Raw genomic sequence first — 72089 nt, forward strand, 5'->3', positions numbered from 1 at the left:
AAGGGCTACATACGTCGACTAAGGGATGATGAGTTGACGGAGAGACGACCTCGCGACTGGTTCCTACCCGTATTCCCAGTCGTAAACGTGAACAAGCCCGGGAAGATGCGAATGGTGTTTGATGCCGCCGCCGAAGTAAACGGGATAAGCCTCAATAAGCAGCTCCTTACCGGGCCGGACCAAATAGCAAATCTACTCTCGGTGCTATACCGGTTTCGAGAATACCGGGTGGCGATTGTTGGGGACATTAGGGAAATGTTCTTTCAAGTACAGATGAGGCCGGAAGACCAGCGCAGTCAGATGATTCTGTGGAGGGATTTGGCGCAGCGTGTTCTCCTAGCAGTGCCCACTACGTGAAAAATATAAATGCTGAACGATTTGCGGAAAAATATCCTCGCGCCGCATTCTGCATAAAGGAAGAACACTATGTGGATGACATGCTAGCTAGCGTCGAAACGGAAGCAGAAGCCCAGACCTTGGCAGAAGAGGTGCGACACATTCACGCTCAGGGAGGATTCGAAATTCGCAATTTTCTGTCGAATTCAAAAAAGGTCGTCCATTATCTACAGGGGCTCACTGAAACAGAAGCAGACGTCTGTGTGACCGACGTGGTAACGGAGAAAGTTCTTGGAATGTGGTGGAATACCACGAGCGACTCCTTCTCCTTCAAACTGTCGCCAAAACACAATCAGGAGCTGCTCACAGGAACGCGGATGCCGTCGAAGCGAGAGGTGTTGAGCACCTTGATGAGTGAGTGGACCCAATGGGACTAATTGGGAATTTTTTGATGTTCCTGAAGATTTTACTGCAGGAGACCTTCCCAGGAGTGGGATCAGAAGATCGAGGGACGACTCACCGAGAACTGGGTAGTTTGGATCTCGGCCTTGCCAGAAGTGGAAGAGGTATGCGTGCCAAGGTGTTATCGGCAAATTACCTCGACGGAAGCCGTCATACAACTCCACATATTCTGCGATGCCAGCGAAAACGGGATGGCAGCAGTGGCATATTTTCGTTTTGAAGAGCGGGGAGTAATCGAATGCGCGCTTGTGGGCTCCAAGACGCGGGTAGCATCGATACCACGCCTCGAGCTGCAAGCCGCATTGATCGGAGCGCGGCTAGCCTGCTGTATCGCGGAATCGCATCGAACAATAATAGCCCGTAACTACTTTTGGACTGATTCACGAGACGTGACCTGCTGGTTACAATCAGATCACCGCCGATACTCTCAGTTCGTGGCCTTCAGGGTTGGGGAAATTACCGAGAAAACAAACATCCGCGATTGGCAGTGGTTGTCCACTAAACTCAACGTGGCCGACGAGGCTACAAAGTGGGCAAAAATACCTGACCTTTCGCCGACTAGTCGCTGGTTTCGAGGGCCGGAGTTTTTGTGGTCACCGGAGTTGAGTTGGCCAGTGCAAAGGGAAGAACCGGGTGAGACGGAAGAGGAAATCCGCAAACACGTGTTGCATCACTCTGTAGAACCACCCTTGATTGAGTTTACGCGATTCAGCCGGTGGACAAGATTATTGCGAGCTGCCGGATACGTCGTCCGCTTCATTAACAACACGAGAAGTTTTAAAGGAGTAAAGGCGACGGGGCCGTTAAGCTATGACGAACTCAGGAATGCCGAAGCAATACTACTGCAACAGATCCAGGCAGCAGAATTTTCGGATGAGATACGCAAGCTGAAAGGGGCGAAGAAAGCTCATCCCTGGCAGCAAGTCATAGCGAAGTCGAGCTCGTTATACAAGCTCTCGCCGGCTTTCAATGACCAAGGGGTACTAGTACTCAGGGGACGGCTGCCCCAGAGCCCCTGGTTTGACGAGACGATGAGTAGACCGGTGATTCTACGGAGAGGACATTACGGAACGGATTTACTCATTCGAGACTTCCATGAGAGACTAAAGCATGGTAACCATCAGGCGGCGATCAACGAAATACGTGCCAAGTACCATATACCTCGGCTGATGACGGAGTACAAGCGAGTACTGAAATCCTGCCAGCACTGCAAAAACCGAGATGCAAAGCCCGTTGCTCCAATAATGGGAAGTATCCCAAAGGAAAGGCTGGCTATTTCCCAACAACCCTTTACGTACACTGGGCTGGACTATTTTGGCCCGATGTACGTAACAGTCGGCCGACATGAGGAGAAGCGTTGGGGGGTGATATTTACCTGCCTAACCACGAGAGCAGTTCATCTTGAGGTCGCACGCTCGCTAACAGCCGATTCCTGTATTCTCGCAATACGCCGCTTCATGACGAGGCGTGGAGCACCCCGAGAATTCATCAGCGATCAGGGTACCAACTTCATCGGGGCATCCCGCGAACTAGCTGAGATAGTTAAAGAACTAAGTGGCGGAGTGATGATGGCCCATTTTAACGGTCCCGACTTGAAGTGGACTTTCAACCTGGGAGCGCCTTGTCCGCTCGGTAAAAAAGGTCATCAACGAGTTCGACCTACCACGACGCCCAACAGACGAAGTGTTGGAAACCACGTTAAAGGAAATCGAGCTAATTCTGAACTCCAGACCACTGACTTACGTACCCTTGGAAGATGAGTTTGAAGCGCCGATCACCCCAAATCATATTCTGCTCGGTAGTTCAAATGGGACGAAACCGCTGGTACCTTTCGATGACTCGCCAACCGCAGTACGATCGTCCTGGCACAATATCGTTTGTTTTGCTAATAACGTTACAGCCGATTGTTTACATTACAATAACGATGGCTATTTGCTCCAAAAGCGAATGCATGTGGACTTCATTTACCAATTGGGTTAGCCGAAATTTCTTATACGTAATTATATGAAAGGATTACTTTATGTAAAATAATCCTGTCCATCATAGATAAATTATTTTTAAAAAAGATGGCATATTTTCTGTCAAAACTCTACCGTTGAAGTGCTATGAAGAAATGTGCCTGATGTGTAAAACGTACCTGCGACTACGAATTCTTGATAGTAGAAGTGCTATGAAGAAATGTGCCAGATGTGTAAAACTTACCTGCGACTACGAATTCTTCCGGACGTCCATTCGCTTTTATGCTCTCTGTGTGACTGTTTGCTCAGGATATGGCCTACGTTCTGTATTCGTGCCGTTTGAAACAAACTTCAAAAATTTACAAGGATACCGCTGCTCGCTGGTGCCAGCGTAAACATTCGTTCTTCAACTAGTGAGCCAGTGGCTAGCACCTCAACCTACGAGCCATTACTGGAGCTTCCAGAGTTGTTGGAAATGTATGAAGAAAGTCATTTCGAAAGAAATGAAGAAAACCATGACCACCCCGATGAGTTGTATGACATAGAAACAACACCTATGGAAGAATGTCTGCGATTTTGGGCTCTTGAAACGAACCAAACCCATGTTGCTCTGAAAAAAATTCTTCGAATTTTGCGCATAAAAACAACATTTCGACTGCCGAAAGATGCACGGACTATTCTCAAGACACCATCCATCAAAGCAAACATTGTACAAATATACGGTGGGAGATTCTGGTACAACGGTGTAAACAAATGTATCCAGAATAGATGCCAGTAAGTCTACCCAACAATCGTTCAGCGATCCATAGAATGTTACTTAGAAATGCTAAACCGTTTTCATTCTTACTTTTAGGGCCATGAATCTCAACATCAACACGATGAGTTTGTACGTTTCGGTTGACGGTCTACCGCTGACCAATAGCAGTAAAATGCAGTTCTGGCCTATTCTGATCAGCACAGCAGAATTGCCCACCGTAGCACCGATGCCGGTGGCTATCTTTTGCGGGCTAAGAGAGCCGAAAAGGTAGAAGAATATCTACGTCCACTTGTGTCGGAACTTAATGAGTTAATGACGGACGGCATTCGCATCCAGGACAAGGCAATAAACATTAGAGTCCGGGCTTTTATTGCTGATACACCAGCAAGGGCGTTTATTAAAGGTAATGATTTATTCTCTGGCAATCATTCATCACATTTTGTACACTCTGTTACAGGTGTAGTCAACTTTAACGGACTTCAAGGATGCATCAAGTGTGTTTCTCAAGGACAAAGAGTGAACAACCGCACTATTTTCAGAGGAATTGGTGCCCAGAAAAGGACCGATGCGGTTTTCCGTCAAGGAGGTTATTGGCCTGATCATCAGAAGCACCTCACCCCACTTCTTGATTTACAGCACTTCAACATCATTGACGGAGTTATAGTTGCCGACAGACTTCATCTGATGGACCTGGGAGTCACCAAAAGGCTTTTAAAGAGGTGGAAAAATGGCGAATCTGGATTCCATGGAAAGCTGACAACAACGCAATACACGAACGTCTCGTTGGCGTTAGAAGAAATACGGCTACCGTCCGAATTTCGTCGTCCTCTCCGTTCTTTGGAGTATTTAGAAGATTGGAAAGAAAGCGAATTCGGTGCATTCCTGCAGTACGCCGGAGTCGTCGTCTTGCGTGGAAATATTAGCGATGCTCAATACCAACACTTCATGTTATGGTTTTGTACCGTTACAATGTTATCAACGGAAGCATACAAAGTGTATTGGGCCACGGCGAAGAAGTTTTTGGATAAATTTGTGCTAGAATACGAAGGAGTGTACGGTCCAAACGGTTTAACCAGCAACGTACATAACTTGCAGCATGTCTGCGATGACGTGTGTCGGTTCGGTGCACTACCTGACTTATCTTCGCACCAATTTGAAAATTACCTTGGCCATTTAAAAGTTTTGTTAAGGCGTGGGTACAGAAACCTTGAACAGGCCATAAATAGGCTATCTGAATTAGACTATTTGTACACCCGAAAAGCAAGCTCGAAGAAAAAATTCCCATGTTTGCAAAAAAAGGGGGGGGGGGGGGGGGGGGGGGGGGGGAAATATCACTGCTTCTATAAGAGCCGGATTTGATCTTAAAAACAATACCAGGGACGGGTGGTTTCTGACCACCGACAACTGGGTTGTCCAAATGACTACGGGAGTAATAAATTACGAAGATATAGTTATAGGAGGAAGGAAGGTTTTAGTGTGTAGGGAATTATTTTATAAGCCAATTAGTTCGTTCGCTATGAACATATACATAGGGAATAGTAATGATTTGAATGAAGACATTGAAGAATGGACTGTATCTAGCATTAAATGTAAGCTTTGCACAATCCGTTTAGATCGATTGGAAAATTTAGTATTTATTCCTTTACTCCATACTTTTAAAACGTAAGTGTTATTAAAGACTTGTAAAATAATTAAACATTGTTTATTTTTATTGCACCTTAATCACAAGATTTGGAATTTGATTATATTGCATATAATCTCTTGATTTAAAAAAGGAAATGAGAAAAGTAGATAGTAGAAAAGGAAATGAGATCATCAAAAACCATCTTTTGTAAACTTGTGAGCTGTAGATTTGATCCTCCCAGTTATTTTTGCCCTTTCGCCTGCATGATGTATTTTTTTTTTTTTAAATAATCACTTACTTCTCGAAGGGTTGGGATGAAAAATTCCGTTTTCCCTAATTCTACAAACAAATCTATTTCATTTTTATATTGCGCAAATCATTTTTTTTCTGCCACACTTGGCCCTTCCTGTCCAGCTGCACTTAGCTAAAAATTGCTTGTCGAAAACGACGTCCAAGGCCTGGTGAATTTGGTAGTACATTTCGCCACACTCAATTAATGATTTAATTCCGCCTGCTGTTTCTCTTCTGTATGCACCACTTTCATCTCCCAAATCTCTTTCTAATTTGTCAAGTTCCTCCACTTCTGTAATTTTTTGGAACACAAAAAGCCTTTCTGCTGTAGGGTTTGCCCTTTCAACTGGTCGTAAGATGTCCAATATATAGTTCAATGTGGTTTGCATGGTGTCGATCTTTTTGCTTAACGTTGAACAACAGCATGGTTGGTTCGTACATCCGTTTGAATTAGCTGCATCTGTATCTACAAAAACAATTGTTCACATATCACGTTGTTTATTCTAAAAGTAATCGTTTTACTTACGTTGCTTCTTTGCAGGTGCGGTGTGGATACTTTGGGACGTCGACAAATGAGTTGATATTTTGGTGGCAGCGGAAGAAATCATATTACTAGAAACCGAAGGAACGACTGCTAGAAGGTGAAACAAAAAGCCACGAATCCATCGTAACGGATACATCAATTGAATCATGACTCGTTATACTTACGTTGTTTCTTTGCAGGTACGGTATGGATGGATGCCGACGGATGAGTTGTTATCTTGGTGGCAATGGAAGGCTTCGTATGACTCGAAAATGAAGGAACGGCTGCTAGAAGGTGTCAAAAGAGTCGTGAATCCACCGACATATGCCAATGCATATTAACAATACTCACCAATAAATGAAGCTGGTGTGCTACCATCTGCTGTAACCAGAAACTCCAAGTGAGGCCCTTGCATGCCAACTAGATAAAATATTAAATTCATTAGGAAACATAAATCAATTGACCATATACGTCACAGTTTACCGCTGGTTGATGTAGCATTACAACGTTTTACATCTCACCTAGCAATCGGGGCAGTGTATATAGAACATCAAGAATGATAGCCTACTGCAGAGTATTTGATGTAGAATAGCAAAACCCACAAGTGGCAACACAAACCAGTAAGTAGAATATCCATCACTTTCTAGGATCTACCAGAATGAAAGTTGTCGCGTGGATGTTCGAAGTAGGCACGACCAGTCGAGGGGTGCAGGTGAAAGTAGGGGAAAATCGCTTTCCGGTCGAAAACAAACTTTTGCGAGGATTTTGTGATTCGCGCTCGTTTTCTGATGCGGAAAAGCGATTTCCCCTACTTTTACCTGCACCCCTCGAATGGTCGTGCCTACTACAAACATCCACGCGACAACTTTCATTCTGGTAGATCCTAGAAAGTGATGATTTTTCTACTAACCCGTTTGTGTTGCCACTTGTGGGTTTTGCTATTCTACATCAAATACTCTGCAGTAGGCTATCATTCTTGATGTTCTACATACACTGCCCCGATTGCTAGGTGAGCTGTAAAACGCTGTATGGGGTTTCTTTCTAAGTTCTACTATTCAAGGTCTATCGGATACATGACTATCGGTCAGGTGTATTTTTCCCATAAACTGACTATCAATCGTCCTTTATCAACGTCCCTAAACAAAACCACACACCTTTTATTCCTTCGTTTGCGGGTTCAAACATTTGTCCCGTGAATGGAATGAAATGGCATGGTTTGTGTAAAAAATACTTCCATCGGAACAGTACTAACGCTTATTTTGTAATGACCAGCGTAAAAAAAAACGCGATATTTAATCGGGCTATCTTCACAGTCAAATAAAAAAGAGCCGCTTCCGTTCGTAGGCTTATGTTTATACTTTTGTTAGGCGTTATTGTTTAGATAATTATAACAGCTTATTAAAATGTGGCTACAAGTCATGATTGTGTACGTTTTGCTACTAAGTTTGTTTACAATTAAACGCCGCGTTTTCTAGCGGACAATGTGCTTTGACATAATGATACTGCTGAGAAACAGTTGGATTGTTTATTTTATTGAACCTTTTTTAAAAAATTGATTGATTGGTTTTAAGTATGCATTTCTGTTAAAAGTTGTATCGCACCGTGCCTTTTAAGCTTATGGTTTGAGTTTTGGGAAAAACAGTTGTTCTTGTTGAGCTTGCTGTTTGCTGGTTTGAAAATTCCAAAACAAATTCTTCCTAAAATGTGGGCAGCCTATCGACAGCATACATCAGTCCGTGAGTAGAAAAGCTGCCAGGAACTTGCACTTGCTCATTATTCTCAGAGGATAACTTTCTCATAGACAGAAAAAAGACGCCTTTGAACAGAATATAACATGGAATCATAACATTCTCGCCGCAACTAGCGGATCTTTCTTCCCTTTAATAACACACTCTTCCAGCTCGGGAGATAACGAAGATGATTTTGATGGTCACGCCAATCGACCGCCAACACTTACAAATGCAGCACTACGTCCTTTTGTGAAATGAGACTTTTTCCCTCAAGTGTAAAAGGTTCTATCGAACATCTACCTGGTCGTTCTCATCCGTTGTCATAAAAAGCGGTCGTCTTCTGTGACTTGTAAGATCCGCCGAACAGTTGACTATTGCGTGAGAACGAGCCCCGCCCCCTTGCAGTGAGGCTTTGCTGATTGTCAGGCTTTACGGTTATGCTGAGATTGAAGCTGTTGGCCGCCATCATGTCCGTTAGCCCGGTAGCTTGAAGAAAAAACCAGGTAGAGCAGAAAAGTCACCGTAGGTCACCGATCGGTTGAGGCAGACGGACAAAAAACGCGATTTGAAGCATATTTTCACCATAAGTAAAATCTTAATGGCTTTTCGCTGCCTTGCACACAAACGGAGCGGTATTGCCTTAGATTGCTCTTCAACCAGCAGGAAACATAACAGGGATCGGTAAGGGAAAGCTAGCAGTGTGTGGACAGCAAACTATTACAAACAGAAAACAAATTCTTCTCAGTTTTAAAATACCAACACACTACTTTTATTGCTTCATTACAGACAATGTGAAAGATTTAATTTTACTCATATCGAACTTTTTTAAACGGATTGGATAGAGATAGACAAAGAAAATACAGCAGAACCTCGATGGTTGGATGTGTTAAACCTTACCCAACGCATTTGCCCCACGAAGTGACAATGATTGAACCTAGAACTTGATTTTGTACTGACTTTTATACCGGATTTGAAATAAAACTATCGTGCTTCATAGTCAATCTTGTTTAAGCAGTGTTCCATACAGTTGTGCCCGATCTTCAATGCCTGCAAAAAACATTTTTTCTTTACGTCAGAAGATTGTCGTGATCAACCGAACTTATAACAACGGGGATCCTCCCTTTGGAAGTGTATGGCACGTTTTTCTAACGGAAAAATAAGTTGTGATTTTATGGGGATTCAGAATAGGGCATACGATATTTAAACCGAAATTGAATGGTTAGTCTTGTCTTGATGTCGCGATTATTTTTTTTATTGTGATTCGGGTTGGGAAATTCTGTTAACCCACCATTAGAACGAAGCTGCAAGCCAATCTGAAGGAAATAGGCTTCAGAAACCTTGGTCAATACATGTGATAATGGCTCAATTAGCTATTTTGTCAATAGCGAATTAGTACTTCGGTCAATTACAGCAACAGACCCCTCAAATGAAAGGTCTTTGCAAGACAATTTTCACAATAACCATAACATCTTTTGAAAGGCTTTGGAGCGGTTTGGCTGTTCACCGGTGGTAGCTTTCGTTGCATATCCTGTTTGGATTTATTGATACAAATTTTGACATGTTCCACGTTTTCCTTGTTGGCAATTTGTAGGTACCGGCTGGCTTTGGTTTTCGTCGTTTGACAAATCGTTCGAAGCTGGTTTATAGTAGCGTGCTTTGTTCTTTACTCATATGGTTCACTGCATTTTGTATGACAGGAGATCCGAACATGGACTCATAAACAAGTTGTAAAGGTTTTCTGTGTCAGACTACTTTGTTGAACAAAAAATATCGTCCAATTGTAGCCCTGAATGTATCATTGTAAACCTACAAGGCATGGAAACCAAAGAAGTAGAATGGAATATAAAACGATTGATGGCCATAAATTTGATGATTAAGTACACAAACTTTGTTTGAGTTTGAGGAAAACCTTCTTGTCAACCACTAAAAATTCAGACGAGAATAATGATCACATCAAACGTTTGTTTTGTGTCAGTCAAGTTTGGAGTAGGTTTTATAAACGTGAGAACTGTAGTCCGCTAGCCTCGGTTTTCGTCGCTGTCCAAGTCCCTTTTGGTGACGTAACCCAGGGCCAGCCTTTGTTCAGTATTGTAATTTGCTGTCACTTGTCGAGTTGATTAATCGCACAAAATTTTGATACAATCCCGGATAAACGAACTCAAACGGAAGCCAAGGAAGATGTTTTATGGTATGTTTTTTTTTAAGGATGTTGCTTCCAGCTTTTGTGCGTTCTTCATTTTAGTGGTATACCCCATACAGATCAATAGAACCGCTCTTCGAACACCATGAACCTTTGGCTGCCCTTTGTGAGGCAATTCAAAATGGTGCAAATAACATGAAGATACGACTGTTTTTCCGTTAACACAAGAATCTTCGTCATTAATAAATCCGGTTCGACCATTCATTGCAAAGAATCGCTGAAAATGGATGATTCGACGAACGTTGAAAAAACTGCCGACATTTTCGAAATGGTAAGCATTGATCGTTTTTAATTCGAAAAATACAAACTTTTTAACAATCGTTCCATCTGAAGATCACCGAATTTGTGGAGGGATCGCCGACAACAACTGCGAAAACAGATCCAAACAAAGTTAATAACAAGTACGTTTTCCGCATGAAATAACACCACCGAGCAAAAACCTATGCAAAAAACAAAGAGATAAAAAGATTGCTGCGGGTGTAAAGAAATGCGATGAACGTCAAGTGGAAGCTCATCAAAACGACAAAGATCCAAATGAACTATCCTTTGGCACGGGAACGAAAAATTAAGCCACGAAGAAGAGCCAAACAAAGGACACGTAAAAGAGGTGTCACAATTAGCAAATGGGCAAGCACTATAGCTTCGGCGATGGAGTGTTCGATTCCGACGGAGAAGACAATCTGGAAAAGAGAAAAAACATACAAATCGACGAAAACAGCCGGTTGTCCGCGAAAGCTGATGGTAGCCGACTGTCGGATTCCAATTTTTACCAGGAAACGGAACAGAGTGAACGGAATACAGCGTCCGAATTACACAAGATCATGTCAAGCAGTGATGTCTCTAGCAGTCTATATCCGACGTATGGACGTCCTGACCTGGGTGCCGAAGGATCGAAATCCATGTCCAACTCCCAGGGGGAGCGCTACCGTATTGATTCCGAAAACGATTCGTTCGACATGCCATAGGGTAGCGGTTTTTAAGGCGGAAGTCAAAACAGCAACGCGAACAGCGCAACTGATAGCGACCAAAAGGCGATACATAAGCGACCTTTCCGCGCAACGAAGCCAGAAGGAGCAGGAAATTTGCACCATTGAAAAACAAACACTACCGCAAAGGAGGAAAGAAGATAATAAGTATCAGATTAGAAATATGGCGTTCATCGAAGGTTCATCATTGAGCAAAATAATATCAAAAGAAGCTAATTTTATTTATACAAATACAAGACCTCAGGCTGGAGATAAACATTCTTTGGTTAAAACATTTGCAAAGACAAATACGGGTAATGCAGCAGATAAGCAATCGTTTCAAAATAGGTATGAATTAGCTTTTGTTTCTAACTAGGTAAATCGGCATAGTTTCAAACTTTTTCGAAAACATCTATTTCTCTAGCTTTAACGTTGAGATTTTACAACAACGTTATTGTTAAAGCAGAACTCTTTTGAAAATAAAAATATAGCCCAACGAAGATAGGGATGGGCGCAATTTTGAGCACTTTTGTAATGGAAATCTGCATAATGAGTGCTTCATACTTTTGTTGTTTATTGTTTATTCATGTAACTCATTGCTAGGCTGTACTATGTTAACGTTGCTTTCGCACAGCACGATTAACTGATTTCAAGTTTCAATGCTCTTTAAAACTTCAATAGCAGCAGAGAGAAAAAAATCTAAAGACGTAATGTCGTGTTTAGACTTCAGGTCAAAATGTGAAGATAAACTGGCAAACATAAATGCGCGGATACATTAATTTCGAATATTTTGGCTCTCAACAGATCTATTGAAACGATTGCTCCAAGTTTTCAATTAACATTTAGAATACTTCATTCAACACAACGTTTTCAGTTTTTCTTTCCATTTTGCATGTTTCTATCCTCATAATGGCAAGACGAACGAAGAAAAGCTCATATGACTTACCCATTCGAATTGTTACCAGCACCAATTACACGATCATTTTTTTGCATGAGATCAACAAATTAAGGATGTCCCGTATTTTCACATGTATCATATCAGCGATCATCTTGCATTATGCGCATTTTGGTAGCACATTCTATAAATCTTTTAATGATTCCATGAAGATGCGCTTAATTCTTAAGTTTAGCGTTCAGACTGGACCCCGTAGTAATTCTATGTGTTATGCTGATTCCTGAGGGTTTATTAGAGCTGGTGATTTCATAGAAGGGAGGGACAACTATTAATAATGTCCTCAGCGTGACCAGTCGTCCATGTGGAAAAGATGCGATGTCTCAAAACAAAACGTTATACACCTAAATCACAAAATAGATTCAATTAGTTATGGATATCGTTCGCAACATTTCTTTTCTGCACACCATAACTAGCCAGAGCACGTTAAATAGCAAATGTTTTGACCACTCAATCATTATTATTTAAAAGAACCTTTATCAGTTTGTCTTTGCCTGCTTGTTTTGGCACAGAAAAGGGTATTCTAAAGCATTTGCTTTCAGTCGACTCAATTCGGTCGTGTTTGAAAATGGTACTAGCGTCATAAGTTTACAGGTCGTATTTTTTCATGTTGTAGCGATTATCCATGTCCTACTATTTTTTCACCAAAATTGTGTCACTACAACAAATGTTTCATATTTTTTTGTTGATTTGTTAAGTCCCGTTTCGTGTAAAAGTACTTTTTGAAGCTATGAATAGAAATGCCATCCAAAAATGATACTAAACAAATGCAAAACTCAATCAACTACATTCATTGGTTTTATTTTTTGTTGATAATTTCAACAATCGAAACCTGGCAACAAAAAACGGGTTGCAACCGAGAGTAAATGACAAAGAGTGCTTATTTTTAACGTCCTATTAGAGTTGTTATTGAGGTTGCAAGAAAACCGTCAGACAGAAGTTTGACTCGAACAAGTTTTCAAAAGAAAAGGACATATTTCCTTTTTCCTCGACCGCTCAGTAACAATTCTTCTTGAGAAACCATTTCTATTTTATTTACGTATTTTGCATTCCTTTTGCACCAACTTTGCGGGCAGTTTATGATGGCAAATCGGCCCGTTCTATCTTTTCCATAGATATCTTTTTTTTGAAGAACGTGTATTTTTTATTTTAGAATTTCAATTCGAACGTTCAGGTATGAAGAATTTTGGCGTTGAAGACAGTTGAATTGGTGGTTAGTCTCTCACATGGTAGCAGCCGAATAGGATGCAAGTACAGATTGGGTAAAATTGTGATCGAACGGGAAAATTAATGTGTAGTGTTTCAAAACCTGTTCTGCATTTTTTAATTCAAAACTAAAGTGTGTCCCATAAAGTATAAGCACGATTTCTAAATTACGTTTCTGGAAAACGGATGACCCCAAACAGTTGATTCTTCGGCTGTTTGATTGTTTACATTCAAACCTACTAGGTAGTGATGCTTTTCCGCATCAGAAAACGAGCGCGAATCACAAAATCCTCGCAAAAGTTTGTTTTCGACCGGAAAGCGATTTCCCCTACTTTTACCTGCACCCCTCGACTGGTCGTGCCTACTACAAACATCCACGCGACAACTTTCATTCTGGTAGATCCTAGAAAGTGATGATTTTTCTACTAACCCGTTTGTGTTGCCACTTGTGGGTTTTGCTATTCTACATCAAATACTCTGCAGTAGGCTATCATTCTTGATGTTCTACATACACTGCCCCGATTGCTAGGTGAGCTGTAAAACGCTGTATGGGGTTTCTTTCTAAGTTCTACTATTCAAGGTCTATCGGATACATGACTATCGGTCAGGTGTATTTTTCCCATAAACTGACTATCAATCGTCCTTTATCAACGTCCCTAAACAAAACCACACACCTTTTATTCCTTCGTTTGCGGGTTCAAACATTTGTCCCGTGAATGGAATGAAATGGCATGGTTTGTGTAAAAAATACTTCCATCGGAACAGTACTAACGCTTATTTTGTAATGACCAGCGTAAAAAAAAACGCGATATTTAATCGGGCTATCTTCACAGTCAAATAAAAAAGAGCCGCTTCCGTTCGTAGGCTTATGTTTATGCTTTTGTTAGGCGTTATTGTTTAGATAATTATAACAGCTTATTAAAATGTGGCTACAAGTCATGATTGTGTACGTTTTGCTACTAAGTTTGTTTACAATTAAACGCCGCGTTTTCTAGCGGACAATGTGCTTTGACATAATGATACTGCTGAGAAACAGTTGGATTGTTTATTTTATTGAACCTTTTTTAAAAAATTGATTGATTGGTTTTAAGTATGCATTTCTGTTAAAAGTTGTATCGCACCGTGCCTTTTAAGCTTATGGTTTGAGTTTTGGGAAAAACAGTTGTTCTTGTTGAGCTTGCTGTTTGCTGGTTTGAAAATTCCAAAACAAATTCTTCCTAAAATGTGGGCAGCCTATCGACAGCATACATCAGTCCGTGAGTAGAAAAGCTGCCAGGAACTTGCACTTGCTCATTATTCTCAGAGGATAACTTTCTCATAGACAGAAAAAAGACGCCTTTGAACAGAATATAACATGTAATCATAACATTCTCGCCGCAACTAGCGGATCTTTCTTCCCTTTAATAACACACTCTTCCAGCTCGGGAGATAACGAAGAGATGATTTTGATGGTCACGCCAATCGACCGCCAACACTTACAAATGCAGCACTACGTCCTTTTGTGAAATGAGACTTTTTTCCTCAAGTGTAAAAGGTTCTATCGAACATCTACCTGGTCGTTCTCATCCGTTGTCATAAAAAGCGGTCGTCTTCTGTGACTTGTAAGATCCGCCGAACAGTTGACTATTGCGTGAGAACGAGCCCCGCCCCCTTGCAGTGAGGCTTTGCTGATTGTCAGGCTTTACGGTTATGCTGAGATTGAAGCTGTTGGCCGCCATCATGTCCGTTAGCCCGGTAGCTTGAAGAAAAAACCAGGTAGAGCAGAAAAGTCACCGTAGGTCACCGATCGGTTGAGGCAGACGGACAAAAAACGCGATTTGAAGCATATTTTCACCATAAGTAAAATCTTAATGGCTTTTCGCTGCCTTGCACACAAACGGAGCGGTATTGCCTTAGATTGTTCTTCAACCAGCAGGAAACATAACAGGGATCGGTAAGGGAAAGCTAGCAGTGTGTGGACAGCAAACTATTACAAACAGAAAACAAATTCTTCTCAGTTTTAAAATACCAACACACTACTTTTATTGCTTCATTACAGACAATGTGAAAGATTTAATTTTACTCATATCGAACTTTTTTAAACGGATTGGATAGAGATAGACAAAGAAAATACAGCAGAACCTCGATGGTTGGATGTGTTAAACCTTACCCAACGCATTTGCCCCACGAAGTGACAATGATTGAACCTAGAACTTGATTTTGTACTGACTTTTATACCGGATTTGAAATAAAACTATCGTGCTACATAGTCAATCTTGTTTAAGCAGTGTTCCATACAGTTGTGCCCGATCTTCAATGCCTGCAAAAAACATTTTTTCTTTACGTCAGAAGATTGTCGTGATCAACCGAATTTATAACAACGGGGATCCTCCCTTTGGAAGTGTATGGCACGTTTTTCTAACGGAAAAATAAGTTGTGATTTTATGGGGATTCAGAATAGGGCATACGATATTTAAACCGAAATTGAATGGTTAGTCTTGTCTTGATGTCGCGATTATTTTTTTATTGTGATTCGGGTTGGGAAATTCTGTTAACCCTCCATTAGAACGAAGCTGCAAGCCAATCTGAAGGAAATAGGCTTCAGAAACCTTGGTCAATACATGTGATAATGGCTCAATTAGCTATTTTGTCAATAGCGAATTAGTACTTCGGTCAATTACAGCAACAGACCCCTCAAATGAAAGGTCTTTGCAAGACAATTTTCACAATAACCATAACATCTTTTGAAAGGCTTTGGAGCGGTAGCTGTTCACCGGTGGTAGCTTTCGTTGCATATCCTGTTTGGATTTATTGATACAAATTTTGACATGTTCCACGTTTTCCTTGTTGGCAATTTGTAGGTACCGGCTGGCTTTGGTTTTCGTCGTTTGACAAATCGTTCGAAGCTGGTTTATAGTAGCGTGCTTTGTTCTTTACTCATATGGTACAATGCATTTTGTATGACAGGAGATCCGAACATGGACTCATAAACAAGTTGTAAAGGTTTTCTGCGTCAGACTACTTTGTTGAACAAAAAATATCGTCCAATTGAAGCCCTGAATGTATCATTGTAAACCTACAAGGCATGGAAACCAAAGAAGTAGAATGGAATATAAAACGATTGATGGCCATAAATTTGATGATTAAGTACACAAACTTTGTTTGAGTTTGAGGAAAACCTTCTTGTCAACCACTAAAAATTCAGACGAGAATAATGATCACATCAAACGTTTGTTTTGTGTCAGTCAAGTTTGGAGTAGGTTTTATAAACGTGAGAACTGTAGTCCGCTAGCCTCGGTTTTCGTCGCTGTCCAAGTCCCTTTTGGTGACGTATACCCCATACAGATCAATAGAACCGCTCTTCGAACACCATGAACCTTTGGCTGCCCTTTGTGAGGCAATTCAAAATGGTGCAAATAACATGAAGATACGACTGTTTTTCCGTTAACACAAGAATCTTCGTCATTAATAAATCCGGTTCGACCATTCATTGCAAAGAATCGCTGAAAATGGATGATTCGACGAACGTTGAAAAAACTGCCGACATTTTCGAAATGGTAAGCATTGATCGTTTTTAATTCGAAAAATACAAACTTTTTAACAATCGTTCCATCTGAAGATCACCGAATTTGTGGAGGGATCGCCGACAACAACTGCGAAAACAGATCCAAACAAAGTTAATAACAAGTACGTTTTCCGCATGAAATAACACCACCGAGCAAAAACCTATGCAAAAAACAAAGAGATAAAAAGATTGCTGCGGGTGTAAAGAAATGCGATGAACGTCAAGTGGAAGCTCATCAAAACGACAAAGATCCAAATGAACTATCCTTTGGCACGGGAACGAAAAATTAAGCCACGAAGAAGAGCCAAACAAAGGACACGTAAAAGAGGTGTCACAATTAGCAAATGGGCAAGCACTATAGCTTCGGCGATGGAGTGTTCGATTCCGACGGAGAAGACAATCTGGAAAAGAGAAAAAACATACAAATCGACGAAAACAGCCGGTTGTCCGCGAAAGCTGATGGTAGCCGACTGTCGGATTCCAATTTTTACCAGGAAACGGAACAGAGTGAACGGAATACAGCGTCCGAATTACACAAGATCATGTCAAGCAGTGATGTCTCTAGCAGTCTATATCCGACGTATGGACGTCCTGACCTGGGTGCCGAAGGATCGAAATCCATGTCCAACTCCCAGGGGGAGCGCTACCGTATTGATTCCGAAAACGATTCGTTCGACATGCCATAGGGTAGCGGTTTTTAAGGCGGAAGTCAAAACAGCAACGCGAACAGCGCAACTGATAGCGACCAAAAGGCGATACATAAGCGACCTTTCCGCGCAACGAAGCCAGAAGGAGCAGGAAATTTGCACCATTGAAAAACAAACACTACCGCAAAGGAGGAAAGAAGATAATAAGTATCAGATTAGAAATATGGCGTTCATCGAAGGTTCATCATTGAGCAAAATAATATCAAAAGAAGCTAATTTTATTTATACAAATACAAGACCTCAGGCTGGAGATAAACATTCTTTGGTTAAAACATTTGCAAAGACAAATACGGGTAATGCAGCAGATAAGCAATCGTTTCAAAATAGGTATGAATTAGCTTTTGTTTCTAACTAGGTAAATCGGCATAGTTTCAAACTTTTTCGAAAACATCTATTTCTCTAGCTTTAACGTTGAGATTTTACAACAACGTTATTGTTAAAGCAGAACTCTTTTGAAAATAAAAATATAGCCCAACGAAGATAGGGATGGGCGCAATTTTGAGCACTTTTGTAATGGAAATCTGCATAATGAGTGCTTCATACTTTTGTTGTTTATTGTTTATTCATGTAACTCATTGCTAGGCTGTACTATGTTAACGTTGCTTTCGCACAGCACGATTAACTGATTTCAAGTTTCAATGCTCTTTAAAACTTCAATAGCAGCAGAGAGAAAAAAATCTAAAGACGTAATGTCGTGTTTAGACTTCAGGTCAAAATGTGAAGATAAACTGGCAAACATAAATGCGCGGATACATTAATTTCGAATATTTTGGCTCTCAACAGATCTATTGAAACGATTGCTCCAAGTTTTCAATTAACATTTAGAATACTTCATTCAACACAACGTTTTCAGTTTTTCTTTCCATTTTGCATGTTTCTATCCTCATAATGGCAAGACGAACGAAGAAAAGCTCATATGACTTACCCATTCGAATTGTTACCAGCACCAATTACACGATCATTTTTTTGCATGAGATCAACAAATTAAGGATGTCCCGTATTTTCACATGTATCATATCAGCGATCATCTTGCATTATGCGCATTTTGATAGCACATTCTATAAATCTTTTAATGATTCCATGAAGATGCGCTTAATTCTTAAGTTTAGCGTTCAGACTGGACCCCGTAGTAATTCTATGTGTTATGCTGATTCCTGAGGGTTTATTAGAGCTGGTGATTTCATAGAAGGGAGGGACAACTATTAATAATGTCCTCAGCGTGACCAGTCGTCCATGTGGAAAAGATGCGATGTCTCAAAACAAAACGTTATACACCTAAATCACAAAATAGATTCAATTAGTTATGGATATCGTTCGCAACATTTCTTTTCTGCACACCATAACTAGCCAGAGCACGTTAAATAGCAAATGTTTTGACCACTCAATCATTATTATTTAAAAGAACCTTTATCAGTTTGTCTTTGCTTGCTTGTTTTGGCACAGAAAAGGGTATTCTAAAGCATTTGCTTTCAGTCGACTCAATTCGGTCGTGTTTGAAAATGGTACTAGCGTCATAAGTTTACAGGTCGTATTTTTTCATGTTGTAGCGATTATCCATGTCCTACTATTTTTTCACCAAAATTGTGTCACTACAACAAATGTTTCATATTTTTTTGTTGATTTGTTAAGTCCCGTTTCGTGTAAAAGTTCTTTTTGAAGCTATGAATAGAAATGCCATCCAAAAATGATACTAAACAAATGCAAAACTCAATCAACTACATTCATTGGTTTTATTTTTTGTTGATAATTTCAACAATCGAAACCTGGCAACAAAAAACGGGTTGCAACCGAGAGTAAATGACAAAGAGTGCTTATTTTTAACGTCCTATTAGAGTTGTTATTGAGGTTGCAAGAAAACCGTCAGACAGGAGTTTGACTCGAACAAGTTTTCAAAAGAAAAGGACATATTTCCTTTTTCCTCGACCGCTCAGTAACAATTCTTCTTGAGAAACCATTTCTATTTTATTTACGTATTTTGCATTCCTTTTGCACCAACTTTGCGGGCAGTTTATGATGGCAAATCGGCCCGTTCTATCTTTTCCATAGATATCTTTTTTTTGAAGAACGTGTATTTTTTATTTTAGAATTTCAATTCGAACGTTCAGGTATGAAGAATTTTGGCGTTGAAGACAGTTGAATTGGTGGTTAGTCTCTCACATGGTAGCAGCCGAATAGGATGCAAGTACAGATTGGGTAAAATTGTGATCGAACGGGAAAATTAATGTGTAGTGTTTCAAAACCTGTTCTGCATTTTTTAATTCAAAACTAAAGTGTGTCCCATAAAGTATAAGCACGATTTCTAAATTACGTTTCTGGAAAACGGATGACCCCAAACAGTTGATTCTTCGGCTGTTTGATTGTTTACATTCAAACCTACTAGGTAGTGATGCTTTTCCGCATCAGAAAACGAGCGCGAATCACAAAATCCTCGCAAAAGTTTGTTTTCGACCGGAAAGCGATTTCCCCTACTTTTACCTGCACCCCTCGACTGGTCGTGCCTACTACAAACATCCACGCGACAACTTTCATTCTGGTAGATCCTAGAAAGTGATGATTTTTCTACTAACCCGTTTGTGTTGCCACTTGTGGGTTTTGCTATTCTACATCAAATACTCTGCAGTAGGCTATCATTCTTGATGTTCTACATACACTGCCCCGATTGCTAGGTGAGCTGTAAAACGCTGTATGGGGTTTCTTTCTAAGTTCTACTATTCAAGGTCTATCGGATACATGACTATCGGTCAGGTGTATTTTTCCCATAAACTGACTATCAATCGTCCTTTATCAACGTCCCTAAACAAAACCACACACCTTTTATTCCTTCGTTTGCGGGTTCAAACATTTGTCCCGTGAATGGAATGAAATGGCATGGTTTGTGTAAAAAATACTTCCATCGGAACAGTACTAACGCTTATTTTGTAATGACCAGCGTAAAAAAAACGCGATATTTAATCGGGCTATCTTCACAGTCAAATAAAAAAGAGCCGCTTCCGTTCGTAGGCTTATGTTTATGCTTTTGTTAGGCGTTATTGTTTAGATAATTATAACAGCTTATTAAAATGTGGCTACAAGTCATGATTGTGTACGTTTTGCTACTAAGTTTGTTTACAATTAAACGCCGCGTTTTCTAGCGGACAATGTGCTTTGACATAATGATACTGCTGAGAAACAGTTGGATTGTTTATTTTATTGAACCTTTTTTAAAAAATTGATTGATTGGTTTTAAGTATGCATTTCTGTTAAAAGTTGTATCGCACCGTGCCTTTTAAGCTTATGGTTTGAGTTTTGGGAAAAACAGTTGTTCTTGTTGAGCTTGCTGTTTGCTGGTTTGAAAATTCCAAAACAAATTCTTCCTAAAATGTGGGCAGCCTATCGACAGCATACATCAGTCCGTGAGTAGAAAAGCTGCCAGGAACTTGCACTTGCTCATTATTCTCAGAGGATAACTTTCTCATAGACAGAAAAAAGACGCCTTTGAACAGAATATAACATGGAATCATAACATTCTCGCCGCAACTAGCGGATCTTTCTTCCCTTTAATAACACACTCTTCCAGCTCGGGAGATAACGAAGAGATGATTTTGATGGTCACGCCAATCGACCGCCAACACTTACAAATGCAGCACTACGTCCTTTTGTGAAATGAGACTTTTTTCCTCAAGTGTAAAAGGTTCTATCGAACATCTACCTGGTCGTTCTCATCCGTTGTCATAAAAAGCGGTCGTCTTCTGTGACTTGTAAGATCCGCCGAACAGTTGACTATTGCGTGAGAACGAGCCCCGCCCCCTTGCAGTGAGGCTTTGCTGATTGTCAGGCTTTACGGTTATGCTGAGATTGAAGCTGTTGGCCGCCATCATGTCCGTTAGCCCGGTAGCTTGAAGAAAAAACCAGGTAGAGCAGAAAAGTCACCGTAGGTCACCGATCGGTTGAGGCAGACGGACAAAAAACGCGATTTGAAGCATATTTTCACCATAAGTAAAATCTTAATGGCTTTTCGCTGCCTTGCACACAAACGGAGCGGTATTGCCTTAGATTGTTCTTCAACCAGCAGGAAACATAACAGGGATCGGTAAGGGAAAGCTAGCAGTGTGTGGACAGCAAACTATTACAAACAGAAAACAAATTCTTCTCAGTTTTAAAATACCAACACACTACTTTTATTGCTTCATTACAGACAATGCGAAAGATTTAATTTTACTCATATCGAACTTTTTTAAACGGATTGGATAGAGATAGACAAAGAAAATACAGCAGAACCTCGATGGTTGGGTGTGTTAAACCTTACCCAACGCATTTGCCCCACGAAGTGACAATGATTGAACCTAGAACTTGATTTTGTACTGACTTTTATACCGGATTTGAAATAAAACTATCGTGCTACATAGTCAATCTTGTTTAAGCAGTGTTCCATACAGTTGTGCCCGATCTTCAATGCCTGCAAAAAACATTTTTTCTTTACGTCAGAAGATTGTCGTGATCAACCGAACTTATAACAACGGGGATCCTCCCTTTGGAAGTGTATGGCACGTTTTTCTAACGGAAAAATAAGTTGTGATTTTATGGGGATTCAGAATAGGGCATACGATATTTAAACCGAAATTGAATGGTTAGTCTTGTCTTGATGTCGCGATTATTTTTTTTATTGTGATTCGGGTTGGGAAATTCTGTTAACCCACCATTAGAACGAAGCTGCAAGCCAATCTGAAGGAAATAGGCTTCAGAAACCTTGGTCAATACATGTGATAATGGCTCAATTAGCTATTTTGTCAATAGCGAATTAGTACTTCGGTCAATTACAGCAACAGACCCCTCAAATGAAAGGTCTTTGCAAGACAATTTTCACAATAACCATAACATCTTTTGAAAGGCTTTGGAGCGGTTTGGCTGTTCACCGGTGGTAGCTTTCGTTGCATATCCTGTTTGGATTTATTGATACAAATTTTGACATGTTCCACGTTTTCCTTGTTGGCAATTTGTAGGTACCGGCTGGCTTTGGTTTTCGTCGTTTGACAAATCGTTCGAAGCTGGTTTATAGTAGCGTGCTTTGTTCTTTACTCATATGGTTCAATGCATTTTGTATGACAGGAGATCCGAACATGGACTCATAAACAAGTTGTAAAGGTTTTCTGCGTCAGACTACTTTGTTGAACAAAAAATATCGTCCAATTGAAGCCCTGAATGTATCATTGTAAACCTACAAGGCATGGAAACCAAAGAAGTAGAATGGAATATAAAACGATTGATGGCCATAAATTTGATGATTAAGTACACAAACTTTGTTTGAGTTTGAGGAAAACCTTCTTGTCAACCACTAAAAATTCAGACGAGAATAATGATCACATCAAACGTTTGTTTTGTGTCAGTCAAGTTTGGAGTAGGTTTTATAAACGTGAGAACTGTAGTCCGCTAGCCTCGGTTTTCGTCGCTGTCCAAGTCCCTTTTGGTAACGTAACCCAGGGCCAGCCTTTGTTCAGTATTGTAATTTGCTGTCACTTGTCGAGTTGATTAATCGCACAAAATTTTGATACAATCCCGGATAAACGAACTCAAACGGAAGCCAAGGAAGATGTTTTATGGTATGTTTTTTTTTAAGGATGATGCTTCCAGCTTTTGTGCGTTCTTCATTTTAGTGGTATACCCCATACAGATCAATAGAACCGCTCTTCGAACACCATGAACCTTTGGCTGCCCTTTGTGAGGCAATTCAAAATGGTGCAAATAACATGAAGATACGACTGTTTTTCCGTTAACACAAGAATCTTCGTCATTAATAAATCCGGTTCGACCATTCATTGCAAAGAATCGCTGAAAATGGATGATTCGACGAACGTTGAAAAAACTGCCGACATTTTCGAAATGGTAAGCATTGATCGTTTTTAATTCGAAAAATACAAACTTTTTAACAATCGTTCCATCTGAAGATCACCGAATTTGTGGAGGGATCGCCGACAACAACTGCGAAAACAGATCCAAACAAAGTTAATAACAAGTACGTTTTCCGCATGAAATAACACCACCGAGCAAAAACCTATGCAAAAAACAAAGAGATAAAAAGATTGCTGCGGGTGTAAAGAAATGCGATGAACGTCAAGTGGAAGCTCATCAAAACGACAAAGATCCAAATGAACTATCCTTTGGCACGGGAACGAAAAATTAAGCCACGAAGAAGAGCCAAACAAAGGACACGTAAAAGAGGTGTCACAATTAGCAAATGGGCAAGCACTATAGCTTCGGCGATGGAGTGTTCGATTCCGACGGAGAAGACAATCTGGAAAAGAGAAAAAACATACAAATCGACGAAAACAGCCGGTTGTCCGCGAAAGCTGATGGTAGCCGACTGTCGGATTCCAATTTTTACCAGGAAACGGAACAGAGTGAACGGAATACAGCGTCCGAATTACACAAGATCATGTCAAGCAGTGATGTCTCTAGCAGTCTATAACCGACGTATGGACGTCCTGACCTGGGTGCCGAAGGATCGAAATCCATGTCCAACTCCCAGGGGGAGCGCTACCGTATTGATTCCGAAAACGATTCGTTCGACATGCCATAGGGTAGCGGTTTTTAAGGCGGAAGTCAAAACAGCAACGCGAACAGCGCAACTGATAGCGACCAAAAGGCGATACATAAGCGACCTTTCCGCGCAACGAAGCCAGAAGGAGCAGGAAATTTGCACCATTGAAAAACAAACACTACCGCAAAGGAGGAAAGAAGATAATAAGTATCAGATTAGAAATATGGCGTTCATCGAAGGTTCATCATTGAGCAAAATAATATCAAAAGAAGCTAATTTTATTTATACAAATACAAGACCTCAGGCTGGAGATAAACATTCTTTGGTTAAAACATTTGCAAAGACAAATACGGGTAATGCAGCAGATAAGCAATCGTTTCAAAATAGGTATGAATTAGCTTTTGTTTCTAACTAGGTAAATCGGCATAGTTTCAAACTTTTTCGAAAACATCTATTTCTCTAGCTTTAACGTTGAGATTTTACAACAACGTTATTGTTAAAGCAGAACTCTTTTGAAAATAAAAATATAGCCCAACGAAGATAGGGATGGGCGCAATTTTGAGCACTTTTGTAATGGAAATCTGCATAATGAGTGCTTCATACTTTTGTTGTTTATTGTTTATTCATGTAACTCATTGCTAGGCTGTACTATGTTAACGTTGCTTTCGCACAGCACGATTAACTGATTTCAAGTTTCAATGCTCTTTAAAACTTCAATAGCAGCAGAGAGAAAAAAATCTAAAGACGTAACGTCGTGTTTAGACTTCAGGTCAAAATGTGAAGATAAACTGGCAAACATAAATGCGCGGATACATTAATTTCGAATATTTTGGCTCTCAACAGATCTATTGAAACGATTGCTCCAAGTTTTCAATTAACATTTAGAATACTTCATTCAACACAACGTTTTCAGTTTTTCTTTCCATTTTGCATGTTTCTATCCTCATAATGGCAAGACGAACGAAGAAAAGCTCATATGACTTACCCATTCGAATTGTTACCAGCACCAATTACACGATCATTTTTTTGCATGAGATCAACAAATTAAGGATGTCCCGTATTTTCACATGTATCATATCAGCGATCATCTTGCATTATGCGCATTTTGATAGCACATTCTATAAATCTTTTAATGATTCCATGAAGATGCGCTTAATTCTTAAGTTTAGCGTTCAGACTGGACCCCGTAGTAATTCTATGTGTTATGCTGATTCCTGAGGGTTTATTAGAGCTGGTGATTTCATAGAAGGGAGGGACAACTATTAATAATGTCCTCAGCGTGACCAGTCGTCCATGTGGAAAAGATGCGATGTCTCAAAACAAAACGTTATACACCTAAATCACAAAATAGATTCAATTAGTTATGGATATCGTTCGCAACATTTCTTTTCTGCACACCATAACTAGCCAGAGCACGTTAAATAGCAAATGTTTTGACCACTCAATCATTATTATTTAAAAGAACCTTTATCAGTTTGTCTTTGCTTGCTTGTTTTGGCACAGAAAAGGGTATTCTAAAGCATTTGCTTTCAGTCGACTCAATTCGGTCGTGTTTGAAAATGGTACTAGCGTCATAAGTTTACAGGTCGTATTTTTTCATGTTGTAGCGATTATCCATGTCCTACTATTTTTTCACCAAAATTGTGTCACTACAACAAATGTTTCATATTTTTTTGTTGATTTGTTAAGTCCCGTTTCGTGTAAAAGTACTTTTTGAAGCTATGAATAGAAATGCCATCCAAAAATGATACTAAACAAATGCAAAACTCAATCAACTACATTCATTGGTTTTATTTTTTGTTGATAATTTCAACAATCGAAACCTGGCAACAAAAAACGGGTTGCAACCGAGAGTAAATGACAAAGAGTGCTTATTTTTAACGTCCTATTAGAGTTGTTATTGAGGTTGCAAGAAAACCGTCAGACAGAAGTTTGACTCGAACAAGTTTTCAAAAGAAAAGGACATATTTCCTTTTTCCTCGACCGCTCAGTAACAATTCTTCTTGAGAAACCATTTCTATTTTATTTACGTATTTTGCATTCCTTTTGCACCAACTTTGCGGGCAGTTTATGATGGCAAATCGGCCCGTTCTATCTTTTCCATAGATATCTTTTTTTTGAAGAACGTGTATTTTTTATTTTAGAATTTCAATTCGAACGTTCAGGTATGAAGAATTTTGGCGTTGAAGACAGTTGAATTGGTGGTTAGTCTCTCACATGGTAGCAGCCGAATAGGATGCAAGTACAGATTGGGTAAAATTGTGATCGAACGGGAAAATTAATGTGTAGTGTTTCAAAACCTGTTCTGCATTTTTTAATTCAAAACTAAAGTGTGTCCCATAAAGTATAAGCACGATTTCTAAATTACGTTTCTGGAAAACGGATGACCCCAAACAGTTGATTCTTCGGCTGTTTGATTGTTTACATTCAAACCTACTAGGTAGTGATGCTTTTCCGCATCAGAAAACGAGCGCGAATCACAAAATCCTCGCAAAAGTTTGTTTTCGACCGGAAAGCGATTTCCCCTACTTTTACCTGCACCCCTCGACTGGTCGTGCCTACTACAAACATCCACGCGACAACTTTCATTCTGGTAGATCCTAGAAAGTGATGATTTTTCTACTAACCCGTTTGTGTTGCCACTTGTGGGTTTTGCTATTCTACATCAAATACTCTGCAGTAGGCTATCATTCTTGATGTTCTACATACACTGCCCCGATTGCTAGGTGAGCTGTAAAACGCTGTATGGGGTTTCTTTCTAAGTTCTACTATTCAAGGTCTATCGGATACATGACTATCGGTCAGGTGTATTTTTCCCATAAACTGACTATCAATCGTCCTTTATCAACGTCCCTAAACAAAACCACACACCTTTTATTCCTTCGTTTGCGGGTTCAAACATTTGTCCCGTGAATGGAATGAAATGGCATGGTTTGTGTAAAAAATACTTCCATCGGAACAGTACTAACGCTTATTTTGTAATGACCAGCGTAAAAAAAAACGCGATATTTAATCGGGCTATCTTCACAGTCAAATAAAAAAGAGCCGCTTCCGTTCGTAGGCTTATGTTTATGCTTTTGTTAGGCGTTATTGTTTAGATAATTATAACAGCTTATTAAAATGTGGCTACAAGTCATGATTGTGTACGTTTTGCTACTAAGTTTGTTTACAATTAAACGCCGCGTTTTCTAGCGGACAATGTGCTTTGACATAATGATACTGCTGAGAAACAGTTGGATTGTTTATTTTATTGAACCTTTTTTAAAAAATTGATTGATTGGTTTTAAGTATGCATTTCTGTTAAAAGTTGTATCGCACCGTGCCTTTTAAGCTTATGGTTTGAGTTTTGGGAAAAACAGTTGTTCTTGTTGAGCTTGCTGTTTGCTGGTTTGAAAATTCCAAAACAAATTCTTCCTAAAATGTGGGCAGCCTATCGACAGCATACATCAGTCCGTGAGTAGAAAAGCTGCCAGGAACTTGCACTTGCTCATTATTCTCAGAGGATAACTTTCTCATAGACAGAAAAAAGACGCCTTTGAACAGAATATAACATGTAATCATAACATTCTCGCCGCAACTAGCGGATCTTTCTTCCCTTTAATAACACACTCTTCCAGCTCGGGAGATAACGAAGAGATGATTTTGATGGTCACGCCAATCGACCGCCAACACTTACAAATGCAGCACTACGTCCTTTTGTGAAATGAGACTTTTTTCCTCAAGTGTAAAAGGTTCTATCGAACATCTACCTGGTCGTTCTCATCCGTTGTCATAAAAAGCGGTCGTCTTCTGTGACTTGTAAGATCCGCCGAACAGTTGACTATTGCGTGAGAACGAGCCCCGCCCCCTTGCAGTGAGGCTTTGCTGATTGTCAGGCTTTACGGTTATGCTGAGATTGAAGCTGTTGGCCGCCATCATGTCCGTTAGCCCGGTAGCTTGAAGAAAAAACCAGGTAGAGCAGAAAAGTCACCGTAGGTCACCGATCGGTTGAGGCAGACGGACAAAAAACGCGATTTGAAGCATATTTTCACCATAAGTAAAATCTTAATGGCTTTTCGCTGCCTTGCACACAAACGGAGCGGTATTGCCTTAGATTGTTCTTCAACCAGCAGGAAACATAACAGGGATCGGTAAGGGAAAGCTAGCAGTGTGTGGACAGCAAACTATTACAAACAGAAAACAAATTCTTCTCAGTTTTAAAATACCAACACACTACTTTTATTGCTTCATTACAGACAATGTGAAAGATTTAATTTTACTCATATCGAACTTTTTTAAACGGATTGGATAGAGATAGACAAAGAAAATACAGCAGAACCTCGATGGTTGGATGTGTTAAACCTTACCCAACGCATTTGCCCCACGAAGTGACAATGATTGAACCTAGAACTTGATTTTGTACTGACTTTTATACCGGATTTGAAATAAAACTATCGTGCTACATAGTCAATCTTGTTTAAGCAGTGTTCCATACAGTTGTGCCCGATCTTCAATGCCTGCAAAAAACATTTTTTCTTTACGTCAGAAGATTGTCGTGATCAACCGAACTTATAACAACGGGGATCCTCCCTTTGGAAGTGTATGGCACGTTTTTCTAACGGAAAAATAAGTTGTGATTTTATGGGGATTCAGAATAGGGCATACGATATTTAAACCGAAATTGAATGGTTAGTCTTGTCTTGATGTCGCGATTATTTTTTTTATTGTGATTCGGGTTGGGAAATTCTGTTAACCCACCATTAGAACGAAGCTGCAAGCCAATCTGAAGGAAATAGGCTTCAGAAACCTTGGTCAATACATGTGATAATGGCTCAATTAGCTATTTTGTCAATAGCGAATTAGTACTTCGGTCAATTACAGCAACAGACCCCTCAAATGAAAGGTCTTTGCAAGACAATTTTCACAATAACCATAACATCTTTTGAAAGGCTTTGGAGCGGTAGCTGTTCACCGGTGGTAGCTTTCGTTGCATATCCTGTTTGGATTTATTGATACAAATTTTGACATGTTCCACGTTTTCCTTGTTGGCAATTTGTAGGTACCGGCTGGCTTTGGTTTTCGTCGTTTGACAAATCGTTCGAAGCTGGTTTATAGTAGCGTGCTTTGTTCTTTATTCATATGGTTCAATGCATTTTGTATGACAGGAGATCCGAACATGGACTCATAAACAAGTTGTAAAGGTTTTCTGCGTCAGACTACTTTGTTGAACAAAAAATATCGTCCAATTGAAGCCCTGAATGTATCATTGTAAACCTACAAGGCATGGAAACCAAAGAAGTAGAATGGAATATAAAACGATTGATGGCCATAAATTTGATGATTAAGTACACAAACTTTGTTTGAGTTTGAGGAAAACCTTCTTGTCAACCACTAAAAATTCAGACGAGAATAATGATCACATCAAACGTTTGTTTTGTGTCAGTCAAGTTTGGAGTAGGTTTTATAAACGTGAGAACTGTAGTCCGCTAGCCTCGGTTTTCGTCGCTGTCCAAGTCCCTTTTGGTGACGTATACCCCATACAGATCAATAGAACCGCTCTTCGAACACCATGAACCTTTGGCTGCCCTTTGTGAGGCAATTCAAAATGGTGCAAATAACATGAAGATACGACTGTTTTTCCGTTAACACAAGAATCTTCGTCATTAATAAATCCGGTTCGACCATTCATTGCAAAGAATCGCTGAAAATGGATGATTCGACGAACGTTGAAAAAACTGCCGACATTTTCGAAATGGTAAGCATTGATCGTTTTTAATTCGAAAAATACAAACTTTTTAACAATCGTTCCATCTGAAGATCACCGAATTTGTGGAGGGATCGCCGACAACAACTGCGAAAACAGATCCAAACAAAGTTAATAACAAGTACGTTTTCCGCATGAAATAACACCACCGAGCAAAAACCTATGCAAAAAACAAAGAGATAAAAAGATTGCTGCGGGTGTAAAGAAATGCGATGAACGTCAAGTGGAAGCTCATCAAAACGACAAAGATCCAAATGAACTATCCTTTGGCACGGGAACGAAAAATTAAGCCACGAAGAAGAGCCAAACAAAGGACACGTAAAAGAGGTGTCACAATTAGCAAATGGGCAAGCACTATAGCTTCGGCGATGGAGTGTTCGATTCCGACGGAGAAGACAATCTGGAAAAGAGAAAAAACATACAAATCGACGAAAACAGCCGGTTGTCCGCGAAAGCTGATGGTAGCCGACTGTCGGATTCCAATTTTTACCAGGAAACGGAACAGAGTGAACGGAATACAGCGTCCGAATTACACAAGATCATGTCAAGCAGTGATGTCTCTAGCAGTCTATATCCGACGTATGGACGTCCTGACCTGGGTGCCGAAGGATCGAAATCCATGTCCAACTCCCAGGGGGAGCGCTACCGTATTGATTCCGAAAACGATTCGTTCGACATGCCATAGGGTAGCGGTTTTTAAGGCGGAAGTCAAAACAGCAACGCGAACAGCGCAACTGATAGCGACCAAAAGGCGATACATAAGCGACCTTTCCGCGCAACGAAGCCAGAAGGAGCAGGAAATTTGCACCATTGAAAAACAAACACTACCGCAAAGGAGGAAAGAAGATAATAAGTATCAGATTAGAAATATGGCGTTCATCGAAGGTTCATCATTGAGCAAAATAATATCAAAAGAAGCTAATTTTATTTATACAAATACAAGACCTCAGGCTGGAGATAAACATTCTTTGGTTAAAACATTTGCAAAGACAAATACGGGTAATGCAGCAGATAAGCAATCGTTTCAAAATAGGTATGAATTAGCTTTTGTTTCTAACTAGGTAAATCGGCATAGTTTCAAACTTTTTCGAAAACATCTATTTCTCTAGCTTTAACGTTGAGATTTTACAACAACGTTATTGTTAAAGCAGAACTCTTTTGAAAATAAAAATATAGCCCAACGAAGATAGGGATGGGCGCAATTTTGAGCACTTTTGTAATGGAAATCTGCATAATGAGTGCTTCATACTTTTGTTGTTTATTGTTTATTCATGTAACTCATTGCTAGGCTGTACTATGTTAACGTTGCTTTCGCACAGCACGATTAACTGATTTCAAGTTTCAATGCTCTTTAAAACTTCAATAGCAGCAGAGAGAAAAAAATCTAAAGACGTAACGTCGTGTTTAGACTTCAGGTCAAAATGTGAAGATAAACTGGCAAACATAAATGCGCGGATACATTAATTTCGAATATTTTGGCTCTCAACAGATCTATTGAAACGATTGCTCCAAGTTTTCAATTAACATTTAGAATACTTCATTCAACACAACGTTTTCAGTTTTTCTTTCCATTTTGCATGTTTCTATCCTCATAATGGCAAGACGAACGAAGAAAAGCTCATATGACTTACCCATTCGAATTGTTACCAGCACCAATTACACGATCATTTTTTTGCATGAGATCAACAAATTAAGGATGTCCCGTATTTTCACATGTATCATATCAGCGATCATCTTGCATTATGCGCATTTTGATAGCACATTCTATAAATCTTTTAATGATTCCATGAAGATGCGCTTAATTCTTAAGTTTAGCGTTCAGACTGGACCCCGTAGTAATTCTATGTGTTATGCTGATTCCTGAGGGTTTATTAGAGCTGGTGATTTCATAGAAGGGAGGGACAACTATTAATAATGTCCTCAGCGTGACCAGTCGTCCATGTGGAAAAGATGCGATGTCTCAAAACAAAACGTTATACACCTAAATCACAAAATAGATTCAATTAGTTATGGATATCGTTCGCAACATTTCTTTTCTGCACACCATAACTAGCCAGAGCACGTTAAATAGCAAATGTTTTGACCACTCAATCATTATTATTTAAAAGAACCTTTATCAGTTTGTCTTTGCTTGCTTGTTTTGGCACAGAAAAGGGTATTCTAAAGCATTTGCTTTCAGTCGACTCAATTCGGTCGTGTTTGAAAATGGTACTAGCGTCATAAGTTTACAGGTCGTATTTTTTCATGTTGTAGCGATTATCCATGTCCTACTATTTTTTCACCAAAATTGTGTCACTACAACAAATGTTTCATATTTTTTTGTTGATTTGTTAAGTCCCGTTTCGTGTAAAAGTTCTTTTTGAAGCTATGAATAGAAATGCCATCCAAAAATGATACTAAACAAATGCAAAACTCAATCAACTACATTCATTGGTTTTATTTTTTGTTGATAATTTCAACAATCGAAACCTGGCAACAAAAAACGGGTTGCAACCGAGAGTAAATGACAAAGAGTGCTTATTTTTAACGTCCTATTAGAGTTGTTATTGAGGTTGCAAGAAAACCGTCAGACAGGAGTTTGACTCGAACAAGTTTTCAAAAGAAAAGGACATATTTCCTTTTTCCTCGACCGCTCAGTAACAATTCTTCTTGAGAAACCATTTCTATTTTATTTACGTATTTTGCATTCCTTTTGCACCAACTTTGCGGGCAGTTTATGATGGCAAATCGGCCCGTTCTATCTTTTCCATAGATATCTTTTTTTTGAAGAACGTGTATTTTTTATTTTAGAATTTCAATTCGAACGTTCAGGTATGAAGAATTTTGGCGTTGAAGACAGTTGAATTGGTGGTTAGTCTCTCACATGGTAGCAGCCGAATAGGATGCAAGTACAGATTGGGTAAAATTGTGATCGAACGGGAAAATTAATGTGTAGTGTGTCAAAACCTGTTCTGCATTTTTTAATTCAAAACTAAAGTGTGTCCCATAAAGTATAAGCACGATTTCTAAATTACGTTTCTGGAAAACGGATGACCCCAAACAGTTGATTCTTCGGCTGTTTGATTGTTTACATTCAAACCTACTAGGTAGTGATGCTTTTCCGCATCAGAAAACGAGCGCGAATCACAAAATCCTCGCAAAAGTTTGTTTTCGACCGGAAAGCGATTTCCCCTACTTTTACCTGCACCCCTCGACTGGTCGTGCCTACTACAAACATCCACGCGACAACTTTCATTCTGGTAGATCCTAGAAAGTGATGATTTTTCTACTAACCCGTTTGTGTTGCCACTTGTGGGTTTTGCTATTCTACATCAAATACTCTGCAGTAGGCTATCATTCTTGATGTTCTACATACACTGCCCCGATTGCTAGGTGAGCTGTAAAACGCTGTATGGGGTTTCTTTCTAAGTTCTACTATTCAAGGTCTATCGGATACATGACTATCGGTCAGGTGTATTTTTCCCATAAACTGACTATCAATCGTCCTTTATCAACGTCCCTAAACAAAACCACACACCTTTTATTCCTTCGTTTGCGGGTTCAAACATTTGTCCCGTGAATGGAATGAAATGGCATGGTTTGTGTAAAAAATACTTCCATCGGAACAGTACTAACGCTTATTTTGTAATGACCAGCGTAAAAAAAAACGCGATATTTAATCGGGCTATCTTCACAGTCAAATAAAAAAGAGCCGCTTCCGTTCGTAGGCTTATGTTTATGCTTTTGTTAGGCGTTATTGTTTAGATAATTATAACAGCTTATTAAAATGTGGCTACAAGTCATGATTGTGTACGTTTTGCTACTAAGTTTGTTTACAATTAAACGCCGCGTTTTCTAGCGGACAATGTGCTTTGACATAATGATACTGCTGAGAAACAGTTGGATTGTTTATTTTATTGAACCTTTTTTAAAAAATTGATTGATTGGTTTTAAGTATGCATTTCTGTTAAAAGTTGTATCGCACCGTGCCTTTTAAGCTTATGGTTTGAGTTTTGGGAAAAACAGTTGTTCTTGTTGAGCTTGCTGTTTGCTGGTTTGAAAATTCCAAAACAAATTCTTCCTAAAATGTGGGCAGCCTATCGACAGCATACATCAGTCCGTGAGTAGAAAAGCTGCCAGGAACTTGCACTTGCTCATTATTCTCAGAGGATAACTTTCTCATAGACAGAAAAAAGACGCCTTTGAACAGAATATAACATGGAATCATAACATTCTCGCCGCAACTAGCGGATCTTTCTTCCCTTTAATAACACACTCTTCCAGCTCGGGAGATAACGAAGAGATGATTTTGATGGTCACGCCAATCGACCGCCAACACTTACAAATGCAGCACTACGTCCTTTTGTGAAATGAGACTTTTTCCCTCAAGTGTAAAAGGTTCTATCGAACATCTACCTGGTCGTTCTCATCCGTTGTCATAAAAAGCGGTCGTCTTCTGTGACTTGTAAGATCCGCCGAACAGTTGACTATTGCGTGAGAACGAGCCCCGCCCCCTTGCAGTGAGGCTTTGCTGATTGTCAGGCTTTACGGTTATGCTGAGATTGAAGCTGTTGGCCGCCATCATGTCCGTTAGCCCGGTAGCTTGAAGAAAAAACCAGGTAGAGCAGAAAAGTCACCGTAGGTCACCGATCGGTTGAGGCAGACGGACAAAAAACGCGATTTGAAGCATATTTTCACCATAAGTAAAATCTTAATGGCTTTTCGCTGCCTTGCACACAAACGGAGCGGTATTGCCTTAGATTGTTCTTCAACCAGCAGGAAACATAACAGGGATCGGTAAGGGAAAGCTAGCAGTGTGTGGACAGCAAACTATTACAAACAGAAAACAAATTCTTCTCAGTTTTAAAATACCAACACACTACTTTTATTGCTTCATTACAGACAATGTGAAAGATTTAATTTTACTCATATCGAACTTTTTTAAACGGATTGGATAGAGATAGACAAAGAAAATACAGCAGAACCTCGATGGTTGGATGTGTTAAACCTTACCCAACGCATTTGCCCCACGAAGTGACAATGATTGAACCTAGAACTTGATTTTGTACTGACTTTTATACCGGATTTGAAATAAAACTATCGTGCTACATAGTCAATCTTGTTTAAGCAGTGTTCCATACAGTTGTGCCCGATCTTCAATGCCTGCAAAAAACATTTTTTCTTTACGTCAGAAGATTGTCGTGATCAACCGAACTTATAACAACGGGGATCCTCCCTTTGGAAGTGTATGGCACGTTTTTCTAACGGAAAAATAAGTTGTGATTTTATGGGGATTCAGAATAGGGCATACGATATTTAAACCGAAATTGAATGGTTAGTCTTGTCTTGATGTCGCGATTATTTTTTTTATTGTGATTCGGGTTGGGAAATTCTGTTAACCCACCATTAGAACGAAGCTGCAAGCCAATCTGAAGGAAATAGGCTTCAGAAACCTTGGTCAATACATGTGATAATGGCTCAATTAGCTATTTTGTCAATAGCGAATTAGTACTTCGGTCAATTACAGCAACAGACCCCTCAAATGAAAGGTCTTTGCAAGACAATTTTCACAATAACCATAACATCTTTTGAAAGGCTTTGGAGCGGTAGCTGTTCACCGGTGGTAGCTTTCGTTGCATATCCTGTTTGGATTTATTGATACAAATTTTGACATGTTCCACGTTTTCCTTGTTGGCAATTTGTAGGTACCGGCTGGCTTTGGTTTTCGTCGTTTGACAAATCGTTCGAAGCTGGTTTATAGTAGCGTGCTTTGTTCTTTATTCATATGGTTCAATGCATTTTGTATGACAGGAGATCCGAACATGGACTCATAAACAAGTTGTAAAGGTTTTCTGCGTCAGACTACTTTGTTGAACAAAAAATATCGTCCAATTGAAGCCCTGAATGTATCATTGTAAACCTACAAGGCATGGAAACCAAAGAAGTAGAATGGAATATAAAACGATTGATGGCCATAAATTTGATGATTAAGTACACAAACTTTGTTTGAGTTTGAGGAAAACCTTCTTGTCAACCACTAAAAATTCAGACGAGAATAATGATCACATCAAACGTTTGTTTTGTGTCAGTCAAGTTTGGAGTAGGTTTTATAAACGTGAGAACTGTAGTCCGCTAGCCTCGGTTTTCGTCGCTGTCCAAGTCCCTTTTGGTAACGTAACCCAGGGCCAGCCTTTGTTCAGTATTGTAATTTGCTGTCACTTGTCGAGTTGATTAATCGCACAAAATTTTGATACAATCCCGGATAAACGAACTCAAACGGAAGCCAAGGAAGATGTTTTATGGTATGTTTTTTTTAAGGATGTTGCTTCCAGCTTTTGTGCGTTCTTCATTTTAGTGGTATACCCCATACAGATCAATAGAACCGCTCTTCGAACACCATGAACCTTTGGCTGCCCTTTGTGAGGCAATTCAAAATGGTGCAAATAACATGAAGATACGACTGTTTTTCCGTTAACACAAGAATCTTCGTCATTAATAAATCCGGTTCGACCATTCATTGCAAAGAATCGCTGAAAATGGATGATTCGAGGAACGTTGAAAAAACTGCCGACATTTTCGAAATGGTAAGCATTGATCGTTTTTAATTCGAAAAATACAAACTTTTTAACAATCGTTCCATCTGAAGATCACCGAATTTGTGGAGGGATCGCCGACAACAACTGCGAAAACAGATCCAAACAAAGTTAATAACAAGTACGTTTTCCGCATGAAATAACACCACCGAGCAAAAACCTATGCAAAAAACAAAGAGATAAAAAGATTGCTGCGGGTGTAAAGAAATGCGATGAACGTCAAGTGGAAGCTCATCAAAACGACAAAGATCCAAATGAACTATCCTTTGGCACGGGAACGAAAAATTAAGCCACGAAGAAGAGCCAAACAAAGGACACGTAAAAGAGGTGTCACAATTAGCAAATGGGCAAGCACTATAGCTTCGGCGATGGAGTGTTCGATTCCGACGGAGAAGACAATCTGGAAAAGAGAAAAAACATACAAATCGACGAAAACAGCCGGTTGTCCGCGAAAGCTGATGGTAGCCGACTGTCGGATTCCAATTTTTACCAGGAAACGGAACAGAGTGAACGGAATACAGCGTCCGAATTACACAAGATCATGTCAAGCAGTGATGTCTCTAGCAGTCTATATCCGACGTATGGACGTCCTGACCTGGGTGCCGAAGGATCGAAATCCATGTCCAACTCCCAGGGGGAGCGCTACCGTATTGATTCCGAAAACGATTCGTTCGACATGCCATAGGGTAGCGGTTTTTAAGGCGGAAGTCAAAACAGCAACGCGAACAGCGCAACTGATAGCGACCAAAAGGCGATACATAAGCGACCTTTCCGCGCAACGAAGCCAGAAGGAGCAGGAAATTTGCACCATTGAAAAACAAACACTACCGCAAAGGAGGAAAGAAGATAATAAGTATCAGATTAGAAATATGGCGTTCATCGAAGGTTCATCATTGAGCAAAATAATATCAAAAGAAGCTAATTTTATTTATACAAATACAAGACCTCAGGCTGGAGATAAACATTCTTTGGTTAAAACATTTGCAAAGACAAATACGGGTAATGCAGCAGATAAGCAATCGTTTCAAAATAGGTATGAATTAGCTTTTGTTTCTAACTAGGTAAATCGGCATAGTTTCAAACTTTTTCGAAAACATCTATTTCTCTAGCTTTAACGTTGAGATTTTACAACAACGTTATTGTTAAAGCAGAACTCTTTTGAAAATAAAAATATAGCCCAACGAAGATAGGGATGGGCGCAATTTTGAGCACTTTTGTAATGGAAATCTGCATAATGAGTGCTTCATACTTTTGTTGTTTATTGTTTATTCATGTAACTCATTGCTAGGCTGTACTATGTTAACGTTGCTTTCGCACAGCACGATTAACTGATTTCAAGTTTCAATTCTCTTTAAAACTTCAATAGCAGCAGAGAGAAAAAAATCTAAAGACGTAATGTCGTGTTTAGACTTCAGGTCAAAATGTGAAGATAAACTGGCAAACATAAATGCGCGGATACATTAATTTCGAATATTTTGGCTCTCAACAGATCTATTGAAACGATTGCTCCAAGTTTTCAATTAACATTTAGAATACTTCATTCAACACAACGTTTTCAGTTTTTCTTTCCATTTTGCATGTTTCTATCCTCATAATGGCAAGACGAACGAAGAAAAGCTCATATGACTTACCCATTCGAATTGTTACCAGCACCAATTACACGATCATTTTTTTGCATGAGATCAACAAATTAAGGATGTCCCGTATTTTCACATGTATCATATCAGCGATCATCTTGCATTATGCGCATTTTGGTAGCACATTCTATAAATCTTTTAATGATTCCATGAAGATGCGCTTAATTCTTAAGTTTAGCGTTCAGACTGGACCCCGTAGTAATTCTATGTGTTATGCTGATTCCTGAGGGTTTATTAGAGCTGGTGATTTCATAGAAGGGAGGGACAACTATTAATAATGTCCTCAGCGTGACCAGTCGTCCATGTGGAAAAGATGCGATGTCTCAAAACAAAACGTTATACACCTAAATCACAAAATAGATTCAATTAGTTATGGATATCGTTCGCAACATTTCTTTTCTGCACACCATAACTAGCCAGAGCACGTTAAATAGCAAATGTTTTGACCACTCAATCATTATTATTTAAAAGAACCTTTATCAGTTTGTCTTTGCTTGCTTGTTTTGGCACAGAAAAGGGTATTCTAAAGCATTTGCTTTCAGTCGACTCAATTCGGTCGTGTTTGAAAATGGTACTAGCGTCATAAGTTTACAGGTCGTATTTTTTCATGTTGTAGCGATTATCCATGTCCTACTATTTTTTCACCAAAATTGTGTCACTACAACAAATGTTTCATATTTTTTTGTTGATTTGTTAAGTCCCGTTTCGTGTAAAAGTACTTTTTGAAGCTATGAATAGAAATGCCATCCAAAAATGATACTAAACAAATGCAAAACTCAATCAACTACATTCATTGGTTTTATTTTTTGTTGATAATTTCAACAATCGAAACCTGGCAACAAAAAACGGGTTGCAACCGAGAGTAAATGACAAAGAGTGCTTATTTTTAACGTCCTATTAGAGTTGTTATTGAGGTTGCAAGAAAACCGTCAGACAGGAGTTTGACTCGAACATGTTTTCAAAAGAAAAGGACATATTTCCTTTTTCCTCGACCGCTCAGTAACAATTCTTCTTGAGAAACCATTTCTATTTTATTTACGTATTTTGCATTCCTTTTGCACCAACTTTGCGGGCAGTTTATGATGGCAAATCGGCCCGTTCTATCTTTTCCATAGATATCTTTTTTTTGAAGAACGTGTATTTTTTATTTTAGAATTTCAATTCGAACGTTCAGGTATGAAGAATTTTGGCGTTGAAGACAGTTGAATTGGTGGTTAGTCTCTCACATGGTAGCAGCCGAATAGGATGCAAGTACAGATTGGGTAAAATTGTGATCGAACGGGAAAATTAATGTGTAGTGTTTCAAAACCTGTTCTGCATTTTTTAATTCAAAACTAAAGTGTGTCCCATAAAGTATAAGCACGATTTCTAAATTACGTTTCTGGAAAACGGATGACCCCAAACAGTTGATTCTTCGGCTGTTTGATTGTTTACATTCAAACCTACTAGGTAGTGATGCTTTTCCGCATCAGAAAACGAGCGCGAATCACAAAATCCTCGCAAAAGTTTGTTTTCGACCGGAAAGCGATTTCCCCTACTTTTACCTGCACCCCTCGACTGGTCGTGCCTACTACAAACATCCACGCGACAACTTTCATTCTGGTAGATCCTAGAAAGTGATGATTTTTCTACTAACCCGTTTGTGTTGCCACTTGTGGGTTTTGCTATTCTACATCAAATACTCTGCAGTAGGCTATCATTCTTGATGTTCTACATACACTGCCCCGATTGCTAGGTGAGCTGTAAAACGCTGTATGGGGTTTCTTTCTAAGTTCTACTATTCAAGGTCTATCGGATACATGACTATCGGTCAGGTGTATTTTTCCCATAAACTGACTATCAATCGTCCTTTATCAACGTCCCTAAACAAAACCACACACCTTTTATTCCTTCGTTTGCGGGTTCAAACATTTGTCCCGTGAATGGAATGAAATGGCATGGTTTGTGTAAAAAATACTTCCATCGGAACAGTACTAACGCTTATTTTGTAATGACCAGCGTAAAAAAAAACGCGATATTTAATCGGGCTATCTTCACAGTCAAATAAAAAAGAGCCGCTTCCGTTCGTAGGCTTATGTTTATGCTTTTGTTAGGCGTTATTGTTTAGATAATTATAACAGCTTATTAAAATGTGGCTACAAGTCATGATTGTGTACGTTTTGCTACTAAGTTTGTTTACAATTAAACGCCGCGTTTTCTAGCGGACAATGTGCTTTGACATAATGATACTGCTGAGAAACAGTTGGATTGTTTATTTTATTGAACCTTTTTTAAAAAATTGATTGATTGGTTTTAAGTATGCATTTCTGTTAAAAGTTGTATCGCACCGTGCCTTTTAAGCTTATGGTTTGAGTTTTGGGAAAAACAGTTGTTCTTGTTGAGCTTGCTGTTTGCTGGTTTGAAAATTCCAAAACAAATTCTTCCTAAAATGTGGGCAGCCTATCGACAGCATACATCAGTCCGTGAGTAGAAAAGCTGCCAGGAACTTGCACTTGCTCATTATTCTCAGAGGATAACTTTCTCATAGACAGAAAAAAGACGCCTTTGAACAGAATATAACATGGAATCATAACATTCTCGCCGCAACTAGCGGATCTTTCTTCCCTTTAATAACACACTCTTCCAGCTCGGGAGATAACGAAGAGATGATTTTGATGGTCACGCCAATCGACCGCCAACACTTACAAATGCAGCACTACGTCCTTTTGTGAAATGAGACTTTTTCCCTCAAGTGTAAAAGGTTCTATCGAACATCTACCTGGTCGTTCTCATCCGTTGTCATAAAAAGCGGTCGTCTTCTGTGACTTGTAAGATCCGCCGAACAGTTGACTATTGCGTGAGAACGAGCCCCGCCCCCTTGCAGTGAGGCTTTGCTGATTGTCAGGCTTTACGGTTATGCTGAGATTGAAGCTGTTGGCCGCCATCATGTCCGTTAGCCCGGTAGCTTGAAGAAAAAACCAGGTAGAGCAGAAAAGTCACCGTAGGTCACCGATCGGTTGAGGCAGACGGACAAAAAACGCGATTTGAAGCATATTTTCACCATAAGTAAAATCTTAATGGCTTTTCGCTGCCTTGCACACAAACGGAGCGGTATTGCCTTAGATTGTTCTTCAACCAGCAGGAAACATAACAGGGATCGGTAAGGGAAAGCTAGCAGTGTGTGGACAGCAAACTATTACAAACAGAAAACAAATTCTTCTCAGTTTTAAAATACCAACACACTACTTTTATTGCTTCATTACAGACAATGCGAAAGATTTAATTTTACTCATATCGAACTTTTTTAAACGGATTGGATAGAGATAGACAAAGAAAATACAGCAGAACCTCGATGGTTGGGTGTGTTAAACCTTACCCAACGCATTTGCCCCACGAAGTGACAATGATTGAACCTAGAACTTGATTTTGTACTGACTTTTATACCGGATTTGAAATAAAACTATCGTGCTACATAGTCAATCTTGTTTAAGCAGTGTTCCATACAGTTGTGCCCGATCTTCAATGCCTGCAAAAAACATTTTTTCTTTACGTCAGAAGATTGTCGTGATCAACCGAACTTATAACAACGGGGATCCTCCCTTTGGAAGTGTATGGCACGTTTTTCTAACGGAAAAATAAGTTGTGATTTTATGGGGATTCAGAATAGGGCATACGATATTTAAACCGAAATTGAATGGTTAGTCTTGTCTTGATGTCGCGATTATTTTTTTTATTGTGATTCGGGTTGGGAAATTCTGTTAACCCACCATTAGAACGAAGCTGCAAGCCAATCTGAAGGAAATAGGCTTCAGAAACCTTGGTCAATACATGTGATAATGGCTCAATTAGCTATTTTGTCAATAGCGAATTAGTACTTCGGTCAATTACAGCAACAGACCCCTCAAATGAAAGGTCTTTGCAAGACAATTTTCACAATAACCATAACATCTTTTGAAAGGCTTTGGAGCGGTAGCTGTTCACCGGTGGTAGCTTTCGTTGCATATCCTGTTTGGATTTATTGATACAAATTTTGACATGTTCCACGTTTTCCTTGTTGGCAATTTGTAGGTACCGGCTGGCTTTGGTTTTCGTCGTTTGACAAATCGTTCGAAGCTGGTTTATAGTAGCGTGCTTTGTTCTTTATTCATATGGTTCAATGCATTTTGTATGACAGGAGATCCGAACATGGACTCATAAACAAGTTGTAAAGGTTTTCTGCGTCAGACTACTTTGTTGAACAAAAAATATCGTCCAATTGAAGCCCTGAATGTATCATTGTAAACCTACAAGGCATGGAAACCAAAGAAGTAGAATGGAATATAAAACGATTGATGGCCATAAATTTGATGATTAAGTACACAAACTTTGTTTGAGTTTGAGGAAAACCTTCTTGTCAACCACTAAAAATTCAGACGAGAATAATGATCACATCAAACGTTTGTTTTGTGTCAGTCAAGTTTGGAGTAGGTTTTATAAACGTGAGAACTGTAGTCCGCTAGCCTCGGTTTTCGTCGCTGTCCAAGTCCCTTTTGGTGACGTAACCCAGGGCCAGCCTTTGTTCAGTATTGTAATTTGCTGTCACTTGTCGAGTTGATTAATCGCACAAAATTTTGATACAATCCCGGATAAACGAACTCAAACGGAAGCCAAGGAAGATGTTTTATGGTATGTTTTTTTTAAGGATGTTGCTTCCAGCTTTTGTGCGTTCTTCATTTTAGTGGTATACCCCATACAGATCAATAGAACCGCTCTTCGAACACCATGAACCTTTGGCTGCCCTTTGTGAGGCAATTCAAAATGGTGCAAATAACATGAAGATACAACTGTTTTTCCGTTAACACAAGAATCTTCGTCATTAATAAATCCGGTTCGACCATTCATTGCAAAGAATCGCTGAAAATGGATGATTCGACGAACGTTGAAAAAACTGCCGACATTTTCGAAATGGTAAGCATTGATCGTTTTTAATTCGAAAAATACAAACTTTTTAACAATCGTTCCATCTGAAGATCACCGAATTTGTGGAGGGATCGCCGACAACAACTGCGAAAACAGATCCAAACAAAGTTAATAACAAGTACGTTTTCCGCATGAAATAACACCACCGAGCAAAAACCTATGCAAAAAACAAAGAGATAAAAAGATTGCTGCGGGTGTAAAGAAATGCGATGAACGTCAAGTGGAAGCTCATCAAAACGACAAAGATCCAAATGAACTATCCTTTGGCACGGGAACGAAAAATTAAGCCACGAAGAAGAGCCAAACAAAGGACACGTAAAAGAGGTGTCACAATTAGCAAATGGGCAAGCACTATAGCTTCGGCGATGGAGTGTTCGATTCCGACGGAGAAGACAATCTGGAAAAGAGAAAAAACATACAAATCGACGAAAACAGCAGGTTGTCCGCGAAAGCTGATGGTAGCCGACTGTCGGATTCCAATTTTTACCAGGAAACGGAACAGAGTGAACGGAATACAGCGTCCGAATTACACAAGATCATGTCAAGCAGTGATGTCTCTAGCAGTCTATATCCGACGTATGGACGTCCTGACCTGGGTGCCGAAGGATCGAAATCCATGTCCAACTCCCAGGGGGAGCGCTACCGTATTGATTCCGAAAACGATTCGTTCGACATGCCATAGGGTAGCGGTTTTTAAGGCGGAAGTCAAAACAGCAACGCGAACAGCGCAACTGATAGCGACCAAAAGGCGATACATAAGCGACCTTTCCGCGCAACGAAGCCAGAAGGAGCAGGAAATTTGCACCATTGAAAAACAAACACTACCGCAAAGGAGGAAAGAAGATAATAAGTATCAGATTAGAAATATGGCGTTCATCGAAGGTTCATCATTGAGCAAAATAATATCAAAAGAAGCTAATTTTATTTATACAAATACAAGACCTCAGGCTGGAGATAAACATTCTTTGGTTAAAACATTTGCAAAGACAAATACGGGTAATGCAGCAGATAAGCAATCGTTTCAAAATAGGTATGAATTAGCTTTTGTTTCTAACTAGGTAAATCGGCATAGTTTCAAACTTTTTCGAAAACATCTATTTCTCTAGCTTTAACGTTGAGATTTTACAACAACGTTATTGTTAAAGCAGAACTCTTTTGAAAATAAAAATATAGCCCAACGAAGATAGGGATGGGCGCAATTTTGAGCACTTTTGTAATGGAAATCTGCATAATGAGTGCTTCATACTTTTGTTGTTTATTGTTTATTCATGTAACTCATTGCTAGGCTGTACTATGTTAACGTTGCTTTCGCACAGCACGATTAACTGATTTCAAGTTTCAATGCTCTTTAAAACTTCAATAGCAGCAGAGAGAAAAAAATCTAAAGACGTAATGTCGTGTTTAGACTTCAGGTCAAAATGTGAAGATAAACTGGCAAACATAAATGCGCGGATACATTAATTTCGAATATTTTGGCTCTCAACAGATCTATTGAAACGATTGCTCCAAGTTTTCAATTAACATTTAGAATACTTCATTCAACACAACGTTTTCAGTTTTTCTTTCCATTTTGCATGTTTCTATCCTCATAATGGCAAGACGAACGAAGAAAAGCTCATATGACTTACCCATTCGAATTGTTACCAGCACCAATTACACGATCATTTTTTTGCATGAGATCAACAAATTAAGGATGTCCCGTATTTTCACATGTATCATATCAGCGATCATCTTGCATTATGCGCATTTTGATAGCACATTCTATAAATCTTTTAATGATTCCATGAAGATGCGCTTAATTCTTAAGTTTAGCGTTCAGACTGGACCCCGTAGTAATTCTATGTGTTATGCTGATTCCTGAGGGTTTATTAGAGCTGGTGATTTCATAGAAGGGAGGGACAACTATTAATAATGTCCTCAGCGTGACCAGTCGTCCATGTGGAAAAGATGCGATGTCTCAAAACAAAACGTTATACACCTAAATCACAAAATAGATTCATTTAGTTATGGATATCGTTCGCAACATTTCTTTTCTGCACACCATAACTAGCCAGAGCACGTTAAATAGCAAATGTTTTGACCACTCAATCATTATTATTTAAAAGAACCTTTATCAGTTTGTCTTTGCTTGCTTGTTTTGGCACAGAAAAGGGTATTCTAAAGCATTTGCTTTCAGTCGACTCAATTCGGTCGTGTTTGAAAATGGTACTAGCGTCATAAGTTTACAGGTCGTATTTTTTCATGTTGTAGCGATTATCCATGTCCTACTATTTTTTCACCAAAATTGTGTCACTACAACAAATGTTTCATATTTTTTTGTTGATTTGTTAAGTCCCGTTTCGTGTAAAAGTACTTTTTGAAGCTATGAATAGAAATGCCATCCAAAAATGATACTAAACAAATGCAAAACTCAATCAACTACATTCATTGGTTTTATTTTTTGTTGATAATTTCAACAATCGAAACCTGGCAACAAAAAACGGGTTGCAACCGAGAGTAAATGACAAAGAGTGCTTATTTTTAACGTCCTATTAGAGTTGTTATTGAGGTTGCAAGAAAACCGTCAGACAGAAGTTTGACTCGAACAAGTTTCAAACGAAAAGGACATATTTCCTTTTTCCTCGACCGCTCAGTAACAATTCTTCTTGAGAAACCATTTCTATTTTATTTACGTATTTTGCATTCCTTTTGCACCAACTTTGCGGGCAGTTTATGATGGCAAATCGGCCCGTTCTATCTTTTCCATAGATATCTTTTTTTTGAAGAACGTGTATTTTTTATTTTAGAATTTCAATTCGAACGTTCAGGTATGAAGAATTTTGGCGTTGAAGACAGTTGAATTGGTGGTTAGTCTCTCACATGGTAGCAGCCGAATAGGATGCAAGTACAGATTGGGTAAAATTGTGATCGAACGGGAAAATTAATGTGTAGTGTTTCAAAACCTGTTCTGCATTTTTTAATTCAAAACTAAAGTGTGTCCCATAAAGTATAAGCACGATTTCTAAATTACGTTTCTGGAAAACGGATGACCCCAAACAGTTGATTCTTCGGCTGTTTGATTGTTTACATTCAAACCTACTAGGTAGTGATGCTTTTCCGCATCAGAAAACGAGCGCGAATCACAAAATCCTCGCAAAAGTTTGTTTTCGACCGGAAAGCGATTTCCCCTACTTTTACCTGCACCCCTCGACTGGTCGTGCCTACTACAAACATCCACGCGACAACTTTCATTCTGGTAGATCCTAGAAAGTGATGATTTTTCTACTAACCCGTTTGTGTTGCCACTTGTGGGTTTTGCTATTCTACATCAAATACTCTGCAGTAGGCTATCATTCTTGATGTTCTACATACACTGCCCCGATTGCTAGGTGAGCTGTAAAACGCTGTATGGGGTTTCTTTCTAAGTTCTACTATTCAAGGTCTATCGGATACATGACTATCGGTCAGGTGTATTTTTCCCATAAACTGACTATCAATCGTCCTTTATCAACGTCCCTAAACAAAACCACACACCTTTTATTCCTTCGTTTGCGGGTTCAAACATTTGTCCCGTGAATGGAATGAAATGGCATGGTTTGTGTAAAAAATACTTCCATCGGAACAGTACTAACGCTTATTTTGTAATGACCAGCGTAAAAAAAAACGCGATATTTAATCGGGCTATCTTCACAGTCAAATAAAAAAGAGCCGCTTCCGTTCGTAGGCTTATGTTTATGCTTTTGTTAGGCGTTATTGTTTAGATAATTATAACAGCTTATTAAAATGTGGCTACAAGTCATGATTGTGTACGTTTTGCTACTAAGTTTGTTTACAATTAAACGCCGCGTTTTCTAGCGGACAATGTGCTTTGACATAATGATACTGCTGAGAAACAGTTGGATTGTTTATTTTATTGAACCTTTTTTAAAAAATTGATTGATTGGTTTTAAGTATGCATTTCTGTTAAAAGTTGTATCGCACCGTGCCTTTTAAGCTTATGGTTTGAGTTTTGGGAAAAACAGTTGTTCTTGTTGAGCTTGCTGTTTGCTGGTTTGAAAATTCCAAAACAAATTCTTCCTAAAATGTGGGCAGCCTATCGACAGCATACATCAGTCCGTGAGTAGAAAAGCTGCCAGGAACTTGCACTTGCTCATTATTCTCAGAGGATAACTTTCTCATAGACAGAAAAAAGACGCCTTTGAACAGAATATAACATGTAATCATAACATTCTCGCCGCAACTAGCGGATCTTTCTTCCCTTTAATAACACACTCTTCCAGCTCGGGAGATAACGAAGATGATTTTGATGGTCACGCCAATCGACCGCCAACACTTACAAATGCAGCACTACGTCCTTTTGTGAAATGAGACTTTTTTCCTCAAGTGTAAAAGGTTCTATCGAACATCTACCTGGTCGTTCTCATCCGTTGTCATAAAAAGCGGTCGTCTTCTGTGACTTGTAAGATCCGCCGAACAGTTGACTATTGCGTGAGAACGAGCCCCGCCCCCTTGCAGTGAGGCTTTGCTGATTGTCAGGCTTTACGGTTATGCTGAGATTGAAGCTGTTGGCCGCCATCATGTCCGTTAGCCCGGTAGCTTGAAGAAAAAACCAGGTAGAGCAGAAAAGTCACCGTAGGTCACCGATCGGTTGAGGCAGACGGACAAAAAACGCGATTTGAAGCATATTTTCACCATAAGTAAAATCTTAATGGCTTTTCGCTGCCTTGCACACAAACGGAGCGGTATTGCCTTAGATTGTTCTTCAACCAGCAGGAAACATAACAGGGATCGGTAAGGGAAAGCTAGCAGTGTGTGGACAGCAAACTATTACAAACAGAAAACAAATTCTTCTCAGTTTTAAAATACCAACACACTACTTTTATTGCTTCATTACAGACAATGCGAAAGATTTAATTTTACTCATATCGAACTTTTTTAAACGGATTGGATAGAGATAGACAAAGAAAATACAGCAGAACCTCGATGGTTGGGTGTGTTAAACCTTACCCAACGCATTTGCCCCACGAAGTGACAATGATTGAACCTAGAACTTGATTTTGTACTGACTTTTATACCGGATTTGAAATAAAACTATCGTGCTACATAGTCAATCTTGTTTAAGCAGTGTTCCATACAGTTGTGCCCGATCTTCAATGCCTGCAAAAAACATTTTTTCTTTACGTCAGAAGATTGTCGTGATCAACCGAACTTATAACAACGGGGATCCTCCCTTTGGAAGTGTATGGCACGTTTTTCTAACGGAAAAATAAGTTGTGATTTTATGGGGATTCAGAATAGGGCATACGATATTTAAACCGAAATTGAATGGTTAGTCTTGTCTTGATGTCGCGATTATTTTTTTTATTGTGATTCGGGTTGGGAAATTCTGTTAACCCACCATTAGAACGAAGCTGCAAGCCAATCTGAAGGAAATAGGCTTCAGAAACCTTGGTCAATACATGTGATAATGGCTCAATTAGCTATTTTGTCAATAGCGAATTAGTACTTCGGTCAATTACAGCAACAGACCCCTCAAATGAAAGGTCTTTGCAAGACAATTTTCACAATAACCATAACATCTTTTGAAAGGCTTTGGAGCGGTTTGGCTGTTCACCGGTGGTAGCTTTCGTTGCATATCCTGTTTGGATTTATTGATACAAATTTTGACATGTTCCACGTTTTCCTTGTTGGCAATTTGTAGGTACCGGCTGGCTTTGGTTTTCGTCGTTTGACAAATCGTTCGAAGCTGGTTTATAGTAGCGTGCTTTGTTCTTTACTCATATGGTTCAATGCATTTTGTATGACAGGAGATCCGAACATGGACTCATAAACAAGTTGTAAAGGTTTTCTGCGTCAGACTACTTTGTTGAACAAAAAATATCGTCCAATTGAAGCCCTGAATGTATCATTGTAAACCTACAAGGCATGGAAACCAAAGAAGTAGAATGGAATATAAAACGATTGATGGCCATAAATTTGATGATTAAGTACACAAACTTTGTTTGAGTTTGAGGAAAACCTTCTTGTCAACCACTAAAAATTCAGACGAGAATAATGATCACATCAAACGTTTGTTTTGTGTCAGTCAAGTTTGGAGTAGGTTTTATAAACGTGAGAACTGTAGTCCGCTAGCCTCGGTTTTCGTCGCTGTCCAAGTCCCTTTTGGTGACGTAACCCAGGGCCAGCCTTTGTTCAGTATTGTAATTTGCTGTCACTTGTCGAGTTGATTAATCGCACAAAATTTTGATACAATCCCGGATAAACGAACTCAAACGGAAGCCAAGGAAGATGTTTTATGGTATGTTTTTTTTAAGGATGTTGCTTCCAGCTTTTGTGCGTTCTTCATTTTAGTGGTATACCCCATACAGATCAATAGAACCGCTCTTCGAACACCATGAACCTTTGGCTGCCCTTTGTGAGGCAATTCAAAATGGTGCAAATAACATGAAGATACGACTGTTTTTCCGTTAACACAAGAATCTTCGTCATTAATAAATCCGGTTCGACCATTCATTGCAAAGAATCGCTGAAAATGGATGATTCGACGAACGTTGAAAAAACTGCCGACATTTTCGAAATGGTAAGCATTGATCGTTTTTAATTCGAAAAATACAAACTTTTTAACAATCGTTCCATCTGAAGATCACCGAATTTGTGGAGGGATCGCCGACAACAACTGCGAAAACAGATCCAAACAAAGTTAATAACAAGTACGTTTTCCGCATGAAATAACACCACCGAGCAAAAACCTATGCAAAAAACAAAGAGATAAAAAGATTGCTGCGGGTGTAAAGAAATGCGATGAACGTCAAGTGGAAGCTCATCAAAACGACAAAGATCCAAATGAACTATCCTTTGGCACGGGAACGAAAAATTAAGCCACGAAGAAGAGCCAAACAAAGGACACGTAAAAGAGGTGTCACAATTAGCAAATGGGCAAGCACTATAGCTTCGGCGATGGAGTGTTCGATTCCGACGGAGAAGACAATCTGGAAAAGAGAAAAAACATACAAATCGACGAAAACAGCCGGTTGTCCGCGAAAGCTGATGGTAGCCGACTGTCGGATTCCAATTTTTACCAGGAAACGGAACAGAGTGAACGGAATACAGCGTCCGAATTACACAAGATCATGTCAAGCAGTGATGTCTCTAGCAGTCTATATCCGACGTATGGACGTCCTGACCTGGGTGCCGAAGGATCGAAATCCATGTCCAACTCCCAGGGGGAGCGCTACCGTATTGATTCCGAAAACGATTCGTTCGACATGCCATAGGGTAGCGGTTTTTAAGGCGGAAGTCAAAACAGCAACGCGAACAGCGCAACTGATAGCGACCAAAAGGCGATACATAAGCGACCTTTCCGCGCAACGAAGCCAGAAGGAGCAGGAAATTTGCACCATTGAAAAACAAACACTACCGCAAAGGAGGAAAGAAGATAATAAGTATCAGATTAGAAATATGGCGTTCATCGAAGGTTCATCATTGAGCAAAATAATATCAAAAGAAGCTAATTTTATTTATACAAATACAAGACCTCAGGCTGGAGATAAACATTCTTTGGTTAAAACATTTGCAAAGACAAATACGGGTAATGCAGCAGATAAGCAATCGTTTCAAAATAGGTATGAATTAGCTTTTGTTTCTAACTAGGTAAATCGGCATAGTTTCAAACTTTTTCGAAAACATCTATTTCTCTAGCTTTAACGTTGAGATTTTACAACAACGTTATTGTTAAAGCAGAACTCTTTTGAAAATAAAAATATAGCCCAACGAAGATAGGGATGGGCGCAATTTTGAGCACTTTTGTAATGGAAATCTGCATAATGAGTGCTTCATACTTTTGTTGTTTATTGTTTATTCATGTAACTCATTGCTAGGCTGTACTATGTTAACGTTGCTTTCGCACAGCACGATTAACTGATTTCAAGTTTCAATGCTCTTTAAAACTTCAATAGCAGCAGAGAGAAAAAAATCTAAAGACGTAATGTCGTGTTTAGACTTCAGGTCAAAATGTGAAGATAAACTGGCAAACATAAATGCGCGGATACATTAATTTCGAATATTTTGGCTCTCAACAGATCTATTGAAACGATTGCTCCAAGTTTTCAATTAACATTTAGAATACTTCATTCAACACAACGTTTTCAGTTTTTCTTTCCATTTTGCATGTTTCTATCCTCATAATGGCAAGACGAACGAAGAAAAGCTCATATGACTTACCCATTCGAATTGTTACCAGCACCAATTACACGATCATTTTTTTGCATGAGATCAACAAATTAAGGATGTCCCGTATTTTCACATGTATCATATCAGCGATCATCTTGCATTATGCGCATTTTGATAGCACATTCTATAAATCTTTTAATGATTCCATGAAGATGCGCTTAATTCTTAAGTTTAGCGTTCAGACTGGACCCCGTAGTAATTCTATGTGTTATGCTGATTCCTGAGGGTTTATTAGAGCTGGTGATTTCATAGAAGGGAGGGACAACTATTAATAATGTCCTCAGCGTGACCAGTCGTCCATGTGGAAAAGATGCGATGTCTCAAAACAAAACGTTATACACCTAAATCACAAAATAGATTCAATTAGTTATGGATATCGTTCGCAACATTTCTTTTCTGCACACCATAACTAGCCAGAGCACGTTAAATAGCAAATGTTTTGACCACTCAATCATTATTATTTAAAAGAACCTTTATCAGTTTGTCTTTGCTTGCTTGTTTTGGCACAGAAAAGGGTATTCTAAAGCATTTGCTTTCAGTCGACTCAATTCGGTCGTGTTTGAAAATGGTACTAGCGTCATAAGTTTACAGGTCGTATTTTTTCATGTTGTAGCGATTATCCATGTCCTACTATTTTTTCACCAAAATTGTGTCACTACAACAAATGTTTCATATTTTTTTGTTGATTTGTTAAGTCCCGTTTCGTGTAAAAGTACTTTTTGAAGCTATGAATAGAAATGCCATCCAAAAATGATACTAAACAAATGCAAAACTCAATCAACTACATTCATTGGTTTTATTTTTTGTTGATAATTTCAACAATCGAAACCTGGCAACAAAAAACGGGTTGCAACCGAGAGTAAATGACAAAGAGTGCTTATTTTTAACGTCCTATTAGAGTTGTTATTGAGGTTGCAAGAAAACCGTCAGACAGGAGTTTGACTCGAACAAGTTTTCAAAAGAAAAGGACATATTTCCTTTTTCCTCGACCGCTCAGTAACAATTCTTCTTGAGAAACCATTTCTATTTTATTTACGTATTTTGCATTCCTTTTGCACCAACTTTGCGGGCAGTTTATGATGGCAAATCGGCCCGTTCTATCTTTTCCATAGATATCTTTTTTTTGAAGAACGTGTATTTTTTATTTTAGAATTTCAATTCGAACGTTCAGGTATGAAGAATTTTGGCGTTGAAGACAGTTGAATTGGTGGTTAGTCTCTCACATGGTAGCAGCCGAATAGGATGCAAGTACAGATTGGGTAAAATTGTGATCGAACGGGAAAATTAATGTGTAGTGTTTCAAAACCTGTTCTGCATTTTTTAATTCAAAACTAAAGTGTGTCCCATAAAGTATAAGCACGATTTCTAAATTACGTTTCTGGAAAACGGATGACCCCAAACAGTTGATTCTTCGGCTGTTTGATTGTTTACATTCAAACCTACTAGGTAGTGCATCCAAACTATTTTTTCAACCGTTTCTGTTAAAACGCGGGGCATTTCCGTCAAAAAGCGCAAAAGCGTTCTGCTCAAATGGTGTTCGACTCCTTACATTTCGCTAAGGAAATTGGCGAAATCGGTAGGTGTATGTATCGGAGCCGTACGAGCCGCCATCCAAAAGTTTTGGGAGGCGTTTAGCTTCGAGGATACGCTTAAAAATGGTTAAAAACCTGGTCCTATCGACCAACAGTAGAACCGGGAAAGAGCAAAAGCAATCAAGCAAAAATAGGAAAGTTCCATTCGCGATGTGGCTCAACAAATGGGTACGTTAAAAAGTAACGTCCAATGAGACAAGGCAAGATTGAATTTCAAATCGTACAAAATCCAGAAGAAATCGAAACGGACTGCAAATTAGGCATGCATTAAACATCGGGCCCGGAAACTGTACGACAAGCTGCTGTGTGGTCAACCCTCATGCATCATGCAGTCGACCAAGACCAGACCATTTGAGATATTTTTTGCGCTAACGAAGGCACACTTGAGAAAACATGTTAAAGCTACGGAAAACATCAACAGATTTCAAAAAAAGTGTAAAACTGTTCAAAAGTGTCGAAAACCGTTCACGACATGTATGTGCTGACCTCCGACAGCCATATCGGCGGCAAAATATTCACAAAAAAAACGGTGAAAAAATAGAGGTGAATATTTTTCAAGTCCAACTGCAATGCCAGTTTTTTCTGATCCATCTCGTAATTTTTTAATGTAGCTTTCCGCTTTCCTCACTTGGTCTGCTGATGCGAGTAATTTAGCTCTGCTTTCACCCACTATTGCGTACAAACCTAACAATGCATGAGATTCATTAATGCTCTCTAATCTGTCTCTCAAAAACTGGGAAGCACTAGATGTTTTAAGGCACGTTCCATCTTTTTCTATACCAACTTTAAGCTTCTGTTTGATAAAATCTTGAACAATGCTAAAAATGGACAATTTACCAGGTTTTGGTACCTGTACCATGATTTCTTGTGTGATTTCATTTATATGGCTGGAAAGTTCAATCTGCAACAGTTCAATACCCATTGCTTACAACAAAGGAATGTTTTGCATGGTTGATAAAATTTTGTTCAGCAAATCAGCATACATTGCGACCATGCCGTGCTGCACAAGTTCTCCGCTATTTTTGAAGTGCTCCGAATTTTCTGTTAGGTTTAACCGAATAAATTTTAAAACTTTGTTATCGTCAAAATCAAGCAAAGAATAGTATATGTTTTGATTTAGTTCCGATTGAAATGTTGTTTTGAAGTCATAAAAACGGCTTGAAAGATAAAGCTTATAAACTCCATCGACTCTACTTAAACTTTTTATAAACTTCAGCACCAAGTTTGTGTAGTCAGGAGCTATTTCATCAAAGCCGTCGAACAATACTAGCAGTTTTTTGTTGTTGAGTTTGCTAAGAAATATTTTGAGCAGTATTGACTCCTCGGCCGTGCAGTTTGAGTTGTAGCTATGAATCTCCCAAGTTTCTGCTGAGAATCGAAGATAATTTGAAATTCTTTTTGCTGCTTTGCAGTACTTAGACATATTTGGATCGAATTTTTGTGTCACGTGCAAATCCACAAAGAATAGCCGGAAAAGCAGATTGATTGCGATAGTTTCGTTCATTTTTGAACAAAGATCCTGCAAATCATCAAAGTTTGAGGAATGTTCTATCAAATTAACTTTAATAACTAAAAACTCTTTAAGAGACTGCATCGTTTGAAGAGAATTCGCGAGCCAAATCATATAAAAAGTTTTACCAGAACCTGCATGATTCAATAAAATCACAGTTTTCGACGTCGCTGGGGCAGACCTTGTAATGAAATGTGTATTATCTTGTGAAAACCTGGTAATTTGCTGCTCTGTTTGGTATACTGATCTTTTCTGAACGAATAGTTTTGAACAAATACTCTCATCTTCCTGCCTTATCCATGGTGAGGGGATTTCGTCAAATCCACAATCTGTCTCGGATGAAATTTCGCTAAATTTTTTAATGTTATAACTACGGTGAACATATGTCTGCTTAATTTTTGAAAACCGCTCAAAGTTTAAGTTACGGTTCAAAAATGACTTCATTGAAGAGCATTCCACTTCAGACACGAGAAACAGCGGATCATCATCGCAGAATAATTCTGCACCGCGGGTTAAGGTTCCGAGAAAGTTTGTGACTATGTTCATTTTTTTACTTCTACATTCATCCGTCAAATCTCGAATTATAAGTTTTTTTTCAGTACTACAAGCTGGAGAAAATTGGCTTATTGTGATGAGCACTTTGTCATATGTTCCTTTAGGCGCATTCCACGTTAAAAACATAGCTTCGGAGTTGGTTTTTTCATTGCCGCTGCAGTCTTTTACCAAGATCAGTGGAAAATCCATATATAAAAATATTTTTTGTACTGTTACGACATGTTTAGAGAATTCCTCTTCGTTCAAAAATAAATAAGCGATATTATCTCCAAGTCTTTTTTGCAAGCACTTTACAAGTTGAAGCACAAACCACGCTGGATATTCGTCTTGCTGAACATAAAACTGTTTTATAAAAACGCTATCAGTAGTAACGTGGGACAGGTAATTTTCGAGGTCTATAAAAAGAGTTTTATTGAGCAATGTGCTTTCTTTGCATTGAAAATCATTTTCAATCAATGATTTGCAATACGAATTTGATATGGCGTCAATTTGCATATATTGAAATGAACGCTGAGGTGTTTCTAAAAAGCTTTTTAGATTGTCTTTTGTTAAAACTGCCCCGTCTCCTTTTCTCATCCACTTTTGCAACCACCTAAAAAGTTTGTCTGATAAAAAGCTTAGTGCTGGTGGACTTTGCGTTGGTGGGATGATATTATTGACACAGGCACAAAAATCTTTTTCATCTACAGGTGTTTTACAAACCAATCTGAAACAGGTAAGAAACTTTTTAATTTTCGTGGCATCTGGCTTTTTCGGTAAACGGTTTGCTAGATCATCTGGAAGGTTTTGTTTTGGAATAACTAGCTTAAAGCGTCTTTTGGAAAGACTTTCCCAAATATTATCAGGACTACACAGGGTTGCATAGGCTTCAAAAAAAGCTTTCTTAAAATCACTCTTGGCCACTTTTTTTTTTTTAAAAATGATTTATCTACCATATAAAATGCAGGGTTTTCAGTGTCAATTGACACCATTTTTTTTATAAGATTTTGAAACTCTGCAAACGGTGAATTATTTAGAAAAATTGTATCGTTTTTAAAAAATTTACTTGCCAAATCGTTTGTCAGTGTTATCAGCAGTGAATGTTTTTCAATATGATCTATTAATGTTTCCGACTTTTCGATATCAAACTGATAAACTTCTTCACTCATTGATCTTAGCAAAGAATCTTCAAGATTCGCGGTTGAACAACGTTTCACAAACGGATTCAAATCTTCCGCCAAACCAGCCATTGTACAAATAACCAACCTACTTCTTTTCTTCATGGCTCCGTAATGTAAATCAAAAGCATTAAAATACATGCTAAGCGAGAAACTACCATTTTTGGGATTAATGATGTCTTTCAAACTGATTACCGCATTTGCGCTATCTTGGCACTTGGCTTGAAAGTAAAGATAAAAACTATTGTTTCCGTGTGTGCAATCGATGACCAAATCATCAAATTTGACTGCTTTCTTATCTTCACTGATGATTTTGAAGTTGAAAGTGGGATTCTCTTGCGACAGCTTGGCCATATGGCATATAACCTTGAATGCCATTTGTAGTTGATAATCAATGCCTTTGAAAAACCTGGCTGTTCCGCTCTGCTGGTTTTGAGCAGAAGCACCAAAGTTTGATGACACGGCTCGTGGTTCAGCCATGCTTAAAGTTGACGCGAAAGTCGATGCACTTTTTTAATTTGATATAGATGGTTGATTCGGTACGGGTTGACTGATGCAACAGTTACATATAAAGAAACATTGTCTTCTGCAGCCGTTTGGATAAATTCGTCGAGGTAGTGTGGTTTTGTACTTAACTGCGTTGGTTTTTTATGTAGATGCAGTGTTGATGAAGAAAGGGCAGGACTAAAAGAATCACTGAAGTTCTGAACGCTGTTATACAACCTCACTCAGATTTGATGTTCGAAACTTCGTTTTCAGCTATTTCCTGTGGAAGATAGAACACATTTCAAAATAGACATACTAGGTGTTCATACAATTTAAATTTTGTCACATCTTTCGTAAAGACAGAGCAGCGAAAAAAGAAGATTTCTAAATATTTACTCCCTGTTTATCTGCTTTACGACACTTTAATTCTTGAAACCCAACAGCTTTGTAAAGACAGTGCAGTGAAAAAAGTAGATTTTACAACATTCAATCTCTTCTAATCTGCTCTACGATGCTTTATTTCCTTGAAACACGAAAGAATGTTGATTATTTTAATGCAACGGTTCTCAACTAACAGGGCTGAGGGCTCACCCATGCCTCAAGGCATCTTTAGTCTAAGCTCCGTAGAGGTGTGCAATTCACAGAAGTACGCATAAACAAAGTAAAAAATTTAGTACAGATTCAAGTTCATTGCCAGATGTAATTAAGTAACCCAGCAGCAAAAATTTATCGAACTGAGAACCGTTGAGCAATTGCATGAATGCAATTGCATCTTGAGTCGTTTTCACGACTGTATAAACCTAAGCAAAGTATTAAAGTCTACACAATCTTGAGTTTGCTAATAAATATCCGCATCGGTATCTTGCGATTTCAACATCAATGACATTGCGTTTTCTGTTCTTTTAAGTATATCCAGACACCGAATATAAACACTTAATTTTGTCTTATCACACAATAACGCCTCGTTCCAAATTAACCTTTCTGCATTGGGTTAAATCAGCAAGTTTTTTTGACAACTGCACATTCATCCGTTTCGACATAAACAAAGTTTAGAGTCATGCACTTTGTCGGAAGTATTTGTTCACATGGTTAAATCACAACGATATGTTTCCAACTGGCAAGGGCAAATAGGCAAGGGTCAGCTTGGATTAAATAAAAATGATCCAGTTGAAGTATCATTATCGATGCGAATCAGGCTCATTCTATGTTCTTTTGCATGTCCCAGTATCAAACTTTTTTAAAATTAAAGTAATTAAAAAACATTGATTTCAAATCAAGTGATTTTCTTCCGAGAACAATGTATTGGTGAGTCAACTGGCGTCGGAGTGAAAGTTTATCACCTTTTCTGAAGAACCACTAGTATCAGTGTGTAAAAAAAAATGTATAAAGAACAACTGCAAGATCAGTCTGACATAAAAAAACGGTATTGATGTGGCATGGTATTTATGCCAAAAAAAAATTTGGTCATCTTTCGCGTCTTTATTTAAAACTTGTTTTTCCAAATATGCCATTTGAAATAAGCATTCTAAGATCACATCACAGGGGATGGTAACATTACTTGGATGGTCTCGGTGACTGTTTTTAAGTGGCGTATTATTGCATCGCCGGTATATTATGGACAAAACAACTTTACTTAAAGATTTCGGCGTGATGCGTTTAGACTGATACCTTACCGTATGAATAACATACCGTTGGAAGAAGAAACGTGTTATGAAGAACTTCAAGAGGGCATCTCACTTCGATAACTGTAAAGACAAAATGCAAAGAATCTTTTTTAGAAACGATAATACAAAAACTAAGCTTTTTTGTACTCAAACGGTTTTAGCCGAAGGTATCGATTGACGCACATGAACACATATTGATTGTTTTAACTCAAAAAGATGTGACTAGTCCTTACGGTTTGCTGGCTTCGGTCGATGTCATGAATTTTCGTCACATTTAGATCACGTTTTGCCATATTTCATTTAATTTCATTTCATTTCATTCCATTTATTAAATATGAAGTTATCTGGCCCTCTGGCCTACATTATCTAGTAAACAGATTTTAAACACCGGGTCCTGAGTACAGAAGACAGCTCGGCGGAACTCCGGCTGTAAAGCGTTTACTTTTCTCAACATCCTCAACGGTGCATAGAGATTAGTTTTTTCCAGGAGATCGGGAGCGACATCCGAAGCTGAGAAAAGTTTCAAAACAAAGTACACTAAGAAACAATGCTAGTATTTTCTAGAGAATTGAGACCCAACAATAAACAGCGAGTCCTATTAGGAGGACGGGACATACAATAAGCCCATGGCAAACGATTGTACAAGACACGTGTTGCCCTCTTCAGAACGTTCTCCAATCTATCAATTCCCCTGGTAGAACTTGTGGCCAGACAGTACACGCAAACTCAAGAATTGGTCTTACCAGCGAACAGTGCAGGTATTTTAAAGTAAAAGCGGACTTAAAGCTCTTAGAAACGCGAAAAATTAAACCTAGTTGACGTGGAACTTTGGCAATTGTTGAGTTGAAGTGGTCAGAAAGCGTCAATTTACTGTTTAGCAGACCACTAAGGTCCGTGACAACCTCCAAACGTGGCATCAAGAAGCCTTCAGCATGATAAATAATACTTCAAGGAGACTGTTTACGAGACAAGCTTATCACAGAACACTTCTTAACATTATTATCGCAACCCATAAGCTGAACACCAAGCGCTGAAACGAGTGAGGCAGTCCTGAAGATGATGCCAGTCGGAGACATCTTTAACAGAGACAAACTTTTTTAAATCATCAGCGTACAGGAGCTTAGCGACCTTTATCAAGTGTAATACGACGTCGTCGATAAAAATCACAAAAGGCAGTGGTCCTAGGACATTCCCTTGGGGAACTCCAGAAGCGTGCCTGAATGGAGCAAAGAGTCTCGAGACAATGTTTACTTGAATGCGTCTACCAGTCAAGAAGCTTCGAATCCACTGGACAAGGCCACCATGAACACCGTACCTTGTCAGTTTATATAGCAGCAGGGTAGGGTTGACTGAGTCGAAGGCAGCGTGGAAGTCCGTATTAATAGCGTCGACCTGGCCGGCGTTGTCGACGTTATAGTTTACTAAGCGAACAATAGTTCAGGAAGCACATAAATTGGTTTCGATAGATCTATTTTTCATGTTTGACGGGAGATATCGATTGTCGAAAACCTGTTGCACGTGGATAAGCCAGTCCTCTCGTACAGGGGAAGTTCCGGTCTTGGTTGAGATTCGAACCCACGCCGTCGTGGTGGTAAGCCCCGGCCGCTCATGGGCCTCCTTACAGTTGAATATTAACGCACTGCGGATCAAGTCAGACCCAGCTGCGTACGAAGGCTTGAAGTTTTTAACAGCAGTGAGTACCTCGTCTTCGATGAAGGAAGGCAGCGAAATGTCAACTTGCTCTTGAACAGCTCCACGAACTGTGGAGTCGAAATAAATCCATGTTGAAGCATTGTCATACAGAGACGAAAAGTACTTGCTAGCCATTGGACATGAAATTTCATTACAGAACAGACCAACGATTATACTATTTGCAATTTGATGTTGTGTCTTTGAAAGGTGTTCAAGGCACGTCGTTTTTCGCGCACTTGTTTTTGACATCGACTCATTAAATTCAGATGGAGCACTTCGTTACGTTTGTGTATGTTTGTTTGCTTAAAATTGCAAAATTTGTTTATCAACTGATGCTTGTTTTATTTTTACCTTTATAACTCGAGTCGTATTTTGTGATTCAAACAATTTTTTTGTTGTCACTTAAGGGTTTAACCATACATTGTCCAATATTCGTAAACGTGCAACCGAAGATTCCGAGTTGCGGTAGTTTTGACATAATATCTTTGAATAAAGTTCTTGTGTCGATTTGAATCCTTTAGTAAAGATACTTTAGGGGATTAATTAAAAAATTTGTTCTGTTGAAGTGTAGCGACAGGAAAGAATAGACCGAGCTTCGACAAAAATATAAGCAACGCAAATTATCTGTGTTCGAGGCCGGAGTTTAAGTCTAGTGTGCAGGTTGTAGCTTATAGCTTAAAAGATTTAGATTTCTAACACTGTGTAGTCTGTTTTGGGTTATTGCGATTTGACGTGACTATTGAATAAAAAAAGAAATTGTTCCGGTAATTTTTTGACAAGAGCAGATGTTAAAATTGACTTTATCGTCGTGGAAGAACATAAAACTCAGCGCGCATACCCGTTCGATTCAACAGATCTTTTAAAATTTGGTTGTTGCATGAACGATACGTGGAAAAACGTTTTAAAGAGTCTCATTGAATACGCTGAAGTAATCTTTCGTGGAAATTAATTGTTTCTGCAATATTCTTTCTCTTAAAACAATTTGTTACACTCAAGCTCATCATAACAGGTTCCTTAGAGGAAAACAATATGGGATTCGAAAATAAAGTTCGTGAATTTCAGCCACCATGTGTGGAGTAAGGGAAAGCAGAAGTAATCACTCTTTTGTTAACAACCATAATAAAGTCATTTCTGCAATTCACAACGGTTCATGAAGCATTGCACGATGAAAATTACACGCTTCATTTCGTTTAATGCGGACCTCTAAGGTAAGTTCTTAAAAGCTAGCAAAAAGACTCTATCGCCAGGTTCTGCTTCCGCAAGTAACAGAAGGCAACACAAGTTTGATTAGCATAGCGGTGCTCTAGAATCAAACCGTTCTAGATAAATTTGTTCCGCAATAAAAACGTTTCAACAAGTTCACGCATATTGCTTACGAATTCAAAATGAACGAAACAAAAAAGGTTGGTTTACTGCATAGTTGGCAAGCAATGAAGAAATTGACGATTTGTATTTTGAATCCGTAGCATCATATCCTATCATGACATCTGCAAATTAAATAGAAAAAATTTCGAAATAGTACGGTGCCGTTATGGTCGAAAATGGAGGAAATAAGAATATCATCGAAAAGGGCAGCATTCATTAAAAGCATACAAGTTGTTTAAATAAACTAGCCTTTCCTGTTAAAAAAACTTCAAAAAGTGCTGGAATTTTCGATGTATTTGCTTTCAGTGAATCCATTCGTAAATCGAGAACTTAATGAAACGTTTGAGAAGGAAAAAAAACACGGTTTAACATTCAATGGGAAACTAACTGCTACTGGAACTAGACAAAACGCTTTTGTTCAAATTGAACCTGCAGACATTTTCACACGCTCTGTGAACCTGATCAAAGGCAAGTGTAGACTTGTGCCATCGCAGATTGGGTCATATCAACTTTGACAGTCTGCAGAAGTCGATTCTGGGTTTAGTTTCTGCCAACGATTAATAAGTGGCACCAAACACCAGCTTAAAATGCGTGATATTGGAGAGCAAACTCGTTTGCCTTTAAGTGTACCTGGGTCACGAGCGTCAGACGTTCTGGAGGTTGTAAATCTTGATCTTTTTGTAAAAATGAAATAAAAATCCTGAGATGGCAGTCGTAACTACGTAACATTAACAAGCGAAAAGTGATGGTATGTTAGAAAATATTTCATTCAAGACAATTCAGCAGACAGCTGGTGAATGCTAAGCGTTTGGTTTCTACAGTAACACTTCAACGTGGGAACGAAAATCGATTCACGGTTTATTTTTTAAAACGAAATTAAAAGAGATGCTTGAAGATGTTATTTGAAACAAAAACAAAAATTCAACCCCATTGTGAACCCCATTCAATCCTGGCTACCTTATCAACGGTAGGAGAAGAAAGAACTAAAACGTTCTAGCAATATGCTTTACTTGAAATTAATTTCTGGCCTGCTTTAAGCCGCTTGCACTACAGGCTGAACTGAGCTGCCAGGATATCTATCGTTGCTCAAAAGTCTAGCAATCAAGCATATATTTAAATAGATTTTGGGATATTTGCTGAATAAAAAGAATTGCAAATTGATGTTAGGATCGAAAAATTCAGAATTAAAATATTTGTGTATTTTGCGGAGCAGTTTTTGACAAAAACCATCGGGACATGAAGTCGAGTTCTGGATTCTTAATTCGGTTTGGAGGTGCGATAACCGGTTATACATCACGAAAACAAACTTATGTGGCACTTTCACCTACAGCCGCAGAGTTGATTGCAATGAGTGACGCTTGCTTTCAATTGCAATGGAAAATTTTAGTGATGGAATGGTTCAACGAAACAAAATAATGCGGAATACTTATTTAGTAATTGTGGAAATTCTAAGTTGCGTTCGAATTGAAGGTAATGAAATAGTCGAAACACAATCGAAACATATCGAAAAAAAATATTTTTAGCCTGCACGACTTGTAACAGAAAAATTAAATTCAAATTATATTTGAGGTTCCATGCAATTTCAAACTTCATATCTACAACCATGTAACTAAAAATTCATGCATTTTACATTGGATTTGTCATGTGATGTATTTCAGTGCTTATTCCTCTGGTCATAGCTTTTCAAAACCTTTAAATTTTTGTGAAAGGTACAAAGTTAAGTAAAACACTGTTAAAAGTTAAAGATCATTTGCTTCATGCTTGCTTAGCGATAAATTATACTTCAACTAGGGACAGCGCTCTTTTCGTTACTTAAGTCCCTTTACATCGGAAATATTAGTCCTTGCTATTCACTATTGTGTCTTTTTGGTTCTATCTATCTTAAGGATTGCGCTCGTGAAACCTCCTTTTTGCTGTCGTTTTTGTTTTACCTCTGAACAAGAAAAAAACTCCTTAATATATAAATGAATTAAATATTGCTTGGCTAACATTTTCTGAATAAAACTAAGTGCCGCGTATGTAAATCGTATGGCATATTTGCTTTATGGAAAGGATTCGTGAAACCGAATGAAACTTTTCTATTGGAAATGTTACCATTTGAAAAACATGTTTTTAAAAAATTAATAAATTTCAGAATTTTTATAGTTATTTAGTTCAAGGACCACAACTGTTGCTGGAATACAAAAAAATTGAACTTCTATAGGACTACATATTTTTGTGTTGTTCCATAGATGTGCAAGGTAAATTTTTTTGGAATCTCATATAAAAATTCTGTGTTTTTTAAATATTTATTTAATTTTAAATATTATTTATGTTAAAATATTTGTGAAGGCACGCTCAAGAATCTTCCAAGAAATTTTCATATGGACACGACAAAGAACTAAATAAATAGTAAAGCGAAACGAAATCTCATGATTTAAGTGGTAAGCTTTACTTGATTGTTGTGTTTTATAACACGAACCCCACTGGTGTAAACAGACAACCCTTGCCATCGATATCAAAACAATTGCCGAAAACCTGTTGAAAGAAAGGATTGGTACTTACAAAATTGTGGATAAGCAAACTGATGACAAGTTAGCATGCAAAATCAAAGATAGCATTTGTTTAAGGAAATAAACTCATTTGAATCGCAACGGCCTTGTGCGTCACGCCTGCTATTCTTTAGAAGACTGGGCATTGCGTGTCACTGAACTTCAACCCCTGTAGCCTAAAGCGCCGTTTTGTCACCTGAGACCTAACCTACTACCACTTTTGAATGAACTCATTCCTATCCCCGTGGTTCGGAGCGAGACGCAGCGACTGACTCATACTGCTTCGCATTCGCGCTGCAGCGCCGAAAATTTTCAACCCACTCTTTACTGAAACTTTGCTTGAAGAATAAAACAAAGCGACGGATGGAAAGCATAAACCGTTACAGTTTGAACGGAGAGCTGTCTTATGAACTCTGGATGGCACCGGCGCTGCCCTCAACGCAGTAGCCTTGAAGTACTGAAATCCATTTGAAATATTCACGTATGACGTATACCAACGAACACGTATGTGTTTGAGTCACCCATTGAAGGAAATTCTTACTTAGTACATGAACCAGCAGGACCAAATCAATTTTTTGCACGACAACACTTGGCCGCATATGGCGACTCCAAAACGTTCTTACCAGCTGGCAATAAATTCTGATGTTTAACTAAACTTACCATCTTATCCAGATGTTGCGCTCTCCGACTACTGGAGGATAACTCGACCGCACAGCACTTTCACGATTTCGTCGATCTGAAATAAGATTGAAAGAAGATGTTCAGATAGTAAAAAGACTAGTATCGGTTTTTTCTGCTGAGCCTTTGGATGGGTCTCTTGATACTAATTTGGCTTACCTTTTGAACTGCCTTTACATAAGATTTAAAAGAAAGTTCAAAGAAAACAAATGAAATGACCTTTACTGCAGGTACTTCTCTTATGACCAATAAATTTGTGTCAAATTTATGAACCTTTTAAAAATGGATGTATCAAGCAACAGGTGTACCTGTGATCAATGGTTCAGCAATAGGTGTACCTGTGTGTCACTTTAAGTACCAATTCAACATAACAAAAATAACAGATTTCAACTGAACTAAGATGGTTTGCACGAAACATGTTGAGTCCCTTCAAGTTTTCTCGTTGTAGATCACTTTAAAACCCAAGTTTATATTGCCATATAGAGTTTTTGGCTGCTTGTTTCAGAAAGGGAAAGTTTAGTTTTTGCTTCGTTTACCGTCGTGAGTCCGTTTTAAATCACTTTTATTCGACGCAGTCGCAATGCTCACATGGATGTTCACCAAGTTCCAAGGTGTTGAAAATAAAGTAAAACAATGAAGATTTTTATGCAGCATACTTTTTGATGCATCAATTGTAGGCATCCACTTTTTCTGCTTTGCACGGTCGATCTCGCCCAGCATTCAAAGTCTGTTAAAAAACTGACGCTTCTGCTTTCGCGCTGCTCTGGACTTAGCGATAATCTTGTTTTGCCGCCCTTCTTTGTTTTTTGCCAGTGTAAGGACTTCTTTTAACACCGTTTTGTTGCTGCTGTCTTTGGTTTGCTCCCTGAAAGAAGACGAGCTTGTGAGACATGCAAACACTCCTTTTTTTGACATTTTCCCGAATGAATTTGACTGTTGCCACGGAGTGGTTTTAAACGGATTTGGTAAAGATTGTTAAACAATGATTGCATATCGCACTTCCATACAGCTTGAAAGCCATCGGACATACAAATTTAGTTTAAGTAAATCCTATGAACAAAAGTTTAAATTTTATTCTATTTTTGATAAATATTTAAATCACAAGAAGTTACATTTTTTGTAAAATGATTATTTGTCCTGACCTCACTTAAATCGATTTAAAATGATTTTGTGGACCAGTCAATAATCAGACATATTCTTCCAACGAGACAGCTTAATTCAAATGCATCACTGCATGCACGTTTATCGTTGCACGTCAGATGTTGAGACAAAGTTTTAAATTTCAGTAAGGTCAAAAGGTCTGGGTTGCTCCTCTATGAAATCGTAAATGTGTTTTAACATTGTCATTGCTAACGCATTTGAAAGAAAAACTAAAACTTCTGACCGGTTAAATTTTAAAGCGGATGGATCTCACACAAGTCATGAAACATAAGAACTATTTTTTCCCTAGTACAAAGATCACAAGACGTGTACAGGATGTAGGCACATTTCTCATCGGGCAGGTATTTACCTAATCAGGTACAAAACTGGCGCCTTTACGCTTAGCTCAGACTACCAGGACCAATTCGAAGCCTACTTTATAACAATTACACCTCCTCTTTTTCAATAAATTTCATAGAGCACGATAATTTTGCATTTTAAAATAAGCGTAATATTTTCCTATTCGCCTCATTATGTGATGTTTTCAGCAGTTCGATGCACTACGTCCAGTGTAGGTTTACATTCAAGGCCGTTTGTTGGAAAACTGGGTAGTTTTGTGCCCAGGTAAAGTTCGCTCTGCTAAGCGCTTAAAGAGGTTACCTGAATCAATCGTAGTTTTCTTGTAAACAGATTAGTTAGTTTTTCGAAGAAAACTTTCAGAGAGCAAAACAGATACGCTTTTAAGCAGGTATAACATTTCTGGCTTATAATGTACCAAAGGACTTATTAGCGTCTATGATCAAACATCGTAGGCGTTGTGAGGGTTTTTCCATCGTTTGCAGTATGGGTAGAAAAGGTGAAAAAATTCTACAAGATTGCGGTGTATCGAAAAATGGCATTTTAAGGTTTTTCTAAAAGCAAGCTTACCTTTAGTATCAAGACGATGCACTTTAACACGTTGACTGCCATGGCTATCATTTTTGATAGCCAGTGATGTTTCCTGGGGGGCCATGGCTATCATTTTTGATAGCCACCTACCATGATTTTTGAAGTACTATATCTTCTTAATGACAACTCCTACCTACAAATCCTTTGGTAGTTACATAGTTTCATCTCCTGTCTAGCTTAATTTGTGGTTGGTTTTACAATAACTGTGGTAAGAAAAAAGTTACAAGCTGTTTTAGTGGAAGGTTTTTGTTTATTGAATCACATGTGAATCGCTTTGTCTCTTTCGCTAAATGTCGTTGCGTGTCTATTGGGTGAACGAGACGGATGCAGTCACGCTGCTAATACGTAAGCCGTTTATTGGAGAAATCATGAGGCGCTATATATTTAATAATAACGCCAATAGAAATAAACAATAAGGTGTTAAAGGCAAAAAACCAGAAAAATATCAATTGCCGAGCTGTGTGTGTGCGCTTCGAGCACCTGTGCACTTCCCAGCAGGCCATGGCTATCAAAAATGATAGCCAGCGATATTGTATGAAGAAAAAGTTTGGCCTGCAGGGAAACATGACCAAAATAAGCGTGGCAGTCAACGTGTTAAAAAGCGTTGAGTATTGAAGGAACCAGCTGATTTAAAATAAGTTTGGATGCGATGTTTGTCACAGATTGAGTTTCTCGAACTTTCCTGGTGGTGGATAACTTTGAAAAGAAATTAAAATGATTAAGCAGGTCGTTCTGCAGCTTTTCACAGTATTCGAGAATTAACAAATTGTGAAATTTGTCATCGTCCGTTTTAAATTGGATTTGTTACACACGGTGGTTCGTCATTCAATTCAATTTAACGCACAAAACGGCTGACTCGTTTTGTTCATCGAAAACTAGGCTTCTTTGTAATTTTTTACAAAAAATTTTACCTAGACTGTTTGCTGCAATGCTTTACCATTACAAGACAGACTGGACTTTTTTTCAACGATGCAAAGAACAATTATAGGGAGACCCATCGTGTTTTGTACCATCCTACGTTTTTATTACTTTTGAGCTTTTAAATTAAACAGATTGATTTCGATTAAAGAGCAGAGTAAATCTCATCTTAAAACATTGGGCATGCAGTATTAGTTTTTGTTCGTCGATAAAATCGCACATTTTTCTCTTTTTGAAGTCTCTGTAGAATGATTTGCAACAAACTTCATCGTCTCTCGAGGTTCCTAGATTTTCAAGATTGCATTTGACGACTGACGGTTGTATTTTATTAAATTTGCTTTAAACGATCCAAAAATGATCAAACAAACGACGTTAGAGGGACTTTTACTTTCATGATTAACATCACAAATGATTTGAAACGTTATGAATTTATCAAGTCACATAAGGTTTAATTTCGTAACATGCGAACGAAATTGTACATGCACATTTAGCTAGGGCAAATAAAATCAGATCGTAGCTTCTTCATTGAACAAAATTGTTCTACTGCCAATTTTAGTTAAACACGCGGTTTTTTAATCAAATTTCATTGATTACTTACCGACAGTTAAAAAATATTAGTGATCTGCCAAGTTGTTTGAAATTTCTCTTTGAAGAAAGTACTCTCTGCCAACTCTGGAAATAAAAAAATGTGAATTGTGACAACAATAGACATATTACAATTCATGCTTTACTACACATTTTTTTTTATTTTTCAGAAGGAACGGCCTGGCCGTATTGCCGTACAAATTATTTCATGCATGGTTAAAATAATCTAGCCACCGTTTTAAAAAGATGACAAAGATTTATTTGCATTCCTTAAAAATCTGTGTTTGCGTTTAGAGCACATGTGGCTAAAGAAACTATTTGCCGTTGCTTCCTCCAACGGTTAAAACACCGAGATGCGCAAATTGCCAATTACTGTTCAGGAAAGCCATAACGAGGCCAGGTTTAGTCTTTTCTCCGTGTGTTAAGCGAGATCGCCAATAACCATATTAGGTTTTCTTGGAAACGGTTTGAGCATTAAAGCTAACACAGCTTCTTTTGTCAAAAGTGAAAGTACTTTTGCCTTGCAAGCTTCTGTAGATTTGTTCTTGTAATTCGTACTTCCTATTTTTTATTAGAATCACTTAGCATATTGATCGAGCAAGACCACTCGTACGGGTCTTCATTTGAGATAATTTCGCAATACATGATTGGTTCTTTTCATGGCGATTAACAAATCCTGTGCAATATGTAAGACACGATCTTGTTTTTAGGTTACTGGCTGCACATCAACACTTTTGGCGTTTTATTTGTAAAGTGCGTCAAAAGTATCGCTAAATTTTATTTGGCATAGGTGAACCTCTCGCCAGCTTTTCGTGTGTTAACAATTCTGGCTGTTTTATTCAACTGTAAACTTGCCGCTATCAAACAAATCAACATAACCTAACACTTTAAATTTTACTTCTCACGAAGTTTCACTATTTTGATACCAGCATTCCTTCCAGAATAGTCGACGTCGAGAAGAAATTTGAACAAATTAACATATTATCACACAAAACAATTTTCCTTAATGTAAACGTGAAGAAAAAGGCAAATAACATTTATTTTACCAAAGCCGATTACGCATAAGCTTATATTACCAAGCCGCACTGACACACACACACACACATACACATTTGCAGAACAACAGAAGACCCCAGTATGACACGTCTGGTTCGCTCAGAGGTCAGCTTGAAAAGGCAATCCACCTCGTGGTTTCTCAGATTTTCTTGCTCACGGTGCTCAAAACTCTGGGCAGCTTTAATAAAGGGTGTTTACAGTAAAGGTCAGCGCTATGCCAAGGTGTCTTAATGACAAAATCTACATGATTTATTTATGTTTAGTGAATTACACATCATTGCGTTGATGCCATCGAAATGAAACACATATTTTACCAAAACTACACATCCAGTTTTGCTCAACGAGGCACGCATGCTTTTTCGAATCATTTTTGATCAGGCGTTACATCACCGAACAATCATACGCACCGAGTGCAGTTGATTAAAAACGCCACGATAGGGTTGCTCGTCAGCTTGTTTCTATTATTTTTTTCCTATTTCATTTAAAATGCTGTATTTTCATTGTTCAAATAAATTTGACTTACTCTTCTTTAAGCTTGAACTTGAACAAACGTAATTTGTGGTCAAGACTGCAGCGTGACGTCCCATAAAGTATCGCGACGTCGCCTGTCAGGTTGCCTCTTTATGAAAAATATGTCGCCCAAACCATGCTTAACAATGCCAGGTGTAGTAACAGTGAAAAATGTGACATTGCGCTTGCTGTTATAAAATTTCAATTCAATATGTTACAATAATCGACAACTTCATAACACGTTAACACATTCTATAAGAAAAATCGCATTTAGCGTTATTCTGCTTATTTCAAGCCTTCATAAAAGTAATTTCTTATGAAACTCAGTTTTCATCGATATTTTAAATAAAGTTTTTTCTGGTGGTTACACGCAAATAAACTGCTCTTCCACAAGTAGGAGATGCCGGAAAAATATACACCTTGTTCGGTGAAGTGAAATATCCCCGTTGTTTGGGTTATTTGTTTTTTTAATTTTAAGCATAAATGGAGACCTCTTTCAAATTATTCTAGCATGGATGTAAAGCACGCTATCCAACCCGCTAGGCATTTCGAAATAAAAGTCTTGAAACAACCTACATGTGAACAAAGGTGCTTATTTTTTGTATGAAGATGAAACAAATATAGGATGTTTTTCGAGCAGTCGTCCCACTCACATTACTAAACCTCTCGAAGTTGCATGTTTTCTAGGACGATTCACTCGAAATCGCCTAGCGGGTACTAGCTTCGAAGCACAATGGTTTGTGATACGAAGGTGACTTTGTACAAAGCGAAAAGCCACTTTGGAGCAATCTTGTCTACGGCCTCGTTAAATTGTCAAATCGACTTTACCTACTAGCAAAGCGATGTGACTGAGCAAATTTTTTTTTTTTGGCAAAGAAATCCGTTTATTTCTTCTGCATGAAGAAGATATTCGTAACAAATATGTAAGATCGATAGATTATATTTTTCTACGCATCGTCAATACGTTTAAGCTTTTTGAACGATAAAGTAGATGGGAAAGTGCTTTAAAGTAGATCTGAAAAAAGCTATTTAAAAATAACCATCCAGGATTGAATGCGCTAGCTCACGATTTTCGTGGTGCAGTTGAGTACGGACTAGCTTACTTTTTTCTGACGCAAGACCAGTGCTTTTCGTAAGCATTCTGCAAGACTGCACGAAAGTATATATAAATACATAACTTTATAGTGTTTTTGTCGAATTGTGCTTAAGAAGGAATTTTGAAAGAAGTTTTCCATTTATAAAGGGTGTCAAAAAGCAATGAAAACAAAACATCGCTTGGGTCTCAGTACAGTCCTATCTTTGTCGGTCCAACATATTTTTTGCTCCATAAAACTGACAACATAGAATGAAACAATGTGAAGATGTTAACGCTTCTGTGTTTTACTTGCAGCTACACAAAAAAAAAGCAATTTGTGCTTGTAAGAGAGAAGTATATTATAAGAGAGAAGTTAATTTATTATGCTTTCATTGCTTTCATAGCTTAAGTAAATTATGACTTGCTATTTGTTTATGTTGGTGGTGCCCATAGTGCAGCGGTAGCACGAGAAAACACCATACCACAGGTGTGCAATCGAATTTCGAGTCTGGCACCGTCCGATATCATGAACGGCTGACCAACGATCAATAATATACCGCCTTTCGGTAACACAAACTCTCTTCGAAGAGAGGCCTTGTCCCACAAGCTTATGTCGTTTCACATAAAAAAAACTTTGTTTATCTTAAATAAAACTTAACAAAAAAGTTAACATGTTTTGACCAATCGCTGAGCTTTGAAAATAGGCGTTTTAAGACTGCTGCATTGTTTTTTTTTCTAGCGTACTAATCGCTGATTAGAAGAAATCGTTAACAAAAATTTCTAATATATGTGATTTTACAATAACAGAAACATTGGAGTAATCCGAGTGCTTCTAACGATGCCAAAGAGTTATCTGCTTCGGTTTTAACAATAATCAGTTTCTTTTCTCGCCTACACGACACGGTTTCTGACATGAAACAACTTGCAACTGACGCGTCTGCCATGGCTTCTCAGTAAAAGGCCACCAGGTTTGATCATTCTTTTTCAATCTTCTTGAGAAATTATCTACGGACAGCAACGCACTCTTAGAAATTTGTTTACTTTCCATTCGATATATGTTTGCATCTTGCAGTCTGTAAAGCATTCCTGGAGCAAACGCTGACAGCAAAAAAAAAATGATGTGATCGGATGCAAACTACATTGCACCAACTGTACATATCTTACGCAAAAAAAGCACACGATTGCCTTATGTCGAGGAAAGGAAGTGGTGTTAATTATAGGTAAACAACAATGTTTAGACTTTCCTTGTTTATTGAAAACTTTTTCTCGTTAGAACTTGTCTATCTGGGGCTAAAACTTAAAGTAGGAGGTAAGTTTGGTTCGCAGCGATTCTCTGATAGATGTAACATCAACCATCTTGGCGTAGAGCAACCAATGTTCGAATCAGACCTCTCTATAAAAAAGATCGTTGTTCAACGGACCAAAGATCGGTGCTTCAAGTTTTTTGCACCACTTTTAATCGCCTCAAGTGGAGCAGCAGAAAGTTTCAGGTAGTCCAAGGGAGGTAATGTAAGTAAAATTTAGCAATGCACTTAAACTGGAGACACAAGAAAGGTGTAAGCCACGGCCTTTAACAACATACGATACAACATTTTCTCGGCTTTCGTTTCAGTTGGTTTATCAGGCATTGTATAAAAATTATGTGTAGACAATCAATTCGACAAGTGACAAAAAATTACAAGACTAAAAAGCAACAAAATATCATTAAAAATATAGTAAATACAAAGAATTGTATAAGGAAATTCATTTATTATATGCCA

General features: G+C 38.6%; 1 long non-coding RNA gene and 2 pseudogenes across 1 annotated transcript; 2 read left to right on the plus strand and 1 right to left on the minus strand.

Moving 5' to 3' along the window:
* Positions 1-16197: 16197 nt before the first annotated feature.
* Positions 16198-28573, plus strand: LOC131292086 (uncharacterized; annotated as a pseudogene).
* A 587-nt stretch (positions 28574-29160) lies between these two features.
* LOC131292087 (uncharacterized) lies at positions 29161-50751 on the plus strand (annotated as a pseudogene).
* Positions 50752-57705: 6954 nt separating this feature from the next.
* Positions 57706-68855, minus strand: LOC131292095 (uncharacterized). Its single transcript, XR_009189799.1, has 4 exons — positions 68735-68855; positions 67702-67775; positions 64080-64155; positions 57706-57912 (listed from the first exon to the last, which is right to left on the minus strand). It is a non-coding gene; the product is annotated as an uncharacterized LOC131292095 (long non-coding RNA).
* Positions 68856-72089: the final 3234 nt, after the last annotated feature.

The sequence above is a fragment of the Anopheles ziemanni genome (assembly GCF_943734765.1).
Source record: "Anopheles ziemanni chromosome X unlocalized genomic scaffold, idAnoZiCoDA_A2_x.2 X_unloc_3, whole genome shotgun sequence".
NCBI classification, from domain to species: Eukaryota; Metazoa; Arthropoda; class Insecta; order Diptera; family Culicidae; genus Anopheles; species Anopheles ziemanni.